Raw genomic sequence first — 72,089 nt, 5'->3', positions numbered from 1 at the left:
CTTTGCTGATTGGATGGATCTGTAGAACTCCTCTTCCTTTCAATAGCTGTGTCTATTACTGTTGTTTAGGACTGTCGTTTTGCGGCACCCCAGAATACAGATGCTTTGAATGCTGCACTAATTAATATGTGAATATAGATGGTGAATAATTAATCCCAGCTGCACCGCTGGTAGTGCAGTAATATAACGTTTGTTTTTGCTCCACCTACTTGCGCTCAGACTCTGCTTGGGACTGATTACAGCTGACATTGTTTCCTATAACCTGCTTTAGGATTCAGTATTCTCTGATGTATTGGTTCTTCCGGTTCCTTAAGGTTGTTATAGCTGGGAATGGTAACGGGGACAAGCTCCCACTACCTATTGAATGCTGCCAATGGCGTGTGCCTCAAGTAGCCTCTTACAACCAAGTCCTGCTCCTGGCCTTCACATGTGGTTTAGTTACTAATCCCGGCGGGATTGTTTCTCCTGACAGGAGAAGCGGCAAAGGCGGGTCGCTGGCGCCGTCAAACCAGTCGCTTCGGTCAGATGGGGCTCGTCAGTCGTGATTGGCAGCTCATCTAGGAGAAGGAAAACTCTGATCTCAAACCTCCGCTGCTTTGCGGCTATACCCACTCATGGGGAATGCTTCGGAAGTAAACCCAGATAAAAAATCCGAAGCTGGAGTCCCAACGATAGTTCAACGCAGACCGGCAACTCCTGCGACGCTGTATCGGTCTCTGCTGTGCCTTTGGGTTCATCAGACCCGTGGTCAGGGAGAGCTTGCTACATGGACAACACCTTGCTCTCCGTATCGCAGTGCCCTGACTTGCCTATCTAGACACCTACGGTGCAACGTCCATGGCCAGCCCTACTGACGGAGGCCTCAATTACTGAAAAATAAATCGGTTGTTCAATTTTGCCTGATCTTACAGACAAAGACTTGGAAGACAAGACGAATTACATCCTACTTATTTCTATTCTCCACTGTCTATGCAATCTCTTCAAATACTTTTGTTTGAAAGTCCACCCAGCATTCATCATAATATTTTCAGAAACTTTCTTCGACTCCCGTTAGGCATGGTTCCAATAGGTACTCAATCCATTAATGTTTGACTGACTATTCTACGTATTATCAGCTTGACTTGTTCCGTTCTACTCTGCCCAGTGACATCACAATCATCATCATCATCATCAGGTGCCGCGCCCAGTTTGAGCATTGACTGCCATGGCCCACACATTCCTGTTTCAGGCCAAGTGGATCAATTCACTGGTATTCATTTCCAGTTATCTGGCTGCTGTCTCCATCATCATTTGTCTTTGTCTTCCTCTTGCTTTCTTCCCTTCAATCTTTCCCATAATTACCGTGCATTCAAATTATCTTTCCTAATCACATGTCCAATGAAGCTACGCTGTTGTTGTGTCATACATTTTGTGAGTTTGACCATGGTTTTCTTAGCAAATAGATTCTATGAAACCTAGTATCTAGCAACGGTGGTTTGCTATTGCCTACAGTTGGGCGAACTAAAGAAGTCGCCATTTCTCTTACCAAATGTTCATCCGCCTGTACTATAGCCGTTGACATTTGAGGTCCGAGCTCATCCGTCTTCTCCGTCATAATTTCAGTTACTGAACCTGCCGGATCTGCCGTTAGCCTTCGCTCGTATCCTGAGCAGGAACCCTTGCAGGTGCTACCGTTCCGGGTCAGAGCGGCCCTCGGAGCAATGAATGACTAAAGGGTAACTCCACTTTCCCCAAATCTCTGAAAGTCCCCAATCAGAGCCTCATCACCGATTGCAGTTTAGAGTCATACCCAGGACATGACGTCACAATACGGCATTATTAACTTCAATCACTCATATTTGCGATAGCTATCCAGGCGAGTGTATGTCTTCGTAATAATTTTTGTGATTATTACGGCAGATGAAAGTTTGACTCCGAGACTGACTAACAGAGGAAGTCGCTGTGAGGAGACAGTGGAGATATGTCACAAACGTAGCTGGGGTAGGGGTAGTCTGCGGGACAGTCTCTGAGACCTTACTGACGGCATCGTGGTCTGTAGAGAGCAGCCCTTCTGCCTTGCCATATTTGCACATACCCCTTCAAAGTACGGAGAGAGTGAAGGTCCCCTGTTGGTGAACCGTTTGGTGTTGATGCCAAAAGTTCCACTTTAGTCTGATCCGATCGCAAGAGCTTCCTTCACATATTTGCAGTATGTGCTACATGACGCTTTGCAAAGTCTTTACGGCCAAGGATATGCTTCTTTTTTAGCTGAGCATGTGATACTGCGCATCAGCCAGGTAACGCCATGTAAAGTATGGTGGAGGATGCTTTTTAGCAGCAGAGACTGGAAATCTGGTCAGGGTTGATGGGAATATGAACGCTGCTAAATACAGAGAAATGCTGGATTTAAAGAAAAACTGATTGCCTCTGCCAGAAAGCTTAAACTGTGGGGGAAGTCCGTCTTTCAGCAGGACAACGATCCAAAGCACACTGCCAGTGCAACCATGGCGTGGCTCCAAATGAAGAAATGTATTGTCCTTGAGTGGCCGAGTCAGAGTCCTGACCTTAACCCAATCGATCATCACTGGCAAGATCTCAAGATTGTTGTCCTCCGCCGCTCCCTAACTAACCTGGCATAGCTTGAGCAGTTTTGCAAGAGGAAATGGGCAAATATTCCTTCAACTCATATGCAAAGCTATTAGAGACTTATCCAAAGAGACTACTGGCTATGATAGCTACGAGAGGTGGTTCAACTAAATATTGAGCAAAGGTGGGAGAATGCTAACATTTCCGTTTTTGAATTATTAGTTTTCATGCTTTACAATTAACCCTGTTTTGGGGGCTCTGCTGTGGGGGCCGGGGGTGGGGAGGAGTATGCGATTCACAAATAGAAATCCTCAGTTAAATTGATCAAAATCCCTAGTTTGGTCATTTATGTGAACAAAAGGTCGGGGCGATACTTTTACAAGGCACTGTATGCTTACAAATGGATTTCCAGTCTCGATAAATCAAGGTGGCAGTGCTTGTCTTAAATTGGGTCTATGACGTTGTTATTGCGGACAGCAGGGAAAGGTAATCTCTGTTGCGTTTGCTGTCTGCATTGGTCTCAGATGCCTTTTTGTCTCCGGCTAGTTCGCTTTGCTGGAGGTGACGTGGAGAATGTCAGCAATAAAGAGTGAAGCTTTATTGATGCAGCTGAATTTCTCAAATGTCGTTCATCATGTCTGAGTTTTTCTCCTCCTTGCTATTTTCGAAAAAGTACCAGAGACGTGTTCGAACGAAAAATAAAACAAAAAGAGTAGTCTTTCAATCTGTTTTACTGAATTTGCCAAAGCTCCAGGAGCTACATACACCGCTTCCAACGATGTCGCCTGGGCAGGTTAGATAATTCAACTAAATTCTCTTCGTCTGAATTCCCCGGCTATTCTTTATAGCTAAACGACAAACTTGCATACATTTCTCTCTCTCTGGAGATCTTTCACGACCGGCTTTCCCCAGGTCTAGTTCACACGGATATTCAAACTCGCACGAACGCACAGGGCAAAATTCAACCACCTGCAGTCGCCCTCTACCTTACACTTGATTTTCACGATCTCTATGAATTCAGGTATTATTCTATCAGGAAGTGATAAATGTGCATCATATAATGGCAGTATAATGACACCGCTCTTTCTCCAACAGACGTCATCACTGACCAGTGGTATTTCCTTACTGGTTTATTCCAAATTGTTCATGAAGAAATTGAGAATATTCCAAAGGGTGACCATTTTGTTCAGACACCCGAGTCAGCCTTGTTTTCCACTTGATGCCGAATTTTAATTGCACGGTAGCTATATCACTTTACGAACTGGGTATGCTGATTGGACAAAAATGATAGTCTGCTTGCTATGTTCAGGAGTCAGACTGGCCTTAAAGTGATAAAATCAGAATGTTGTACTTATCAGAAGCAGAATCGGATATATTATCAAGAACATATGTTGTGAAATCTTGTTTTGCGGGAGTGGTGCAGCGCAAAGACATAAAAATCAATAAATTACAAAATATGTAGTGCAAAATGAATAATGAGGTAGTATTGATGTGTTCACGGATTGTTCCGAAATATGACGAAGGAGGGAAATACTAGTTTCTGAATCGTTCAGTGTGAGCCTCGGGCTCCTATACCTATCCCCTGATTGTAGTAACGAGGGAAGGGCATGTTTTGGATAGTAAGGGGTAATGGATGCAGCCTTCTTCAGGCACCGCCACCTGACGTTGTGCTCACTGGTAATAGTGGGGATGTTGTGACGGTGATAAAAATGGCTAGGCCTATACCTCCCCCTCCCCCCCCCCCGACCCCGGAACCTCTGCCGATCCTGTCATTTGAAGGCTAAATACCAGGCTGTAATGCAATCAGTTAGAATGCTCTCCACCGTACATCTATAGAAATCTGCAAATCTCTGGTGACATACCAAATAGACACAAACTCCGAATGAAGGAGAGCTACTGGCGTGCGTTATGTGTGACTGCATCAATATGTTACTCCTAGGACAGACTATCTGAGATGTCGATATCCAGGAACTTAAATCTGCTTACCTTTTCTACCACTTACGCCTCAATGAAGACTGCTGTGTGTGTGCTTTTTTTCCCCGACATGCGCTTCCTGAAGTCCACAATCATTTCCAGGGTCTTGTTGATGTTGTGCAACACCACTCAACGTACTAGACAATCTTACTCCTGTACATCTTCTCATCACCATCCGATATTCTACCAACAACAGCGGTGTTTTCGGCGAATTTATGGATGGCGTTTGAACTGTGCTTATCCACACAGCCATGAGCGCAGAGAGCGTAGAGCAGAGGACTAAGTTCGCATCCTTGCATTTTGCTTATGTTGATCGTGAATGAGGGACTGTTATTACTGATCCACAGTGATTTTGCGCTTCCAGTAAGGAGGTCGGGACCTTGTTGCAGAGGAAGGTACAGACGCTCGGGTATGTATGTCTAGTTGTTAGTAGTGAGGGAACAAAGGTGGTGAATGCAGAACTGTAATTGACTGCGTAACTCATGATAACACAACTGTATTTCTATGTTATATTTACTATCCTGTTGTACATGCTATTTATTATAAATTACTATAAATCGCACATTGCACATTTAGACGGAGACGTAACGTAAAGATTTTTACTCCTCATATATATGAAGGATGTAAGAAATAAAGTCAATCCAATTCAAGAAACAGAAGGTTAACATGCAGTACGTATGTCTTGCAATTGTCCAAAGCAGAGTGGAGAGCCAATGAAATTACATCCACTGTAAACCTGTTCCAGTCCATAACCAATTTCTCGAAGCATTTCTATATTTTCCTGAATTGACTTTATTTCTTACATCCTTCACATAAATGAGTAAAAATCTTAACGTTACGTCTCCGTCTAAATGTGCAATCATAGTAATTTATAATAATTCATAATAAACAGAACAGTCAATGTAACATAGAAATATACTCAAAGCAGCGTGAGTTAATCAGTCTGATGGCCTGGTGGAAGAAGCTGTCCCGGAGCCTGTTGGTCCTGGCTTTTATGCTGCGGTACCGTTTCTCGGATGGTAGAAGCTGGAATAGATTGTAGATAAGGTGACTCGGGTCCCCAAAGATCCTTTGTGATCAAATGTGAGTATTTTCAGGCGGTAGACATTGAGGCAGTTCACCTGATTCATTTTGGGCACTGGAATCATTGCACCCTTTCGAAGAAGGTGGGAACTTCAGATCACAGCAGACAGTGCTTAAACACACAAAATTCTGCCGATGCTGGACATCGAAAGCAACACACGCAAAGTGCTGGAGGAACTCAGCAGGTCAGGCAGCGTACATGGAAATGAACAAACAGTCGACGATTCGGGCCGAGATTCTCCTTCAAGAATGGAAAGGAAGCGGGAAGACGCCAGAATAAAAGGATGGTGAGGAGAGAGAGGAGGATAGCTAGAAGATGATAGGTGATGCCAGGTGGGTAGGTAAGGTAAAGGGCTGTAGAGGAAGGAACCTAACGGGAGAGGAGAGAACCATAGGAGAAATGGAAGGAGGAGGGACACCAGAGGGAGGTGACAGGCAGGTGAGAGGAGTTAAAAGGAGAGAGTGGGGATTAGAAGAGGGGAGGGGAGGGGAAAACAGGAAGATTTTATAGATGGCGAAGAAGAAATCGATATTGAGGCCACCCTCGAGGAGCAGGAGCAACACCTTATATTCCGTGTGGGTAGCCTCCAACCTGATGGAATGAATATCGATTTCTCCTTCCACTGGAAAAAAAAGCCCTCCCGGCTCTCCGGGTTTTTCTGGGCTCTCAACGATGTGTGGCCCTGTAAGAGTCAGGTTGACTGATATCATCACTCATAGAACCTGCTCGGCTGCGGGTTTTTTTTTTGTTAGTTGCCTTCTTTCATAAAGTCGGTTTATTTTCCCGAGTGCGCCTTCACAACAGTTATAAATTAACACATTTAAAGATTGTGACCGTGAGGAAGAAGGCAAACACGAGAAAATCTGCAGATGCTGGAAATTCAAGCAACACACACAAAATGCTGTTCACCCGAGATGTCGACTGTACTTCTTCCTATAGATGCTGCCTGGCCTGCTGCGTTCCACCAGCATTTTGTGTGTGTGTTTTATGAGGAAGAAGGCTGAGTTTTCTGCGCAGGAATCCAATTTATTGTGTTTGCAACTTTTTGTTAGAATTGTTCCAAGAAAGTCAAAAGCAACGGGGATACTAACGTTACCGCCGGAAAGGGAATGGGCGAGGAAATCTTGTGGCGACCCACTTTCTAGCACACACGAACTGGCTCACAAAACGGTGCGCGCCGGCACAGAGGTCGGCCCCAAAAAGGGCGCCAGGCCATCTTCACCAGCAGGGGGAAAATCCCGCACGCGGAAAGGGTCTGGCATTATGTATTCCCCACAGCAGTCCCGCCCAGGGAGGGCGGGAACGGGAAGGCTTTAAAGGAGGCCGCGAAATTTGAATAAATCTCTTTTATCGCAACTCCAACTCACTGACTACCTGTGGTTATTTTAGCACTGTGAGTAGCACACCGCTACAATTGGTGACCCCAACGGCCCAAACGATATTTGAACCAGAGATTACCGACGCCGCATCTGTTCACGCAGTTTCGTTAAAACTGCCAAGCTTCTGGACGCTGCGACCCCAATTATGGTTCGAACAAGCAGAAGCACAATTCCACATTCGGCAGATAACCTCCGATTCCACTCATTACAACTACGTGCTGAGCTCCCTCGACCAGGAGACAGCTGCACAAGTTGAGGAGTTTACAGAGTCGCCCCCGGAGGACGGCAAATACACAGTATTCAAAGCCCTGCTCATAAGGACCTTCGGACTCTCACGGCACGAGCGAGCTGCCCGCTTACTGCACCTGGTTGGTTTGGGAGACAAGCCGTCGTCGGCATTAATGAACGAAATGCTGGCCCTGGCTGAAGGACACAAACCCTGCCTCATGTTTGAGCAGGCGTTCCCAGAGCAACTGCCCGAGGACATATGCCTGTTGTTGTCCGACGCAGATTTCAGCGACCCCCGGGAGGTGGCGGTCCGGGCAGATGTGCTGTGGAATGCCAAGAGGGAGAGAGGGGCGCCCGTCGCACAGATCACCAAGCCGCGTGCCCAAAGGCAGACCAGACCAGGCCCGGCAGCAGAGCCTACAAAACCCGGCGACGGGAGTGAGGAGCCCAACGAACAATGGTGCTTCTACCACCAGCGGTGGGGCACAGAGGCCCGCCGCTGACGAGCACCCTGCAAATTCCCGGGAAACTCCAAGGCCCAGCCGCCACTGATGGCTACGGCGGCTGGCCATCAGGACAGCCTCCTGTATGTCTGGGGCAAGCAGTCGGGACGCCACTTTTTGGTCGACACCGGAGCGGAGATAAGCGTTTTATCTCCAACGAGTTACGACACCTGCAACAGAGAACCGGGACGCACCCTGAGGGCCGCAAATGGCAGCAAAATACGGACCTACGGCACCCGCACGGTGCGGCTACAGTTCTGCTCCAGCCGGTTCACGTGGGACTTCACACTGGCCGCCGTGGCCCAACCACTCCTGGGAGCGGATTTTCTGCGAGCCCACAGACTGCTGGTCGACCTGCAAGGGAAGCGATTAGTCCACGCCAAGACTTTTCAAACGTTCTTCCCGGGTGAAGCAAAGTTGCCAGCCGCACACCCGGACTCCATCACGCTGTCCGACGACGAATTCACCAGGGTCCTGGCGGATTTCCCATCAGTACTGACACCGCAGTTCACGGCAGCCATGCCCAGACACGGAGTATAGCACCACATCCCGACCCAGGGACCACCCCTCCACGCCCGTGCTCGAAGGCTTCCCCCGGACAAGCTCCGACTGGCGAAGGAGGAGTTCAAGAAGATGGAGGAATTGGGGATCATACGACGGTCCGACAGCCCATGAGTCTCACCCCTGCACATTGTGCCCAAGGCAACGGGGGGCTGGAGACCATGCGCTGACTACCGCAGAGTGAACGAGGCTACATCGCCAGACCGCTACCCTGTGCCCCACATTCAAGACTTCGCACCAAACCTACACTGCGGAAGGATCTTTTCCAAGGTAGACCTCGTCCAGGGATACCATCAAATCCCGGTACATCCGGACGACATCCCCAAAACAGCACTCATCACCCCGTTCGGCCTTTTCGAATTCCTCCGAATGCCGTTCGGCCTAAAGAATGCCGCACAGACGTTCCAGCGGCTAATGGACGCGGTGGAACGCAGCCTGGACTTTGCATTCATCGATTTGGACGACATCCTCATAGCCAGCAGTAGTCGTCAGGAGCATCTGTCCCACCTCCGCCTGCTCTACTCCCGCCTGAGTGAATTCGGCCTTACAATCAACCCGGCCAAATGCCAGTTCGGACTCGACACCATTGACTTCCTGGGCCACAGGATTACTAAAGACGGGACAACCCCGCTGCCCGCCAAGGTAGACGCGGTTCGCCACTTCCCCCGACCCAACACAATCAAAGGCCTGCAGGAATTCGTGGGTATGGTGAATTTCTACCACCGTTTCCTCCCCTCAGCAGCCCGAATCATGCGCCCCCTGTTCACTCTGATGTCGGGTAAGGACAAGGACATTACCTGGGACGAAGAGGCCGCAACCGCTTTCGTTAAAACCAAAGAAGCCTTGGCAAACGCCGCGATGCTAGTGCACCCCGGAACGGACGTTCCTACTGCCCTCACGGTGGACGCATCCACCACAGCAGTCGGTGGAGTGCTGGAACAACTCATCGAGGGTCGCTGGCACCCCTGGCGTTCTTCAGCAAGCACCTATGACCACCTGAACTCAAATACAGTGCTTTCGACCAGGAGTTATTGGCACTATACCTGGCAATCTGGCATTTCAGATACTTCTTAGAAGGTAGGCCCTTCACCGCGTTCACGGACCACAAACCGCTTTCCTTTGCGTTCACTAAGGTGTCCACCCACTGGTCGTCCCGCCAGCAGCGACATCTGTCCTACATCTCCGAGTACACGATGGACATCCGGCATGTCTCTGGAAAGGAAAACGTCGTGCTGGACGCACTCTCCAGACCTACAATACAGGCCCTGTCCCAGGGAGTGGACTATGCAGCGCCGGCGGAGGCACAGCAGGGAGATGATGAGATCCCTAGTTACAGGACTGCGGTCTCCGGTTTGCAGCTCCAAGACCTCTCGGTAGGCCCAGGTGAGAGGACCCTCCTGTGTGACGTGGCTACCGGCCAACCTTGCCCCATCGTCCCAGCAGCCTGGCGGCGGCGAGTTTTCGACTCCATTCACAACTTAGCGCACCACTCCATCAGAACGACCGTCCGGCTGGTTTACAACAGGTTCGTGTGGCATGGACTTCGTAAACAGGTCAGTGAATGGGCCAAAACGTGCATGCAGTGCCAAACGGCCAAGGTGCAGCGGCACACCAAGGCTACGACGCAGCAGTTCGAACCCACCCGCCGGAGGTTTGACCACATTCATGTGGATATCGTGGGGCCCCTGCCAGTGTCACGAGGAACGCGGTACCTCCTAACTATGATAGACCGGTTCACCAGATGGCCAGAGGCAGTCCCGCTCACTGACACCACCTCTGAATCCTGCGCCCGAGCACTGATCGCAACCTGGGTAGCCCGCGTCGGGGTACCGGCCCACATTACCTCCGACAGGGGCGCCCAGTTCACCTCCAGCCTGTGGTCGACTATGGCCAGCCTTTTAGGATCACAGCTACACCACACAACTGCCTACCACCCACAGTCGAACGGACTAATGGAGCCTTTCCACCGTCACCTGAAATCGGCTCTCATGTCCCGCCTGGAAGGGCCTAACTGGGTGGACGAGCTTCCCTGGGTCCTGTTCGGAATCCGCACGGCGCCCAAGGAGGATCTGCACACCTCGTCGGCCGAATTGGTGTACAGCGCACCCCTGGTCGTCCCAGGAGAGTTCATACCAGCCCCAGGGGGGCAAGAGGAAGAACCCGCAGCAGTCCTGGACAAACTACGGGAGAGGCTCGGTATCCTGGCCCCCATACCCACTTCACAGCACGGACAGAGCCCGACCTGCGTACCCAAAGATCTGCAGAACTGTAAGTTTTTTTGTACGACGGGGCAGACACCGGGCACCGCTACAGCGGCCCTACGAGGGGCCGTTTGAGGTGATCAGGAACAACGGGTCCACGTTCGTGCTGGTCATTGGGGGGAGAGAGGAGGTTTTCACGGTGGACCGACTCAAACCGGCCCATGTGGACTTGGCACAACCGGTCCAGACTCAGGCACCGCGGCGCCGGGGCAGACCTCCCAAACAGAGGACCATCCAGACTGTGGACATTGGGGGAGGTATCGCCGGTTCTGGGGGGGGGGGGTTACTTGGCGATCCACTTTCTAGCACCCACAAACCGGCTCAAAAAAACGGCGCGCGCCGGCAGAGAGGCCGACCCCAAAAAGGGCGCCAGGCCATCTTCACCAGCAGGGGGAAAATCCCACGCACGGGAAGGGTCTGGGATTATGCATTCCCCAAAGCAGTCCCGCCCAGGGAGAGCGGGAACAGGAAGGCTTTAAAGCAGGCCGCGAAGTTTGAATAAATCTCTTTCATCGCAACTCCAACTCACTGACGTGTCGTTATTCTAGCGCTGTGTGTAGCACACTGCTACAATCTCTCTTTTTTCTTAATATGGTATTTGTATTTTATTATGCATCTTTTATTGAACGTCACTGTCTGCGATATCAAAAGTAAAAATATCACGTCACCCTCTCAATGGAAGTGGCAACATCCCCCCCAATAAATCCCATAATATTGGTAAGTGGTTTACCGTGAAACCATTTCTCTTTCAGTATAATCACTGAATAAGGTTCCTTATGGTGATATTTAACGCACAACTTGAGGTGAAATTAAAGCGGGAATGAACTAACTCATTGTAGCGTGGCCAGTACAGACATCCCCACCAAAACACGTTTCTACGTGAGAGAGCACATTTCCAATCTGAATACATTTTTTATGAAAATAATTTGCCTTTCCTTCCAAGAATTCCCTCATCTAATTTCTGCCATTGATAAACAAAGCAAACACATGAAATAATATATCTGCATGACGTGTTACATGCGCCAATACCACATCCACACTCATCTTGTTGATAACTTGTTATTAACGTGTCATCTGACTCCCCACAAAGCGCAGCCCCTGAACCCTGAAGAAACAAGTTATTCCTGTCCCGGGCATTCCGCATGACAACGATAATCCTCACTTTGAAATACCCACAGAAATGTACATTCATTCACCGACAGGTGTACAGAGATCAAGTGAGGATGTTACCTCACCTACATCTAGCCCGTAAAACATTTGAATTGATTGCTATTGGCCTGTACAAACCAGTGAGTTCATTTTGATAAAAAAAGGAAACAGTTAACTCCTTGCAATGCTAATGTATGAGCACATAGGCAACACACTTATTATTAATATGCACAATACCCTTAAATATAAAAACATATTGTATGTGACTTAGGTAATGTAACGCATATGATTTGGTTTATCAGATGACCGTCGTTGAAATCAGCAGAATCTGCTAAATCTTGAATAAGATTATTGTCAATGTACTCTCCATCAGCATATTCACACACTCTCTCCCCCCATCCAAAATTGTATCTCGTTGTCTATCTCCTAATTAAGTATATAAGCTACTCCGCTACACTTTTGTTATCGAATTCTCCACATTCAACACATTTTGCTTGAAGAAATAGCCCTTCCTCTTCGTAACCACCCAGTTCCATTGCAACTAGGCGATACAATCTTCTCATAGCTAGGCTGAATAGTCCAACTGAAATTTTACAAGTTTCAAAATGACATCCTCCACGCCCGTTCTTCTAAACGCAGGATCATCCAAACCACACCACCCTGATCTCCACTCACGTGGATCCACCTTCCCATCAATCAGTAATTCCACCCTCTCCATTGCAAGTGCATCACTTCTTAGGTAAGGTAACTGAAAATTAATTTACTATTGAATGCGGGGACTCTTCAGGCTCCCATTCAATTGTACCTGGATATTCTTATCTATCAACTTAAATCCTTTAAATCTGCCCTTTAACATGGAGAGTGGTGGGTGCGTGGAATGCACTGCCGGCGGCGGTAGAGGTAGTGGATACAATAGGGTCTTTTAAGGGCCTCTTAGATAGGTTAATGTAGCTTAGAAATATAGAGGGCTATGCACTAGGGTGATTCTAGGCAGCTTCTAGAGTAGGTTACGTGGTCCGCTTAACATTGTGGGCCGAAGGGCTTGAAATGAGCTGAAGATTTCTATGTTCTAAATGGTTTTTTTGCGATAATACTTCATTCACCAACATTGGATATGCAACATATATCAAGTTTTTATCCTCAGGTCTAATTCACAATCCGATCCCATTTAATTCCATTAATGAACTTTAAAATATTAAATTTTCAGCAAGTCTTTGATATATACTATACTGCTTCATTTTTGTTCTCTTATTTAGTTTACTGGCTATTCTTCGTTTCCAGTCAGTTCTCCTTTTTAAATTCGCCTGGCAATAGACTTACCTGGAAATCTAATTCTAGCCTTAACTTCTGCTCACAATGCATACCTCACATTTCTTTCTGCAGTTTTAGGCCAGGAAATTATATGTAACCATTCTATATCAAACCTTAGGTGAAAGCATTTGCCTTTCCATCTTTCTCCACATCTTCCTCACCCACCCCACCCATCTCTCTCCCCCTCTACCCATCTCCCTCCCCCTCTACCCATCTCCCTCCCCCTCTACCTCTCTCCCACACCGTCTCCTCCCCCTTTATCCTCTCTCCTTCCTTCTCCTACTTCCTCTATTCATCTCACTCCCACTCTCTACCCATCTTCCACCCGTTCTACCTCTCTCTCCCCTACATACACTCTCGCTACCTACCCTTTGTCCCATCTCTAACCGGTTCTCTTCCTTTCACCCACTTTCTCCCTATCCCTGTCTCCCTCGCCCTCTATCCTCTCTCCTTCCCTCTAGCAGTTCTGCTTCCCTGCCTACCCATCTCTGCCCCTCGTCTCCCTCCTGTTCTATCCATCTTCCTCCTCTTCTACCCATCTCTCTCCCCTTCTCCATCCACCTCTACCCATCTCTCTCCCACATGCCCTTCCTCTTCTATTCATCCCTCTACCCCATCTCCCTGCCCTTTTACCCTCTCCTCCATCACCCACCCATTCTATCCATCTTTCCCCACTCACATTTCCTTCCCGTTGTATACTCTTCTCTCCATCTCATTCTTCATGTACCCCTTTCACACCATCTCCCTCCCCATCTACACTGTTCTCCTTTTACCTCCTTGTCCCTCAATCCCCCTCTCCCCTCATCTCCCACCCACCTCTCCCCCTCCCTCCCCTCAATCCATCATTCTTCTCTTTTTCCCTATTACTTTCTCTCTCCCTCTACCAATTTCTCTCCCCATTTCCCTACCCCCAAACCAGCGGTCTGTCCATTGCCCTTTTTCTCTACCCATCTCCCTCCCACTATACACCCATGTCCTGTGTCTTTCCCCTAGACCCCCTTTCCCCCTATATCTTCTCTCTCCACCATCTCCCCTTCTGTCCATCTTGCTCCCTTTCCATAACCCTCCCTAATTCTGTTTCCCTCCCCTCCACCTCCCTTCTCCTATATCCCCTCTCTATCTCCCCACTTACCCCTCTACCTCCACCTGTCTCCCTACCCTATATCCACCTCTCTCCATCTACATTTATCCCCATTAGTCTGTCATTCACCCTGCATCTCTCCTCCTACCAGTCTTTCTCTATATCTCTCCCCATCATTCATTTCCCCTCTCTTACCCTCCCTACCTCGTTCACCTTCTCTCTCCCTCGTTTCTCTGTCCCTCTTCCCCTCTTCTTCTGTCACACACATACACAAAGATCAGGCAGCGGCTTTTCGGCCTGAGGGAGGTAGCGGGTGCGGGCCGCTCTCAACATTGAATAGTATCCGGACTGACACTTGAATGGCCAAGACAGAGATGGGAATGAATACAGGATGGGTTCCACCTAGATAGCGGTGATGGTCGCATGACGCCATTATCAATATGGCGGCGGCACAGTGCACTGCCCTCATCAAGATGGAGAAAAATAGGTACGCCCACCAAGATGGCGAACGTTCGCAACCCTCACGAACATGGCAAAAGTGAAACGCCGGCAGCAAGATGACGATGCGGAATTCCGTCAGTAAGATCGCATCCTGTACGAAGACGGAGAGGAACCGTCACTCCTTTAATCAACAAGATGGCGTCGACGCTGGACCCGCCTCGAACGACCTTCTCCTGATGGCGGAATGATGACGTCAGTCCTATCCTTAATGTAGATTGAGCAAAGCGTCATCCTTGCGTATTATTCTCGTCCAATTTTACACGCTTGCGTCTGACGTCATCGAGCCGTATGGAGGAAGAAGCGGCGGCGGGAGAAATCTAGACAGCGGGCCAGGCTAAATTTCAGGGCTGGGCCAACGGAAGGCTTTTAAACTCCCGGGGAGGGTAAATTCCGGGGCTGGGCCAACGGGAGGCTTTTAAACTCCCGGGGAGGGTAAATTCCGGGGCTGGGCCAACGGGAGGGCTGTTAAACTCCCGGGGAGGGTAAATACCGGGGCTGGGCCAACGGGAGGGCTGTTAAGCTCCCGGGGAGGGTAAATACCGGGGCTGGGCCAACAGGAGGGCTGTTAAACTCCCGGGGAGGGTAAATACCGGGGCTGGGACAACGGGAGGGCTGTTATACTCCCGGGGAGTGTAAATGGGGCTGGGCCAAAGAGGGGAGGAGCTGTTAAACTCCCGGGGAGGGTAAATACCGGGGCTGGGCCAACGGGAGGGCTGTTATACTCCCGGGGAGTGTAAATGGGGCTGGGCCAAAGAGGGGAGGAGCTGTTAAACTCCCGGGGAGGGTAAATACCGGGGCTGGGCCAACGGGAGGGCTGTTATACTCCCGGGGAGTGTAAATGGGGCTGGGCCAAAGAGGGGAAGAGCTGTTAAACTCCCGGGGAGGGTAAATACCGGGGCTGGGCCAACGGGAGGGCTGTTATACTCCCGGGGAGTGTAAATGGGGCTGGGCCAAAGAGGGGAAGAGCTGTTAAACTCCCGGGGAGGGTAAATACCGGGGCTGGGCCAACGGGAGGGCTGTTAAACTCCCGGGGCTGGGACAATGGGAGGGCTGTTATACTCCCGGGGAGTGTAAATACCGGGGCTGGGCCAAAGAGGGGAGGAGCTGTTAAACTTCCGAGTTGGGTAAATACTTGGGGTGGGCCAAGAGTTGGGGGGGAGGGTGTTAAACTCCCGGGGAGGCCAAATACCGGGGCTGGGCCAAAGAAGTGGCGGGGGTGGGTAAACTCCCAGGGAGGGTAAGTACTGGGGCTAGGTCAATGGGAGGTGGAGGTAGCCTCTCTCTCCGGAGAGGTAAATATTGGGGTTGGGCCAATGGGAGTGGGTGATATCCTCTTCTTTTGGCCCCGACCGGGAAGTCAAAGTACCCGGCGCAGGTCAACTGCAGGGAGCACAATCTCTCGGGGAGGGTAAATACTGAACATGGGCCAATTGTAAAGGGCAAACTCCTTGCCGAGTGTAAAAAGTGGGTGTGTGGACCAACTGCAGGGGGCACAAAATGCCAGCAAGGGTAAATATTGGGCATGGGCTAATGGGGGTGCTGATAACTCATGGAGCAATGGATGTGAGAATAGCCTCCAGCAGTGGGTAAATATCAGGCATTAGTGAACAGGAGAGGGATGACGCCCCCCCCCCCCCCCCCGCCTGTGGAGGGCAAATACTGGAGTTAGGCTGGTGGGATGAGAGATAAACCCTTTGGTAGGTAAATACTAGGAGTGGGTCAAAGGTGGGGGTTATAAACCCCCAGTGATGTACCTACTGGGAGTGTTACAACGTAAGGGGGATTAAATCCCCAGTGTGAGCAGATATCGGGATTGTGCCATTGGGAGTGGTGTCCAAGCAATGCGAGAGCTGTGGTTGGTATGTGGATGTCCTACACTCTGGTGATAATACACCAGTTTGAATACCATGACCCTTCTTCCCCACAACAGATCCTAAGATGCCCCGGGGGAGCCATGGTGGGGCACATGGCAGTGGGCAGCAGACTGCACAGGCAAGCTCGTCCCAGGTAAGTGTCCCATGTTTACATGTCACTTCTGCTCATTAAACGCAGCATGGGGTGAAACCTGCCATTTACCTGTTGACCTTATTTGCATTCTTTATTTGGTGACCTGTAGTAATTTTTATATCTTGCATTATACTGTTGCTGCAAAACAACTAATTTCGTAACCTAACTCTGGTAAAACTCAGTAGGTAGAAAGCTGAAAAGCACGACCTCCAGGGTAGCAATCTCTGGATTGCTGCCTGTGCCACATGCCAGTGAGGGTAAGAATGGGATGATTTTCAAATAAATTTATGGCTGAGGAACTGCTTTAGGGAGGCAGGGGTTCAGATTTCTGGAACATTGTGATCACTTCTGGGGAAGGTATGATCTTTATGAAAGGGGAGGGTTACATCTGAACCCGAGAGGGCCCAATATCCTTGTGAGCGGATTTGCTAGAGCTGGTGGGACTGTTCAAACTAAACTGGCAAGGGGATGGGAACAGGAGTGCTAGACTGAGGGTGGGGTCATGGGTTTATGAACAGAGGCAGCATGTGTGAGACTGTCAAGAAGGATAAGGAGATGATAGGGCAACATTACAGTGAGTGGGATAAGTTGAAACCAAAATCAAAAGGGTGACAGGTACAGGACGGATGGTGCTATATTTTAACGCTTCTATATACAGAGTAAAATAGATGATCTTGTAGCCAATTGCAGATTGGCATCAATGAGTTGTGGCAGAAAGAAGATCATAGTTGGGAGCTTTACATCCAATGATACACACTGTTTCGAAAGGACAGACAGGTAGGCCGAGGGAGTGGAGTGAATCTTGGTTAAAAAGAAATCACATACTTAAAAAGAGATGATTTAGGATTGGAAGGTGCAGAATCCTTGTGGATAGATTAAGAAGCTGTAAGGGTAAAAACTCCCTGAAGGGAGTTTCACGCAGGCCTTTGAGTAGTAGCTAGGATATGGGCTACAAATTACTTGTCAAAATGTTACGATTGTCACGGGGGATTTCAATATGCAAGCAAATTGGGAAAATAAGATCGGTGCTGGATCCCAAGAGAAAGAATTTGCAGAATGCCTACGAGATGGCTTTTTAGAGCAGTTTGTGGATGACCCCACTAGGGGATCAGCTATTCTGGATTTAGTGTTGTGTAAGTAACTGGACTTGATAAGGGAGCTCAAGGTAAAGGAACCCTAATTCACTCTGCAATGTGAGAAGGAGAACCTAAGGTCAGTTGTATCAGCAGTACAGTGGAGTAAAGGGAATTACAGAGGCATGAGAGAGGAGCTGGCCAAAGTTGATTGGAAGGGGATATGAGCAGGGATGACTACACAGCAGCAATGCTGGAGTTTCTGGGAGCAATTCAAAAGGCACAGGAAAGATACCATAAGACATAGGAGCAGAATTAGGCCATTTGGCCCATCGAGTCTGCTCCACTGTTCAATCATGACTGATCCTTTTTTACTTTATTGTCACCAAACAATTGATACTGGAGCGTACAATCATCATAGCGATTTTTGATTCTGCGCTTTGTGCTCCCTGGAGTACAAATCGATAGTAAATATTAAAAATTTAAATTATTTATCATAAATAGAAAACAAAAAAGGGAAAGTAAGGTAGTGCAAAAAAAACTCAGAGGTAGGTCCGGATATTTGGAAGGTACGGCCCAGATCCGGGTCAGGATCCGTTCAGTGGTCTTATCACAGTTGGAAAGCAGCTGTTCCGAAATCTGGCCGTACGAGTCTTCAAACTCCTGAGCCTTCTTCCGGAGAGAAGAGGGATGAAAAGTGTGTTGGCTGGGTGGGTCGTGTCTTTGATTATCCTGGCAGCACTGCTCCGACAGCGTGCGGTGTAAAGTGAGTCCAAGGACGGAAGATTGGTTTATGTGATGTGCTTGGCTGTGTTCACGATCTTCTGCAGCTTCTTCCGGTCTTGGACAGGACAACTTCCATACCAGGTTGTGATGCACCCTAGAAGAATGCTTTCTACGGTGCAGCTATAAAAATTAGTGAGGGTTTTAGAGGGACAGGCCAAATTTCTTTAGCTTTCTCAGGAAGTAAAGGCGCTGGTGGGCCTTCTTGGCAGTGGACTCTGCTTGGTTGGACCAAGTCAGGTCATTTGTGATATTGACCCCGAGGAACTTAAAACTTTTGACGTGTTCCATTTGCACACCACCGATGTAAATGGGGTTGTGTGGTCCGCTACTCCTTCTGAAGTCAACAACCAATTCCTTCGTCTTGCTGATGTTGAGGGATAGGTTACTGTCTTCGCACCATGCCACCAGGTTCTTAATTTCCTCTCTGTACTCAAACTCACCATTATCCGAGATACAGCCTACAATTTATTTATTTATTTATTTATTTTTAGATCCTGAGGACACTCAGTCCTCATTTATTGTCATTTAGAAATGCATGCATTAAGAAATGATACAATGTTCCTCCAGTATGATATCACAGAAACACAGGACAGACCAAGACTAAAATGGACAAAGACCACATAATTATAACATATAGTTACAACGGTGCAAAGCAATACCGTAATTTGATAAAGAGCAGACCATGGGCATGGTAAAAAAAAAAAGTCTCGAAGTCCCGGTAGCCCCAACATCTCACGCAGACGGTTGAAGGGAGAAACTCTCCCTGCCATGAGCCTCCAGTGCCGCAAACTTGCTGATGCAGCATCCTAGAAGCACCTGACCACAGCCGACTCTGAGTTCGTCCGAAAACTTCGAGCCTCCGACACCGAGCACCATCTCTGCCAAGCACTTCGACCCCTCCCCGGTCACAGAGCAACAAGTAAAGCCGAGGACTCGGGCCCTTCCCCTCCGGAAATTTTGGATCACAAAGTAGCAGCGGCAGCGAAACAGGCATTTTAGAAGTTTCACCAGATGTTCCTCTGTGCTCTCACGTCTACTTCCTTCAACTCAGAATTGTGCACGGCATCCTACTTGACAGATAACAGATATTCATCACCGGAGTGGCCGCTGCACGCTGCGTTGCACCACCATCTTCTTCTCTCCTCCTTGCAATTGTGTCATCAGCAAGCATATATATTGAGTTTGATGGAAACTTGGCTACACAATCATGGGTGTACAGTGAGTACAGAGGGGGGCTGAGTACACAGCCTTGTGGGGCACCGGTGCTCAGAGTGATTGTAGAGAAGAGCTTGTCCCCTATCTTTACAGCCTGGGTCCTGTCTGTGAGGAAGTTGAAGATCCAGCTGCAGATCTGAGTGCAAAGGCCCGGGTTCTGGACCTTAGGAATCAGTTTATTTGGAAGATGGTATTAAAGGCAGAGCTGTAGTAAATGAAAAGGAGCCTTACGTATGCGTCTTTATTCTCCAGGTGTTCTAAGGAGGAATGTAGGGCCAGAGAGATGGCATCTACCGTTGACCTGTTGCTCCGGTAGGCAAATTGCAAAGCGTCGAGGTTGACCGGTAGGCTGTGGTTGATGTATGCCATAACCAATCGCTCAAAACACTTCATAGCAATTGATGTCAGAGCCACAGGTCGATAGTCATTCAGGCATGCCAGCTTGCTCTTCTTCGGCACCGGGATTATCGTTGCCTTCTTAAAACACGAGGGGATCTTAGACTGAAGCAAGCAGCAGTTGAAGATGTCAGCAAACACTCCAGCTAGCTCGTTTGCACAGGTCCAGAGAACCCGTCCTGGGACGCCATCTGGGCCCGTCACCTTCCTTGGATTTATCTTGAGGAAGGCCCTTCTAACGTACTCCTTGTTGACGATGAATCTCGACGCCACCAGGTCTGGTTCATTCGGAGGGAGTGGGATGCTCCTCTTCTGTTCGAATCTTGCGTAGAATACGTTAAGTTCATCAAGAAGAGAAGTGCCACAGTTATTGATATTCCCAGCCTTTTCTTTGCACCCGGTGATCTCATTTAGACCCTGCTATAGTCTACCAGCACCCATCTGGTTAGCCTGGGGTTCCAACTTGGCTCGATATTGCCTCTTGGCGCCTTTAATGGCTTTCCGGAGTGCACACCTGGATTCCGTGTAGTGACTGGTATCCCCGGACCTAAAAGCCGCAGCTCTAACCTTCAAAAGGGACTTAACCTTATAATTCACCCAAGGTTTCGGGTTAGGGAATACTAGGATTGACTTGCGAGACACACAGTCCTCTGTGCCTTTCCAGATAAAGTCCGTGACAGCTGAGGCATACTCATCGAGGTTAGCTGCCGAGTGCTTGAATACTAACAGTTCACCGATTCAAAGCAGTCACGGAGGACCTCATCCGTTTCCTCTGTCCAACACGACACCAGTTTTGACACCGTGACCTCCCGCTTCAGTTTCTGTTTGTGAGCCAGGAGGAGGAGTACGGCCTGATGTTCCGATTTTCCGAAGTGAGGCAGTGGGATGGAACGGTAGACATCCTCGACTGCTGTGTAGCAGTGGTCAAGTATATTCGGGCCTCTAATGGGGCAGGAGACATGTTGGTATAACTTTGGCAGTGCCTTTCTGAGGTTGGCCTGGTTAAAGTCCCCGGCTGTAATGAGCAAAGCCTCCGGATACCTGGTCTCAAGTTCACTGATGTTGGCATACAGTATGTTCAGAGCACACTCCACGTCCGCCTGGGGGGGCAATGTAGACCGCTGTCAGTGTGACCGAGGTGAATTCCCGTGGCAGATAGTAGGGACGACACTTCACCGACAGGTGTTCCAGGTCCGGGCTGCAGGAGCTTGTCGGTGCCACTGTGTCCGAGCACCACGCAGTGTTGATCAGTAGGCAGACACCACCTCCCCTCGTCTTGCCCGAAGACGCTGTGCGGTCCATCCGATGGATTGAAAATCTCTCTGGTGGGATGGCACATTCGGGGGTGGCAGGGGAGAGCCAGGTCTCGGTGAAACAGAATATACAGCAGTTAGTTCTGCATCTCCCTGCAGTAGGTGAGTTTCCCTTTAACCTTGTTCTCTATGGCTTGCACATTAGCTAGTAGGATGGTGACATTGGGACCCTGAAACCCCTCAGCTTCAATCTGACCAGCAGCCCAGCTCTTTTCCCACGCTTCCTCGGTCAATCGTGCATCTTTCCAGGTTTCCATTGATGCAGTGTGTTGTTGGGAGCTCTTTGAGGTTGGTGGACGCATCCCATGGGGAATGATTGGTGGGTCGCAGCATCGGGCACTCCGGGTCGGGCCGAGTGACGGGAGAGGCTCCGCTGCCACTTCCAGCTGCTGAGAACTTCCCCCTGCCTTAGACCCACTTCCCAATCTTCTGCCCTTAACCTTTGATGCCATGTTCAATCGAGAACCTATCAAGCTCTACATTAAATACAACCAACGACATGGCTTCCACAGATCTTTGGTAATAAATTCCACAAATTCACCACCCTCTGGCTAAAGAAATTTCTCCGCGTCTGTTTTAAATGGATGCCCTTCTACCCTGAGGCTGTGCCCTCTTGTGCTAGACTCCTCCATGATGGGGAACATCCTTTCCATATCCACTCTGTCTAGGCCTTTCAACATTCGAAAGGTTTCAATGAGATCTCCCCTCATCCTTCTAAATTTCAGCGAGTACAGACCCAGAGCCATCAAATCTTCCTCGTATGCTAACCTTTTCATTCCTGGAGTCATCCTTGTGAACCTCCTCTGAACCCTCTTTAATGCTAGCACATCTTAGATGTGGAGCCCAAAACTGTTCACAATGCTCAAAGTGAGGCCTTACCAGTGTCTTATAAAGCCTCAGCATCACATCCCTGCTTTTGTATTCTAGACCTCTTCAAATGAATGCTAACGTTACATTTGCCTTCCTCACCAGCAACTCTACCTGCAAGTTAACCTTTAGGGTGTTCTACATAAGGACTCCCAAGTCCCTTTGCATCTCAGATTTTTGGATTTTCTCCCCATTTAGAAAATAGTCTGCACATTTATTTCTACCACCAAAGTGCATGTCCATGGATTTTCCAACACCATGCCAGAGTCCAGTGATTTTAGAAAGTTCATTACTAATGTCTCCCCAATCTCTGCCGTTATGTCTTTCAGAACCCTAGGGTGCAGTTCATCTGATCCTGGTGCCTTGTGTACCCTTGGGGGTTGTTCAGCTTTTTGAGCACCTTCTCCCTTGTAATAATAATTGCACTTACTTCTCTTCTCTCACACCCTTCAACATCTGGCAGATTGCTAGCATCTTCCACAGTAAAGACTGATGTAAGATGCTCATTTAGTTCATCAGCCATCTCCTTGTCCTCCGTTATTATTTCCCTGGCCTCATTTTCTAGTGGTCCAATATCCATTCTCATCTGTCTAATTTTTTTTTTACATACTTGGAAAAAGCTTTTATTATCCACTCTTCATCTTTTTCCTCCTAATCATTCTTTTAGTTACTCTGTAGGTTTTTAAAGGCTTCTCACTCCTTTGTCTTCCCACTAATTTTTGCTATGTTGTATGCCGTCTCTTTTGCTTTTACATTAGCTTTGACTTCCCTTGTCAGCCATGGTTGTACTATTTTGTCATTTGAGTATTTCTTTTGTTTTCGGAGTACATCTATACTGCACCTTCCTCATTTTGCCAATAACTCACCATTGTTGCTCTGCTGTCATTCCTGGCAGCATTGCCTTGCAACTTACTTTAGCCGACTCCTCTCTCATACCACTATAATTTTCCTTACTCCACTGAAATACAGATACATCAGACTTTACCTTCTTCCTATCAAATTTCAAGTTGCACTCATATCACATTGTGATTACTGACTCCTAAGGGTTCTTTTACCTTAAGCTCCCCAATCACTTCCTGTTCATTACATAAACACCCAATTCAGTATAGCTGATCCCCTTGTAGGCTCAACGACAAACTGCTCTTAAAAACCCATCTCATAGGCATTCAACAAACTAACTCTCTTGAGATTCATTACCAACCTGATTTTCCCAATGAACCTGCATGTTTAAAAACTCCCATGACTATCATAACATTGCTGTTTTGACATGCTTTTTCTATTTCCCGTTTTATTTGTTGTCCACGTCCCAGCTATTGTTGGGAGGCCTGTGTGTAACTGCCATTATGGTCCTTTTACCCTTGCAGTTCCTTAACTTAACCTATGAAGATTTAACATCTTCTGACCCTGTGACACATCTTTCTACTGACTTGATGCCGTTCTTTACCAGCAGATCTCTGCCACCCACTCTGCCTACCTTCCTATCCCTCATGATACATCCCAGAGAAGTATTCTAAAGGCAGGAAGACACAACTGTGGCTGACAAATCAAGGCCAAAATAAAAACAAAAGCGGGGGGCATATAATAGAGCAAAAATTAGTGTGAAGTTAGAGGATTGGGAAACGTTGAATAACCAACAGAGGGCAGCTAAAAAAGCTATGGTGGGGGAAAGATGAAATTTGAAGGGAAGCTAGCCAACAATATCAAAAAGAACACCAATTTTTTTTTTCCGAGAAATAAGGAGTAAAAGAGAGGTGAGGGTAGATATTGGTAAATGATGCAGGAGAGGACGTAATGTGGGACAAGGAAATGGCAGATGAACTGAATAAGTATTTTGCATCAGTCTTCACTGTGAAGATACTAGCAGTATGCTAGAGGTGTGAGAGTGTCAGAGGGCAGAAGTGAGTGTAGTTGCTATTACTAAGAAGTAGGTGCTTGGGAAGCTGAAAGGTCTGAAGGTAGATAAATCACCTGGACCAAATGGAATACATTGTGGAGTTCTGAAAAAGGTAGCTGAGGAGGGTATGGAGGTATTAGTAATGATCTTAAAAGAATCAGTAGATCTGGCATGGTTCTAGAGGGCAGCAAAATTGCAAATGTCACTCCACTCTTCAAGAAGGGAGAGAGGCAGAAGAAAGGACATTGCGTGTCAGTTAGTCGGACTTCAGTAGTTGGGAAAACGTTGCAATGGATTGTTAAAGGTGTGGTTTGGGATACTTGGAGGCACATGATAAGATAGGCCGGAGTCATTAGGGTTTCCTTGAGGGAAAATCTTGATTGGCAAATCTGTTGGAATTCTTTGAAGAAATAACAAGCAGGAAACACAAAGGAGAATCAGATGTGTACTTGGATTTTCAGAAGGCCTTTGACAAGGTGCCACACATGAAACTGCTTAATAAGTTAAGAACCCAAGAACAAGATAAGAATGATTCCAGCATGTCTGGAACATTGGCTGATTGGCTGGAGGCAAAGAGTTGGAATAAAGGGAGCCTTTTCTGGTTAGCTGCTGGTGACTAGTGTTGTTTCCCAGGGGTCAGCATTGGGACTGCTTTATGTCAGTGATTTGGATGACGGAATTGATGGTTTTGTGGCCAAGTTTGCGGACGATATGAAGACAGGTGGAGGGGCAGGTAGTGTTGAAGCACAGAAGCTGCAGGAGGACTTGGACAGATTAGGAGAATGGGCAGAGAAGTGGCTAGTGGAATACAGTGTTAGGAAGTGTGTGGTCATGCACTTTAGTAGAAGGAATAAAAGCATAGACTATTTCTAAATGGGGAGAAAAATTTTAAAAAGTTAGGTGCAAAGGGACTTGGGAGTTGTCATCCAGGATTCCATAAATGGTAATTTGCAGATTGAGTTAGTGGTGAGAAAAAGAAATGCAATGTTGGCATTAATGTCAAGGGGACTAGAATCTAAAAGCAAGGATGTCATACTGAGGCTTTATACGGCACTGTTGAGGCCTCTCTTGATTGTGAGCGGTTTTGAGTCCCTTTTTAAGAAATGATGTGCTGATGTTGGCGAGGATTCAGAGGATGTTCCCGAGAATTATTCCAGGAATTAAAGGCTTATCTACTGAGGAGTGATTGATGGCTCTTGGCTTTTACTCACTGGAACTTGGAAGAATGAGGTGGGAGCTCATTGTAACCTGTTGAATGTTGAAAGACCTTGATGTTGATGCTCCCCATGGTGGGGGAGTCTAGGACCAGAGGGCACAGCCTCAGAATAAAGGGATGTATACTTAGAACGGAGATGAGGAAGGAATTTCTTTAGCCAGAGCGTGGTGAATCTGTGGAATTTGTTGCCACATGTGGCTGTGGAGGCCTAGTCTTTGGTGTATTTAAGGTAGAGGTTGATAGGTTCTTGATTAGCCAAGGTGTGAAAGGTTGTTTGGAGAAGGTCGGAGAATGGCGTTGAGAGGGAAATGGATCAGCCATGATGAAATGGTGGAGCAGACTAGATGGGTTGAATGGCGTAGTACTGCTCTTATGTCTTGTAATAAATCTGATTTTCAAAAACTGTGTCTAATAATTTTACTTTATTCACAGTGATTCAAAGAATTGGTCGAAAGACCAGTTTATTGTCAGGTATAATAAAAAACGCTGCAGCATTGGATGTGTCACATTCAAAATCAAAAAGCATGAATTCCGCACCATTTTTACAAGAATGAATGCAATTAGAACAAAAAGCAACGATGCCCAGTGCAGTGCAAAGGGGTCGCAGTACCGGGGGAGCGATTAGGGTTGTGCTGGTTCGTTCAAAGACTGAATGGTTGAAGGAAAGTATTTGCTTTTTGTACATGGTAATGATAAACAGTAAATACAGCGATGAGCTCAAAACACCAAAATATATTTTGTCCTGAAAGACACTTGCAAATTTCTACAGTGGAGCCTAGTTGTACCACCTGGTATGGACTCCAATGTGCAGGATCGAAAGAGGCTGCAGTGGGTTGAACACTCAGCCAGCTCCATCACAAACACAACCCTCCCACCATCCAGGACAGCTTCGCTGGCAGTGCTTCAAGATGGCAGTTTGAATCAGTAAGGACCTTCACCATGTCTCTTCTCACTACTGCCATCAGGGAGGATGTACGGGAGCCTGAAGAAACAGTCTGACTCAGAAATAATTTCTTCCTGTTTGCCATTAGATTTCTGAAAAGTCCATAAACATATTTTTGAACAATTTGTTTCTTTTGTGATTGGTATGAGTCTACAGAGTACTGCTGCAGCAAAACAACAAATTTCACATCATATAAGACGGTGACAGTAAAATTGAATCCAGTTCTGAGATGACAGTGCAGTCTGAAGGATTGTAAGGAGAAATGTAAAAGATAGAGTTAAGATCTGTGAATGTGCACGGTAGCATGGGGGGAGGGGGAGGCACGGTAGTGTGGGGGGAGGGGGAGGCACGGTAGCATGGGGGGGGGGAGGCACGGTAGCATACTGGTTGGTGTAATACTATCGCTCTGTCTCTCTCATTGCTGTCATTGGCTTGTGTCGTCGGCTAACCTGATTATTGAATCAGCACTGTGTGTGGTCACACAGTCGTGGGGGTACAGGGAGGAGACCAGGATGCTGAGTACACAGCACTGGGGAGTTCCAGTGTTGCAGTTTGTTATTGGTTTACTGTTGTCACATTTACCAAGACATTAACTTTTTCTTGCAACTGTATATAGAGTTGGAGCAATGAGCTCATATATAGTCATAAATCAATACAACAAGGACACAAGCTCTTTGGCCCAAACAGGACATGCTGACCACAGCATCCACCCAGCTAGTGCACATATCCCTCCAGAACCCCTCCCCCCTACCTATCCAAGTGTTCTTAGATGATACCATTGTATCCGCCTCAGCTACTTCCATATATTCACCACCCTCTGCAAAAAAAAGTTGCCCCTCGGTTCCCTTTTAAATCTTTCCCCAATCACCCTCAATCTATACCACATAGGCTTGGACCCCCCTTACCCTGGGGAAAATACCATTACGTTATCTATGCCTGTTGTAGTTTTAAACACTTCTGTAGGAGAAATTCCCCCCCCCAAAAAAAATCCTACATTCCAATGGGTATGGACCTGAGCCTGACCAATCTCCCCCTATAACTCATTGGCAACGTCCTCCTAAATCTTTTCTTCACCCTTTCCAGTTTAACATTTCCTGTAACAGGATGTTGGAAACTACAGTTGCTTTAATAATGTCTTTTATAAGATTTGTACTTTTAACAAACTCATGTATTTTTCAAACTCACTGGCAGAAAGCAGTATAGCAGCTGAACTAACGGTTTATTACCTGTCAGTTTTCATTGGCTAAGTATTAGCACATTACCCACGTGATGTAATTGTTTTAATTATGTGACCTATTAACTAATTCATTCCTATCTAAAGAATTTCCCTTGTCTATAAAGGTGAAGGATTTTTCAGAAGCACCATCTTTATTCCTTTGACTTACACCTCTTAGCATTGTTTCTGCACCCTTTATTTAGTTTGCTTAGTATTTGTATGCTTGTAGTCTGAAATAAACTGAAGTCTTGGAATTAAGACTGCTCGTCATTCCTGATGCCCAGAAAAACCCTAAGGATCAGAAAATAAACGGAGGTCCAACAAGGGTGACCTACACTCTATTCCAAGTATGACCTCACCAACAACTTGTGCAGTGTAACAACCCAACTCCTTTAGTCATTGTCTGGACTGTTAATGGCCAGTGTGTTAAATGGCTTTTTTTTCACTACCCTGCACACCTATTATGCCACTTTCAGGAAACCATGTGCGTGCACTCCTTAATCCCTGTGCTCCATTACACTCTAGTGCTCTACCATTCATAGTACGTCCCACTTTACAAAGTGCGTCACCTTACACTTGCCTGTATTGAAATTCATTTGCCCTCTTCCCTAACTGATCAAGCTTCCCCTGAAATACCTCCTTCACTCTAACAGCACCTGTCATGTCATCCACAAATTCTGTGATGAAGACTTGTGTGTTGATGTCCCATCAGTTTATATAAATAATGATTAACAATAGTCTCAATACCAACCCTTGCAGCACAGCACTAGTCACCAGCCTCCGTTCTGAGAAACAAACTTCAGACGCTACTCTCTGGTAATTTGGTTTATTATTGTCACATGTACTGGGATACAGTGAAAAACTTGTTCCATATTGTTCATACAGATCAAATTACTGAGGCAGTACAAAGTAAAACAATAACAGAGTGCAGAAGGAAGTGTTACAGAGAAAGTACTGTGCAAGTAAATACTGAGGTACAAAATTAGAGTGATGTAGATTGTGAGGTCGAGTCCATTTTATCACACTGGGGACACATTCAGTAGTCTTATAACAGGATAGATGTCCTTGAGCCTGGTGGTACGTGCTTTCAGGCTTTTGTATCTCCTGTCTGATGGGCAGGGGTAGAAGAGAATATCTAGGTGAGTGGCGTCCTTTATAAAACAGGCTGCTCGACTGTTATTTTGCGGCAGCAGTACAGCGGAAGACATTAAAATTGCTATAAGTTACAGAAAGTAAATTGGTAGTGCAAGAGAAAGTAATGAGGTGGCATTCATGGGCTCAGGAAGCTGATGCAACACACACAAAATGCTGGAGGAACTCGGCAGGTCAGGTGGCATCTATTGAAATGAACAGATGTTTTGGGTCAAGACCCTTCAGGACTGGAGAGGAATGCAGATAGCTAGAAGGTGATAGGTGATGTCAGGTGGATAGGAAAGGTAAAGGGTTAGGGAGCAAGGAATCTGAAAGGAGAGCAGAGTGGTTCATGGGAGAAAGAAAAGGAGGAAGGGACCCAGGGGGAGGTGATAGGTGAGAAGAGGAAAAAGGCATAGACAGAATAGAAGAAGGGAGGGAGAAGGGATCAATTTTTTTAGTGGAAGAGGAAGTGATACTTATGCCATTAGGTTGGAGGCTACCCAGATGGAATACAAGTTGTTGCTCCTCCACCCTGAGTGCGGCCTCAAGAGGAGGCCTTGGACCGACATGTCAGAATGCGAATGGAACCTGATAGTGGAGGTGAAGTAGCTCCATGTCACTCCTTGTTTTCCGACTCTGAGCTGCCAGTGGCGGGTGGGGGGTGGTGGAATGGATGTATTGTAAATCTAGGTCAAACACACTGAGGGCCATTGGCACATTCATCCAGGTCTAAGCTTGGGGACAACGTGGTGAGGTACTGTGACACAGAAGGCTGACAGCAAGGAGGTAAATGCCTTTGCATTCCCCCTAACCCCAGGATCCAGACTCTGACTCAGATGACCCCAGCTTCTTGCTGACGCCATCAGGATCACAGAAGCAGCATGCTGCCCATCAGCTGACCCCTGCCGCTGTGGACAGAAAGGTAAGATGTCTTTGTGGGGCTGGCTACATTGCAGCGAACTGCTTGCTTGCCCCTTCCCATCTCACCCATGTTTCACACTCCCAACCCCCTTCACCCCTCCCCCTCACCCTACACCACCCCTCACCTACCTCCCCTCACCCACACCCCTGCCCTTCCCCTCACCCACACCCCTGCCCTTCCCCTCACCACACTCCCTACCCCTACCCTCCCCCTCACCCCACCCCACACCCTTCCCTTCACCCCTCCCCTCCCCCTCGCCCCACTCCCCTCCCCTCGCCCCCACACCCTCCCCCCTCGCCCCCACACCCCTCCCCTTCCCCTCGCCCCTCCCCTCCCCGGTTCAGAGTGGGCACCTTTACTCCGTCGACAACAACCGAAATTTCTCAATTGCCACCAATTTCAATTCATCATCTCATTTCCATGTCGATATGTTAGTCCATGGCATCCTCTGCGACCACAATGAGCCGGATGCTGGTTGGGGGAGCAAAACCTCATATTCCATCCTGGTAGCCTCCACTCAGATAGCATCCAGATCGACTACTCTAACTTCTGGTAATTAGTCCCCTCTTCCCCTTTTCCTTTCTGGATCCTCTCTCACCCATTCTCCTCTTCTCACCCGCTCATCGTATCCCTCCGCTGTCCCTCCTCCCATCTCTTGACAGATTCCTTCTTCAGTCCTGCTGTCCCCCCCACCTCTTATTCTGATTTTTGCCCACTTCCTTTCCAGTCCTGATAAAAGTTCTCAGCCTGAAATACCGACTGTTTATTCCCCTCCATTGATGCTGCCTGACCTGCTAAATTGAACAAGCATGTTGTGTGTGGTGCTCCACATTTCCAGCATCTGTAGAGTCTTTTGTGTTTAGAGTGGGTTGGTTCACCAGCCAGCATTTAGTGGTATTAATTGTTTTTGTTTTGGTGTGTGCAGGTGTGTGAGGTGGTTCAATACATCCTGATCATGGAGCAGAAAAAGGTGCCAGTGAAGCGGAAAGGTGGGTGTGAGCACTGTCCTGTCACACTCCTGGGATCAGACACAGACTGAAGCTCCCTCCAGACTGTCCTGCCACACATTCCTGGGATCAGACACAGACTGAAGCTCCCTCCAGACTGTCCTGCCACACATTCCTGGGATCAGACACAGAGAGAAGCTCCCTCCAGACTGTCCTGCCACACATTCCTGGGATCAGACACAGACTGGAGCTCCCTCCAGACTGTCCTGCCACACATTCCTGGGATCAGACACAGACTGAAGCTCCCTCCAGACTGTCCTGCCACACATTCCTGGGATCAGACACAGACTGAAGCTCCCTCCAGACTGTCCTGTCACATGTTCCCGGGATCAGACACAGACTGAAGCTCCCTACAGACTGTCCTGTCACATATTCCTAGGATCAGACACAGAGAGAAGCTCCCTACAGACTGTCCTGCCACACATTCTTGGGATCAGACACAGACTGAAGCTCTCTCCAAGCTGTCCTGTCACATGTTTCCGGGATCAGACACAAACTGAAGCTCTCTCCAAGCTGTCCTGTCATATATTCCCGGGATCAGACACAGACCGAAGCTCCCTCCGGACTGTCCTGTCACACTCCTGGGATCAGACACAGACCGAAGCTCCCTCCAGACTGTCCTGCCACACATTCCTGGGATCAGACACAGAGAGAAGCTCTCTCCAAGCTGTCCTGTCACATGTTCCCGGGATCAGACACAGACTGAAGCTCCCTACAGACTGTCCTGCCACACATTCCTGGGATCAGACACAGAGAGAAGCTCCTTATAGACTATCGTGCCACACATTCCCGGGATCAGACACAGACTGAAGCTCCCTACAGTCTGTCCTGGTCACACATTCCTGGGATCAGACAGAGTGAAGCTCCTTGTACACCATTCTATCATGTACCACCAGAGTCAAGCACAGAGTGAAGCTCCCTCCACACTGTCCCACAACACTCCTGCAGTCAGACACAGAGTGAAGCTCCCTCCACACTGTCCCACAACACTCCTGGGGTCAGACACAGAAGCTCCCTCCACACCATCCCATCACAAACTCTTGAAGATGGACACAGTGAACCTCCAGCTATACTACCGGTCAGACATTCCTCGGGACATCATCCACATGTACCCTGGGGTCTGATACAGATTGAAGCCCCCTCTACACCAGGGGATCCCAACCCAGAGTCTATGAATCCCTCAGCTAATGGTAAGGGTCTATGGCATCAACAAGACTGGGAACCCCTGCTCTACATTGTCCCAGCACGCTATTTGGGTCAGACACACAGTGAAGCTCCCTGCACACAGTCCCATCCTGTACTCCCGGGGTCAGACACAGATAAGGTCCTTCCATACTGTCCTCTCACACACTGCCGGGGTCAGATACGGAGTGAAACTCCCTCCATGCCGTCTCACCACACTCCTGGGGTCAGATACAGGGTGAGACTCCCTCCATGCTGTCCCAACAATACTCCTGTGGTCAGGCACAGAGTGAGATTCCCTCTACACCAGGGGTCAGACGCAGAGTGAGGTTCACTCCGCACTGTCTCATCAGACACTCCTGGGGTGAGATACAGAGTGAAACTCCCTCCACACTCTCCCATCAGAAATTCCCGTGGTTAGGTACAGAGTGAAACTCCCTCCACACTCTCCCATTACACACTCCCCTGTCACACTCTCCCATCACACACTTCTAGGATCACATGCAGAGTGAACCTCCCCTTCACTGTCCCATAAACATCTTTCCGAAGCAGAGGCACAGTACAGCTCCCTCCACACTTCCCACCACACACTCTCAAGATCAGATATTGAGTGAAGCTCTCTCCACACTTCCTACCGCATGCTCCTGAGGTGAGATAGTGAGTGAAACTCCCTCTGCACTTCCTACCACGCAGTCCAGAGATCAGGCACTGAGTAAAGCTCCCTCCACACCATCCCATCACAAACTCTAAGGATCAGACTCAGATACAAATTAATGCTCCCTCTGCAATGTCCCATAATACATTCTGGGGGTCAGACGTAGAGTGATGCTCCTTCCACACCATCTCAACACACAGTGGGGGTCAGATGCAGAGTGAGGTTCCTTCCACACCATCCCAATGCATTCTCTGGGGGTCAGACACAGAGTGAGGCTCCTTCCACACCATCTCAACGCATTCTCTGGGGGTCAGACGCAGACTGAGGCTCCTTCCACACCATCTCAACACACAGCAGGGGTCAGATGCAGAGTGAGGCTCCTTCCACACCATCCCAGCACATGCTCTGGGGGTGTCAGACACAGAGTGAGGCTTCTTCCACACCATCCCATCATACACACTTGTGCTGTCTCAGTCCTTTGCTGGTGCACAGGGTTGTGAAAAGAACTAATTTATCAAGTGTTTTTGGTCTCCATCTGTTTTCCAGACATCATCAAGAACGTGCTGAAGGACTACAGGTCACGGTACTGCGAGATTATAAAGAGAGCAGGACGTATTTTCAACCAGGTCAGGACCTGCTCTTCCCATGAAGCATCCCATCCACTAAAGTCCTTGTCTGTTGGAAATGAGATCTGGGTGGGGCAGTGAAAGGGGGTGGGATTGGGGCTGCTGAAGGCACAGGGAGGGGTTAGGGAGAGAATGGTGAGATGTGGGAGAGTGGATGCTGTAAGAGTGTGAGCAGCAGTGTGTGAGGGAGGGGGAGGGATAGGGTCTAGGAGGGGGAAGTGTGACGAGGGGTGTCAGAATGTACCTCCAACAATACCAAACTGTCTCATATTCCGGTGGTCAGATGCAGGATGTCCCCTTTCTCTCTATCTCTGTCTCTGTCTCCACCCCTCCTTCTCTGGGCCCATCCTGTGCCCCTCCTCTTTCTCTTTATTCCCCAACTAGCCCTAACCCTCCTCTCTACCACCTCCCCGCATCTGAACGCTCTGTCGCAGGCACTCCTCCACCCCCCCTTCTCTCCTACACTCCCGTTTTGTAATGGTGCTGTTTTGAGTCCCAGCACTGACCCCCGGTGCACCCCTCTGATGTGTGTTTGCCTATCTGACTGAATTTTTGTGATACTGCTGTCCTTGGTCTCCTCACCACTTGCTCTCTGCGTTGTTATTGTGGTTTTTCTTTGCATCGTTGTGATCCTGGGCAGTTTATATTCACCCTCTGAATCTCTCTCCCTCCCATCCCCATCCACTCCCCTCCCACCTCTTCCCCTTTTCGTACTCTTTCCTGCCCCCTCCACATTCTATCTCCTCCTCTCCCTCTCCCCCCTCCGGCAGGTATTTGGGATGGAGTTGGTGGAGATTGACCCCAAGATCCACGCCTACATCCTCATCAACAAGCTGGAGCCTGCACAGGACGACAGCATGAACTGGTGAGTGACTCGCTGTCTCTCCCCAGCTGCCAGTGCTTGAACTCCTGCCTCTATCCCCCACCAGCAGCGCTCCTTCCCACGCCATTTCCTGGCTGCGCCAAGCCCCCACCACGTGCCACTCACTGGGCACTCCACCCTGAGCCGCTTCCTCTCAATGCTGTGGAGAGCTCACCCTGAGGTCCCCCTCCCTCAGTCGGATAGGAGCTTCCATACCCAGCGTCCCATCCTCCCAACCATTCCACTCCATCGCCAGCTCCCTGTAAACCTGAAGAAGTCTGCCTGTTCTCCGGGTAGCTGCTGCCAGCAGCCCACGTGGCTGCCCCAGTGTACTCAGTGACGGCATTGGGTGGTCTTACCCACAGGGTTTCTGACTGAGGGGTTCCCATTTGTTCTTAGAAAGTAGAGCAGGACCCCACAGGAACAGGAGATTCAGCCCACATTTCCTGTGCCAAACACAAAGCCAAACTAATCTAACTCCCTTGTGGCTGCATATGATACATATCCCGTCATTCGGTGCTACTTCTGTGTCTGTCTAACAGACTCTTTCGTACCTCTGTCCTATCTGCCTCCACCACTACCACTGTCAGCGCATTCCAGGCGCCCACCACCCTGTGTGTAAACAAACAAGCCCTGCACATCTCCGTTGAGCTTTCCAATTTAAATGCATGCCCTCTGGTTTCAGACATTTTCACTTGGAAGGAATAAAGATAGCAGCTGTCCACATCTGTGCCTCTCTTCATCTTGTAAACTTTTAGCCTACACTGTTCCAGAGAAAACAACCCAGGTTTGTCTTACCTATCCTTATAGCTCATGCCCTCTAATCCGGGCAGCATCCTGCACCCTCTCCAAAACTAACACCCTTCCTATAATGGGGCCACAAGCACTGACTGAAGGAGGGACGGTTCAGGGGGGTGTGGATTAGGTAAGCGTGAGGTGTTGAACTTTATGCAGGACCCTGAGGGTCTCTGATGTACAGGGAGATCTTGGGGTTCAGGTCTGTTGTTCCCTGAAAGTGACAACACAAGTAGATAAGGTGGTGAAAATGGTGTCTGACATGCTTGCCTTTATCGCTCAGGGCACTTAGTTTGAGTGTTGCAGCTGTATAAACTACGTGATGTGGCCACACTTGGAGTGTCTTGCACATTTCTGGTCGACCTATTACAGGATGGGTGTGGAGGTTTTGGAGAGAGTGCAGAAGAGGTTCACCAGGATGCTGCCTGGGTTAGAGAGTGAGCTACAAGGACAAACTTTGGTTGCTTTTTCTGGAGTGTCAGAGGCTGAGGGAAGAACTGACAGAAACTTATAAAATTATGAGATGCATAGATAGACGAGATAGCCAGTCGACAGCCAGAATCTTTTTTTTTTAAATTCCAGGGTAGAAATGTCTAATACCAGAGGGCATTCATTAAAGGTGCGAGGGGCTAAGTTTAAAGATGTGCAGGGCAAGTTATTTTGTTACACAGAGTGGTGGGTGCCCAGGAATGGTGGAGACAGATACGATAGAGGCATTTAAGAAGCTGTAAGACAGGCATATGAATGTGCAGGGAATGGAGGGATATGGACCATGTGCAGGCAGAAAGGATTTGGTTTACTTTGCCATCATGGCCAGAGCAGAGATTCTGTGCTGAAAAGCCTGTTCCTCTGCTGTACTATGCATCCCAGAGGACCAGTGTAAATGTGCGGCTGATGTTTGGGCCGGGTGGATGGGCTCACCAGATGAAGAAACTACACCCTCTCCCCGAGTATGAGGAACCTGGATCAAATATGTGCTAGCATGAAGCAGGTGGGCCGAAGTGGCCTTTCACTGTGCTGACCAGCTCCTTGACTCCAATCGGGCAGGCCAGCAGGAGCCGGAAGGGCTTGAGCCTACCTCATTTCTGTTCCCTCTTCCTCTTCTCTCCCCCCCCATTTGAGATTGGCTGCCGCAGCCCAGCCAGTGAACCGATGGGAGTGTCTCTCTCTCTTTCAGGGGCGATGCCACGGCCAAGATGGGACTGCTACTGGTCATCCTCTCCATCATCTTCATGAAGGGCAACGCAGTGAAGGACTGTGAGGGAACTCGGCAAGCTGGGATGAGGGGGTGGTCAGTTGGGAGGGTGTTTTTCTGCTGTCTCTGTGGTCAGTTCAGTGGGTGAGCAGAGTAGGGTTTACAACTTCTCCCCAAGTGCTCACAACAGAGTCACCTGAGTTTCAGGGCTGGGGGATCTCCACACTCCAGGAGGGATGGTGAGGGAACTCTGCTCTGTGGGAGTGGTGTTGCGGGATCTCTGCTTTGAGAGTCGGGTGGTGAGGGAGCTCTGCATTGTGGCAGAGGCACTGAGCCAGCTTCAGACTGTGAGAGGGGCATTGAGCGTACATGTGCTGTGTGGGTGGAGGTGAGGGAGGTCCACAGTAGGGGGTGTAGTGAGGGAACTCCATGTCACAGGAGAGGTGGTGAGGAGGGAGTGCCCTGTCACTTTCGCAGAGGCAAGCAGGCACAGGAAGTTAAGTCCGGGCTGAGCTTGTAAATTGCAAGCTGCTCAAACAGTTACAATTTATATGTTAACACAGCGGCATCTTTGTATTACAGAGTTTAATACTTGTCTTGCAATTTCTCTCCCTGTCATTCCCCTCTGCCGTCCTGTTTTCCCTCTGCTTTCTCTCCATTTCACCCTCCCCTCAACCCCCTTTCACCCGCTCTCTCCTCCCTTACCACTCCCAGCTCTCCTGTGGCACACTCTGAAAAAATTACGGATCGATCCCAGGTAACGGGTGACTGATATGTCTTTCCAAATGTTTATTCCACTGGTCCTGGTCTCCAGAGTCAAAGTGGAGTTTATTGTCAGATGCGCAAGTACCTGGAGGCATGGGTGCTCACTTGCAGCAGCATCACAGGCACAGTACATCAAATGCACAACATTCACTAGAAAAACATCAATTCAACACAAATTTGACTCAAGTTTAGAAGAACGCAAATAGAACAGACAGTCCTTTTGTAGTGTGAAGTGGCCATAGTGAGGTAGTGATTAGGGTTGTATCAGCTGGTTCAAGAACCAAATGGGTGAAAGGAAGTAGCTGTCCTGAGCCTGATGGTGTGTGACTTCAGGCTTCTGTACCTCCTGCCCGATGGTAGTTGTGAGAAGATGGCGTGCTCTGGATCTTTGGATGTTGCTTTCTTGAGGCAGTGCCCCTCTTGGGTACCACTGATGGTGGGGAGGGGGATGTACCTGTGATTTGTTGGGCTGGGTCCACTACTCTCTGCAGCTCCCTGCGCTTTCAAATTGCTGCAGCAGACCGCATTGCAACCAGTCCTGTGCTGTACTGTATTGCTGGCACACCCACGTCTCAAAAACTGCAGGGGTTCAAGAGGTGGGCCTTTGGGGGCAACAAGGGAGGGGTGTGTTTGGTATAAGTGCTTGCTAAGCCTGTGAAGCCCACATCTCCTGAATTAGTACAAATGTAAAAAAAATTCAGAAGCAGGTTGTAGTAAATTTGAAGTATAGTATAGATAGAAGAGAGAAGGATCTTTGGGTCCAAGGTTATTGCTCGCAGACAGTGGACAGGGCAGTGAAGATGTACAGTTAGTGTTTGAGTACAAGAGATTTGTATGGCAATAAACTGGACATTTATTCTTTTTCGCTCTCCTGCTCAGCGAGAAACACCAGGACTTTGGTGACGTGAAGAAGCTGATCACGGAGGAGTTTGTGAAACAGAAGTGAGTATTGGTATCTCATCTCTGTGTCTGACCCTGGGAGTGTGTGTTGGGACGGTGCTGGGAGCTTCACCCTGTGTCTGACTCAGCACCATGTGATGGGATGGTTTGAAAGGAGCCTCACCTTGTGTCTAACCCCAGGAGTGTGTGTTGGGGCAGTGCGGAGGGAGTTTCCTGTCAGAGGGACCTGTGGGCTGTTTGTCACGATTTCACCCTACCTGCTCCCTCACCCCTCCCCAGATACCTGGACTACAGCCGCATTCCCCACACAGACCCTGCTGAGTACGAGTTCCGATGGGGGCCCCGTGCTGCCCGGGAAACCTCCAAGATGAAGGTGCTGGAGTTTGTGGCAAAGGTAAGGGTTGCAGTGGTGGTGGGAAGATTGGGGAGTGTGAGAGAAGTGGATGGGGAGGAGGGTGTGAAGCAGAAGTGAGGGAGGGGGAGAAAGCACTGGGGTGATTGAGGGAAGGGGAGAGGAGATGATGAGATGATGGAGGCTGTTGGATGAGGGTAGGTGTGAAGGGGGAGCTGAGGGAAGAGGTGAAGCAGGAATAAGAAGAGGGAGGTAAGGGAATGGAGGGGAAACAAGAAGGGGTGGAGGGGAGACAGAGGGTGAGGAGGGATGGGGGAGTTGGAAGCGATAAGTAGAGATCATCGATGTGGGTGGGGAGATGTGGTGTGATAAGATCAGTGATGGAGGGGATGAGTGGAGGAGTGAGGTGAGGGAGGAGGGAGAGCTGAGAAAGGAAAATAGTGGGATGGGTGAAGTACGAGATGAATATGGGGAGGGGGTAGGATGAGGTAGATAGGTGTGGAGGAACAAGGAAGGAGAGTGGAGGTGAGGGAGGAGTATTTTGAGATGACAAAGGGGAGTTTATTTGGAGGAGTGAGGAGAGGGCGGTTTGGAGAATTGCGAAGGGAAGGGGAGATGTGTGGGACAGAGTGATGATGGGATGAAGGAGATTGAAAATGAGCGGGTTTTGGAAGGGGAACTAATGGGAGGGACCGATGGGCAGGGGTCAATAAGTGGAGGGAGATGGGAGACAGAATGAACAGCAAAGCTCTGAGTGGGTGGGAGGGTCCTGTTTGGACAGCTCTTGCTAAAGGGACTAAGACAGTCCTGGAAGGGTTGAAGGTTGCTCGAGTACTCCTAACTTTTGCCCTGACCCATCTCTTCCTGTTTGTCTACAGATGCACAGTGAGCAGGATCCAAAGACATGGGCCACCCAGTACAAGGAGGCCCAGCTGGAGGCTGCTTCATCCCAGCCAACCTAATGGGCAGGCACAGACAGAAGGATCAACTGTGGCCCACCAGGCAACATTCAAATCCCAACACTACCCCTTGTTCAGACCTGGTTTATTCTTATTCCCTCATTTCCCCGCACCATGAGCGATCAAACTCTGATCGGCCACAAGTCTTCCTGACATCTGTATATTTTGTAAAGAATCTTTGTTCTCTGAGGAAGATGTCATAGTAGATTGCTCACGGCACAGATGCATGACCTTTGTCCAGACAACTTCTTCTAGATCTCCCACGATCATGATAGAATTGACAGTGAGAGATCTTCTCATCTTGTGTGTTCAGACACTGAGCAGTCTTTGTATCCAGGATTAATGGGTCTGATACTGAAAATAAAATTTCTCTTTTTAACTGAGTTTAAATTTGTTGATTTTATATTTTCGAGTGTCTTCTCCCTTGACATAAGAGTCTAATATTGAAAATAAAATGGTACTCTGTCAGCTTACAGTGAGTGGAAGGACCCTGGGGTGTGCTGTAGAACAGAGGGATCTCGAGGTACAGGTACGTGGTTCCCTGAAAGTGGAGTCATGGGCAGACAGAATTTTTAAGGAAGTGATTTGGCATGCTGACCTTTATCAGGGACACCAAGCATAGGAGGTAGGCCGTAATGTCGCAGTCGTACAAGATGTTGGTAAGGCTGCATTTTGAGTATGTTTAGTTTTGTCCAACCTGCTATAGGAAAGCTACCAATAAGTTGGAAAGACTGGAGGAGATTTACTCCAAGGACTTGCTCTAATGGGGAGATGTTGAGCAGGTTGGGACTTCTTTCACTGATGCATAGAAGGCTGAGGGGTGACATGGAGGTGTGTAAAATCGTTCATGGTTAGGGAATCAAAATCTAATGGGCACAAGTTTAAGGTGAAAGTGGAGAGATTCAGTAGGAACCTGAGGAGCAACTTTCACACCCAGAGGGTTGTCCGTACATGGAATGAGCTGCCAGAGGAAATAGTTGAGGCATGTACATTAGGAACATTTCTTGCTGTTAATATACCAGAGGATCTGTTCTGGGACCAGCACGGAAGTGTAATCACAAAGAAGGGATCAAAGTAAATCAACTGTCTTAGAAAGTTGTGTAGATTTGACATGTGTAGCCAAAAACAATCAAATTTGTATATATACACGGTGGAGAGCATCCTAATTGTTGCATCATGACCTGGTATGGAAATACCGATACTCAAGAACAGAAAAGGCTACAGAAAGTGATGGATACAGACCATCAGAGGCAAAACCTTCCCACCATTGGGTGCATTTACAAGAAGTGCTGCCACAAGAAAGCAGCATCCGTCACCAAAGACCCCTGCAACCATTGGGCAGGAGCCTTGGGTCCCACACCACGACTTTCAGGGACAGTTACCCCATAACTAACAGGGTATGTACAGCTGTATTTTTTTTTGCAGATTCTATTGTAAGAAAATGAATACCAAAGTAGTATATGGTAATGGTATATGGATAGGAAAGGTTCCAAGGGCAAAACCACCAAATGGAACTAATTTGGATGGGAACCTTAGTCGCCATGGACTGATTGGGCCAAAAGGCCTCTCTCTCTGCCCTATAACTCACCAAAAGCCAATGTACTGGGGCAGAAAGTGACTCGGATGGAAAATGTTGCACTGAAAGGGTATATAGGTGTTAGGAAATGTCTTTGCCATTCTACAGAGCTCTAGAGAGATGGCACCAGGAATATTGTGGATACCTCTGGTTTCCTTGCGTTTTTTAAAAAAAGATTGGATGGGAGTGCAGGGAAGATGACCCTGGCTGATTCCAGGGACAAAAGCCAAAAAAAGAGCCTCACTGATTCTGGAAATTCAAAATAAAATGGGAAAATCTGGAAGCAGGCAGCATCTGCAGAGGAAGGAACAGTTCACATTTCAGTCTGAGGATAATGTAATCTGATTCGTGAACCTGTTTCTCTCTAGTGATCATGCCAGCACTTTCTGGTTCCACAGACCAGCTTCGGTGTGATGAGGAATCAAATGGGACTGTGTTTACTGGAGTCTAGGAAGCCCAAGAGGAGATCTTGATTTTTAAAGGGTGGAGGGAGGTGGTTCCATTGACCTGAGAGCTTTAGACCTCACAGTCACGCAATAAGGGGTTGGACTTTCCTGGTTGACTGCTGGTGATTAGTGGGTCACGGGTCTGTGTTGGGATCAATTCTTTTTACGTTATATGCCAATGATTGGGATGATAGAATTGCTGCCTTTGTTGCAAAGTTTGCAGATGAGATGAAGATGGGTGGAGGGGCAGGTAGTTTTGAGGAAGTAGGCTACAGAAGAATTTGGACAGATTAGGAGAATGGGCAAGAACTGGCAGATGGAATACAGTGTTTGGAAGGGTATGGTCATGCACTTTGGTAGAAGAAATGAAAAGGGTTGACTATTTTCTAAATGGAGAGAAAATACAAAAAAATGAAGCACAAAATGACTTGGGAGTCCTTGTGCAGTATTCTCTAAAGGTTAATCTGCAGGTTGAGTCTGTGGTGAGGAAGGCAAATGCAATGTTAGCATTCATTTCAAGAGGACTAGAATGTAAAAGCAAGGATGTAACGCTTAAACTTGATAAAGCACTGGCGAAGCATCACGGAATATTGTGAGCAGTTCTGGGTCCCTTAGAAAGGATGTATGGGAACTGGAGAGGGTTCAAAGGAGGTTCACGAAAATTATTCCAGGATTGAATGGCTTGTCGTATGAAGAACGTTTAAGGGCTCTGGGCCTGTTTCGCTGGAATTCAGAAGTATGAGGGGTGACTTCATTAAAACCTATCGAATGCTGAAAGGCCTTTATAGTGTGAGTGTGGAGAGGATGTTTCCTATGATGGGAGAATCTAAGACCAGAGGACGCAGCCTCAGAATATAGGGAGGTCCTTTTAGAATGCAGGTGAGGAATTTATTTAGCCAGAGAGTGGTGAATCTGTGGAATCCTTTCCCACAAGCAGCTTTGGAGGCAAAGTCAGAGGATGATAAATTCTTGGTTGATCAGGGCATGAAGGAATACTGGGAGAAGGCAAGAGATTGGGGCTGAGAGGAAAATTGGATCAGCCATAATGAAATGGCAGAGTAGACTCGATGGCCTAATTCTTCTACATCTTATGGACGTTCAGGACAGAACTGGGGAGAAATTTTCTTCAGCCAGAGGATGGAAAATCTTTGGAAATTGACTGGAGCACTCGGGTGTGCAGAGGCGGCTTGGGTTCTGAGTCCAGAGCTCCCTGAAAGTGGCCATACAAGTTGATAGGGAGGTGAAGAAGGTAGATTGGGTGACAAGGTCCTGCAAAGTAAATTCAGGGAGTTAATTGCTAAGTTAAAGGACAGAACCTCCAGGTTTGTGATCTCAGGACTGATAACCATGCCACATGCTAATGAGGTCAGAAATGGGAAAGTCATACAGTTTACTACATGGCTAAGGAAGGAGGGCTTCATATTTTTTGGATCATTGTACTCTATTCTAGGGAAAGAGGGGGCTGTACAGAAGGGACAGTTTGCACCTGAATTGCTTGAATACCGAGTGTGAAGGTTTGCTGGAGCTGCACAGAGGGAGGTTAAAAGTATGTTGCAGGGAGATGGGAACCAGAGTGCCAGAACTTGTAGTGGAGTGATTGTGGAAAGTGGCCAGTGAGTGAGTGGGCCAGTGAAGGAGTGAAGCTTTGAGGCTTTGACTCGAGAGGCTTCACAAGAAGAGGCAGAGGACAAGCTTGCTCGCAGTTAGTTTTTACAATGTCTCCTGAGATGGTGATATGCCTCTCGTGAGATATGGCAGTCTTGGGCGAACTACCTGCTCCCGCAGAGTCACATCTGCCAGAAGTGCATACGGCTGGGTGATCTGCAAGACCATGTAAGGAATCTGGAGCAGCAGCTGGATGACCTTCGACTCATAAGGGAGAATGCCGCAGTCATAGATGAGAGCTGCAGGGAGGTAGTCACACCTAGGCTGTCGGAAGCAGGTCGTTGGGTGACAGTCAGAGGGGGGAAAGCAAAGGTGAGCAGACAGGTAGTGCAGAGCACCCCTGTAGCCATTCCCCTGAATAGTAAGATCACCGTCCTGGATACTGTTGGCGGGGATGACCGACCAGGTGTGAGCCACGGTGGCAGGGCCTCCGGCACTGAGTCTGACCCTGTGGTGCAGAAGGGTGGGACGGAGAAGAGCAGAGCTGTCGTCATTGGAGACTCTGTAGTCTGGGGATCAGACAGGAGATTTTGTGGACGTGAGAAGGACACCCACATGGTTTGTTGCCTCCCAAGTGCCAGGGTCTGGGATGTCTCTGACCGGGTGCACGACATCCTGGTACGAGGAAAGCAACCAGAAGTCGTGATACATGTTGGTACCAATGACATAGGCAGGAAGAGGGATGAGGTCCTGAAATGTGAGTATTGGGAACTAGGCAGAAGGCTGAAGAACAGGACCTCAAGGGTGACGTTCTCAGGATTGCTGCCAGTGCTACGTGACAGTGATGGTAAGAATTGGAGGAGATGGCAGTTGAAGGCATGACTGAGGAGTTGGTGCAGGGGGCAGGGTTTTAGATTTTTGGATCACTGGGATCTCTTCTGGGGAAGGTGGGACCTGTACAGATTGGATGGGTTCACCTGAACTCGAGGGGGAGCAATATCTTTGCAGGTAGGTTTGCTAGCATGGTCCGGGAGGGTTTAAACTAATTTGCAAGGGGGATGGGACCTGGAGTGATAGAGCAGTGAAAGAAGTGCATGGAGTAAAGCCAGATCTAACATATAGAGAGGCTTTGAGGAAAGAGAAGCAGAATAAACGGTGTAAAGACAGTAAGGTAGAAGGGCTGAAGTGTGTGCACCTCAATGCAAGAAGCATCAGGAACAAAGGTGATGAACTGACAGCTTGGATATATACATGGATTTATGATGTAGTGGCCATTACAGAGACTTGGCTGGCACCAGGGCAGGAATGGATTCTCAATATTCCTGGATTTCAGTGCTTTAAAAGGGATGGAGAGGGGGGAAAGGGGGAGGAGGGGTGGCATTACTGATCAGGGGTACTATTACAGCTACAGAAAGGGTGGGTAATGTAGCAGGATCCTCTTTTGAGTCAGTATGGTGGAAGTCTGAATGACAATAAAAGACTACTGAGTGTTCTCATAATCTAATCTAAGTCAGGAACAGGAAGGGAGCAGTTACCCTATTGGGGGTATTCTATAGGCCCCCTGGTAGCAGCAGAGATACAAAGGAGCAGATTGGGAGGCAGAGTTTGGAAAGGTGCAGAAATAACAGGGTTGTTGTCATGGGTGACTTTAAATTCTCTAATATTGATTGGCACCTGATTAGTTCCAAGGGTTTAGGTGGGGCAGAATTTGTTAAGTGTGTCCAGGATGGATTCCTGTCACAGTATGTGGACAGGCCGACTAGGGGGAATGCCATACTAGATCTAGTACTAGGTAACGAACCGGTTCAGGTCACAGATCTCTCAGTGGGTGAGCATCTGGGGGACAGTGACCACTGCTCCCTGGCCTTTAGCATTGTCATGGAAAAGGATAGAATCAGAGAGGACAGGAAAATTTTTAATTGGGGAAGGGCAAATTATGAGGCTATGAGGCTATAAGGCTAGAACTTGCAGGTGTGAATTGGGATGATGTTTTTGCAGGGAAATGTACTATGGACATGTGGTCGATGTTTACAGCTCTCTTGCAGGATGTTAGGGATAAATTTGTCCCAGTGAGGAAGATAAAGAATGGTAGGGTGAAGGAACCATGGGTGACAAGTGAGGTGGAAAATCTAGTCAGGTGGAAGAAGGCAGCATACATGAGGTTTAGGAAGCAAGGATCAGATGGGTCTATTGAGAAATATAGGGAAGCAAGAAAGGAGCTTAAGAAGGGGCTGAGAAGAGCAAGAAGGGGGCATGAGAAGGCCTTGGCTAGTAGGGTAAAGGAAAACCCCAAGGCATTCTTCAATTATGTGAAGGAAAAAAGGATGACAGGAGTGAAGGTAGGACTGATTAGAGATAAAGGTGGGAAGATGTGCCTGGAGGCTGCGGAAGTGAGCGAGGTCCTCAATGAATACTTCTCTTCGGTATTCACCAATGAGAGGGAACTTGATGATGGTGAGGACAATATGAGTGAGGTTGATGTTCTGGAGCATGTTGATATTAAGGCAGAGGAGGTGTTGGAGTTGTAAAAATATATTAGGACGGATAAGTCCCCGGGGCCTGACGGAATATTCCCCAGGCTGCTCCACGAGGTGAGGGAAGAGGTTGCTGAGCCTCTGGCTAGGATCCTTATGTCCTCGTTGTCCATGGGAATGGTACCGGAGGATTGGAGGGAGGCAAATGTTGTCCCCTTGTTCAAAAAAGGTAGTAAGGATAGTCCAGGTAATTATAGACCAGTGAGCCTTACGTCTGTGGTGGGAAAGCTGTAGGAAAAGATTCTTAAGAGATAGGATCTATGGGCATTTAGAGAATCATGGTCTGATCAGGGACAGTCAGCATAGTTTTGTGAAGGGCAGATGGTGTCCAACAAGCCTGATAGAGTTCTTTGAGGAGGTGACCAGGCATATAGATGAGGGTAGTGCAGTGGATCTGATTTATATGGATTTTAGTAAGGCATTTGACAAGGTTCCACACAGTAGGCTTATTCAGAAAGTCAGAAGGCATGGGATCAGGGAAGTTTGGCCAGGTGGATTCAGAATTGTCTTGCCTGCAGAAGACAGAGGGTCATGGTGGAGGGAGTACATTCAGATTGGAGGAGTGTGACTAGTGGTGTCCCACAAGGATCTGTTCTGGGACCTCTACTTTTCGTGATTTTTATTAACGACCTGGATGTAGGGGTAGAAGGGTGGGTTGGCAAGTTTGCAGACGACACAAAGGTTGGTGATGTTGTGGATAGTGTAGAGGATTGTCGAAGATTGCAGAGAGACATTGATAGGATGCAGAAGTGGGCTGAAAAGTGGCAGATGGATTTCAACCCGGAGAAGTGTGAGGTGGTACACTTTGGAAGGACAAACTCCAAGGCAGAGTACAAAGTAAATGGCAGGATACTTGGTAGTGTGGAGGAGCACAGGGATCTGGGGGTACATGTCCACAGATCCCTGAAAATTGCCTCACAGGTAGATAGGGTAGTTAAGAAAGCTTATGGGGTGTTGGCTTTCATAAGTGGAGGGATACGGTTTAAGAGTCGCGATGTAATGATGCAGCTCTATAAAACTCTGGTTAGGCCAGACTCGGAGTACTGTGTCTAGTTCTGGTCACCTCACTATAGGAAGGATGTGGAAGCATTGGAAAGGATACAGATGAGATTTACCAGGATGCTGCCTGGTTTAGAGTGTACATTATGATCAGAGATTAAGGGAGCTAGGGCTTTACTCTTTGGAGAGAAGGAGGATGAGAGGAGCCATGACAGAGGTGTACAAGATAATAAGAGGAATAGATAGAGTGGATAGCCAGCAGCTCTTCCCCAGGGCACCACTGCTCAATACAAGAGGACATGGCTTTAAAGTAAGGGGTGGGAAGTTCAAGGGGGATATTAGAGGAAGGTTTTTTAGTCAGAGAGTGGTTGGAGCGTGGAATGCACTGCCTGAGTCAGTGGTGGAGGCAGACACACTCGTGAAGTTTAAGAGACTACTAGACAGGTATATGGAGGAATTTAAGGTGGGGGGTTATATGGGGGGCAGTGTTTGAGGGTCGGCACAACATTGTGGGCCGAATGACCTGTACTGTGCTGCACTATTTTATGTTCTATGTTCTATGTAAGCCTACATACAGAGTTAGGAATTCAATAGTAGTAAAGGTGTGGTCTACAAATTACAATGGAAAATAGAACATGCTTGTCAAAGCCATGGGGATTGTAATATGGAGATAGATTGGGAAAATTAGGTTGGTGCTGGATCCTAAGAGGGAAAATTTGTAGAACACCTCCGAGATGGCTTTTTCAAGCAGCTTGTGGTTGAACCCACTAGGGGATCAGTTATTCTGGATTGGTGTTGTGCAATGAGCTGGAACTTGTTAGAGAGCTTAATGTAAGGGAACCCTAAGGGGCTGGTGATCCATAATATGATAGAATTCACCATACAATTTAATAAAGATAAGGTAGAGTCAGAATAATCAGTATTACAGTGGAGTAAAGGAAATTACAGAGGCATGAGAGAGGAGTTAATCAAAATTGATTGGAAGGGAACACTAGCAGAGATGATGGCAGAGCAGCAATGGGTGGAGTTTTGGGAAGCAACTTGGAAGGTGCAGGAGAGATGCATCCCATAGAAGAAATATTTTAAAGGAAGGAATATGCAACTGTGGCTGATAAGAGAAGTCAAAGCCAACGTAAAAGCCAAAGTTTATGCATATAATAGAGCAAAAATTAACGGGAAGTTAGAGGATTGGAAAGTTTTTAAAAACCAACAGAAGGCAACTAAACAAAAATCATAATGAAGGAAAAGGTGGAATACAAAGGTAAGCTAGCCAACACTATTAAAGAGGGTACAAAAAGTTTCTTCAGATATATAAAGCGTAAAAGAAAGGCGCAAATATATATTTGATGGCTGGAAAATTATGCTGAAGAGGTAGTAAATGAGGGCAAGGAAGTGGTGGAAAACTGAATAAGGATTTTGCATCAGTCCTCACTGGAATATACTGACAGTATTCCAGAAGTCAAGAGTGTCACGGGGCAGAAGTGTGTGAAGTTGCCATTACTAGGGAGGAGGTCCTTGGGGAAACTGAAAGACCTGAAGGTAGATAAGTTACCTGTACTAAATGGTCTACACTCCAGGGTTCCAAAAAAGGTTGCTGAAGAGATTGTGGAGGCATTAGTAATGATCCTTCAAAAATCAATGGATTCTGGCATCATTCCAGAGGACTGGAACACTGTAAATATCTCTCCACTCTTCAAGAAGGGAGAGAGGTAGAAGAAAGGAAATTATAGGCTAGTTAGTCTGACCTGAGTGGTTGGGAAGATATTGGAGTCGAGTGTTAAGGATCTGGTTTTGGGGTACTTGAAGGCACATGATAAAATAGGCCCTAGTGAGAATGGTCTCCTTATCTGTTGGAATTTTTTCAAGAAACAAGCAAGATAGACAAAGGCAAATTGGTGGATGTTGTATACTTGGATTTTTGTAAGACCTTTGACAAGGTGCCACACATGAGTTAGTTTAACAAGTTCAGACCTAATGATAATTCTGGAAAGATATTGGTATGGATAGAGCATTGGCTCACTGGCAGGATGCAAAGAGCAGGAATAAATATAGCCTCTTCTAGTTGCCTCTCAATTACATATTGTGTCCACAGGCGTCTGCGTTGGACCACTTCTTTCGGGATTATTATTTCAAAGATTTGGATGACAGAATTTATGGCTTTGTTGCAAGTTTGCAGATGATGTGAAGATGGGTGGAGGGGCAGGTAGTTTTGAGGAAGTAGAGAGGCTACAGATTGGGAGAATGGGCAAAGAAGTGGTAGATGGAATATTATGTCATGAAGTGTACGGTAGGAGAAAAAAATAAGATAGTCTATTTTCTAAATGGAGAGAAAACCCAAAAATCTGAGGTGCAAAGGGAATTGTTAATCATTGTGCACGATTTCCTAAGAGTTAATTTGCAGGTTGACTTGGTGGTGGGGGAGGCAAATGTGATGTTAGCATTCATTTTGAGAGGACTAGATTATAAAAGCAAAGATGTAATGTTGAGGCTTTGGAAAGCACTAGCGAGACCCCACTTAGAGTATTGTGAGCAATTTTTGGCTCCTCATCTAAGAAAGGATGTGCTGACATTGAAGAGGGTTCAGAGGAGTTTCACTAAAATGATTCCGGGATTGAAAGGCTTATCATATACTGTAAGAGCGTTTGATGGCTCTGGACCTGTAGCCGCTGGAATTCAGAAGAATGAGGTGGGACCTCATTAAAACCTATTGAATGTTGAGAGGCCTTGATAGAGTGTATATGGAGCTAATGTTTCCTATGTGGGGGAGTCTAAGACCAGAGGACACAACCTCAGAATAGAGGTCATCCAATTAGATTGATGAGGAATTTCTTTAGCCAGAGAGTGGCAAATTTATGGAATTTGTTGCCATAGGCAGCCGTGGAGGCCATGTCATTGTGTATATTTAAGGCAGAGGTTCATAGATACTTGTTTAATTAGGGCATGAAGGGATATGGGGCAAAGGCAGGAGATTGGGGCTGAGAAGGAAATTGGTCAGTCATGATGAAATGGCAGAGCAGTCTCAATGAGTTAATTGGACTAATTCTGCTCCTATATCTTATGGTCTTATAATTAGGTTAATGGATAGGTCTGATCCTCAAGTTCAGATTATACATCAAAGAAAGGCCAATTTTGATGGTATCAGAAAGCACCTGGCAAGTATGGATGGGACAGGTTGTTTTCTGGCAAAGGTGTACTTGGTAAATGGGAAACCTTCAAACTTGAAATTTTGAGAGTACAGAGTTTATTTCCTGTAAGAATAAAATGCAAGGGTAGCAGGTTTATGGAGCCTTGCTTTTCAAGAGATATTGAGGTCCTGGGTAAGAAAAAGGAGATGCATAGCAGGTATAGGCAAGCAGGAGCAAATAAGGTTCTTGATGAATATAAGAAATGCAAGAGATCATTTAAGAAGGAAATCAGGAGAGCTAAAGGAAGACATGCAGTTGCTCTGGCAGACAATATGAAGAAGAATCCTAAGGGTGTCTACAGATATATTAAGAGCAAGGGACAAAATTCGTTCAATGGAAAATCAGAGTGGTAATCTATGCATAGAGCCAAAAGAGATGGGGGTGATCTTAAATGGAGTTTTTGCATCTGTATTTACTCAGGAGAGAGTCTCTTGATGTGAGGGAATGTAGCAGTGAGATTATGGACCCTATGCAGATTACAGAGGAGGAGGGTGTTTGCTGTATGGTGGCAAATCAGGGTGGATAAATCTCCAGGGCCTGAGAAGGTGTTCCCTCAGACCCAGTGGGAAGCCAGTGCAAAAATTGCAGAGGCCCTAGCACAGATATATAAAAATTCTTAGCCAAGGGTGAGTTGCCAGAGTATTGAAGGATAGCTAATATTGTTCCATTGTTTAAGGAAGGCTCTAAGAGTAAACCAGGAAATTATAGGCCTATGAACCTGACATCAGTAGCGGGAAAGTTATTAGATAGTTTTCTTTGGGACTGGATATATAAGTATTTGGATAGAAAGGGACTGATTAGGGATACTCAACATGGCTTTGTGCATGATACATCATATCTAACAAATCTTATAATTTCTTAAGGAAAGTTTATGAAGGCAAGGCAGTGGATTTGTCTACATGGACTTTAGCAAGCCCTTTGACAAGGTCCTGCATGGGAGCTTGGTCAAGAAGGTTCAGTTGATAGACATTCAAGACAAGGTGGTAATTGGATTAGACACTGGCTTTGCTGAAGAAGCCAGACAGTGATTGTAGATAGTTGCCTTACTGGAGGCCTGTGACTGGTGGTGTGCTGTGGGGATTGGCGCTGGGTCCATTGTTTGTCATCTGTGTCAACAATCTGGATGATAATGTGGTAAAATGGATCAGCAATTTTACAGATGACACCAAGATTATGGGTGCTGTGGATAGTGAGAAAGACTATCAAAACTTGCAGTGGAATCTAAAACATCTGCAAAAATAGCAGATGGAATTTAATGCAGATAAGTGTGATGTGTTGCACTTCGGGAGGGCAAACGAGTGTAGGGTCTTACATGGTGAATGGTAGGGCACTGGGGAATTAGGTAGAATAGAAAGGTTTGGGAATACAGATCCATAATTCCCTAGAAGTACATCATAGGTACATAGGGCCATAAAAAAAGTTTTTAGCACTTTATTGACTACTGGACTTGGGATGTTCTGTTGAAGTTGTATAAGATGTTGGTGAGTCTGTAACTTCTCATGCCTTGGCAATTCAAAAGCTCAACTAGGCACTTTATAAACATGACAGTATTTATCCGTACTACCTACTCGGGCAAAAAGTTCCAAACTGCAACTATTCTCCAGGTGAAAGCCATTTCCCTCAGATTCCCTGCAACTCTTGAAGTATTTGCCCACTGGTTTTAGATCTTCTGCATTATGCAGAAATATATTGCACTACCCACTCCATCTATGCCCTCATAATTTTGTGAAAAGGGTAGACTAGTTAAGTCCCCAGGTGTGAAGTGCTGTAGCCAAAAAATTGCACTTGCACCTCTACTTTCTTCAAAGGCTAAGGAGAGTTGGTGTGCTCCTGATGACTGTGTCTAATTTTCGCAGATGCATCACAGAAAGCATGTTATCTGAATGAGTCATGTCCTGGTAAGTTAATTACTCTGCACCACATCACAACACACTGCAGACTGCTTTGGCCACAGCCTACTCCTTCACACAAACCAACTTTCCTCCACTATCTCTGTGTACACTTTCCATTGTGCCAGGATCTCACCTTGGCATTCTTCCCACTCCTGTCAGTCAGAAAATGATAAAAGCTTAAGAGTCCATATCACCAAATTCAAGGACAGCTTCTATCCCACTGATATCAGACTTTTGAATAGACCTCTCATACACTAAAAAAAATCTTGATTTCTCAATCTACCTCATCATAGCCCTTGCAGTTTATTTGTTGACCTATACTACACTTTCTCTGTAACTATAATTCTCATTTTTTTTCTTTCTTTTTACTCCCTTGATGTACTTATGTATGAATGATCTATCTGGATGGCAAACAAAACTAAAGTTTTTTAGTCTATCTCAGTAAAGAAAGAATACCAAGAAAGCCAGAGGATTTGCTCTGTATGCTGCACCCTCCATCAATTAATGGGAAGTTTAATTACTGATCACAAAGGGTGTTGGGTGGGAAGGAGTTAAGTGAGAACAGTCTCCTACATAAGGTGGCAGGGGTCCTTTGATATTTTTTCTCGCCTAGCATGGAGAAGTGGCAGAAACATCCTCACCCTCTACATCTGAGAGGGACATGATATCTGTGTCAAACCACTGCTCTCACTCTTCAGGAATTGGCTCTCAATTTCCATTAGGGAATGCAGCGGTTACTGGAAATGCCCACATCTTGGTTAACGCTCAGCAGTGGTGATGACAGCATCAGCAAGCTCCTCCCAGATGCTTGTGAAGACATGGGCAACCACACAAAGAGAAAGAACTGGCTCCACCTCACACCTTTGCACTTTTACTGGACAGAGAAGTCCATGGGTCCCATTGGCAGCTTCATCTCCCAGGGGATCAGCCACAGAGCAAAATCCCTCCAGAGTTACCGGCTCTCCTCCAGCAAGCACACAGGCTGCAGCCCACACAGTGAGAGTGGTGCAATCCCTACCAGCATCCACTTTGTTGTCGGGTGCTGCCCCAACCTTTGGGTACCTTTCCTCCCACTGTACTGGGTGTTTGAGGCATCAAAGTTTGGAATCCATCCGGAAGGTGGTTTCTGTGGGAGAAGATGTCACCTACTGGGAGTGTGATAACCCAGTGTTTTGGAGATCACTGCAATCCAACTGGGTGGTGTGGCTAAACAGATAAAGACTCTCTCACAGAGTTCTGCACTCTCTGTTGGACTCACCGTTACTGCATAGGTCCCCTCCTCCAGGTGACAGACGTTTTCTTCCACCTAGTTGTTGGGAAGGTCCATCTTCCCAACTCAAGTGCCACATCCCGTGGATACCAGTGTCTCAACCTCACACTAGTCCTGGCTTTACCATACCTCACCCTCAGGAGATCTGGGCTTTCCAAGATGGTAATCCAACAGTTTAAATGGAATGTAACACATTGGATGAATAAATTTCTCATGCCACGTTAAATATACAATGCACATTGATATTGGTACATTCATCTCTCTACAGCAAATGGCCAAGGGGACAGATTCAGTGCAGATTGAAGGTTAACCAAAATGCTCACAAGTATGTGCTGGCTGGCCTCACAGTAAGACAACAGGGGCCAACAAGAAACAGAATGTGTCAGTAGATTGGGTCACCACGAAGGCAGTATGTACAAAATGGCACCAATCGATACCTTGATGACACCAGGCAATGTCACAATGTCTTCGTACCCAGTGGTGTGACCTCATCAAGACCGAAGGAGGAGGGGGCAGCTTTCCCCAAAACAGAAGCACAAAGTAGTTTTCAAAAACCTCAACGGGTGGGGGGGGGGGTGTGGAGAGAGAAGGGGAGCAAGAGAAGGGGGAGGGGGAAGGAGGGCAGAGATAGGAGGGAGATAGAAGAGGGGGAGAGAGAAGTGGGGGGAGGGAGGCAACTGAGGCATCACTCTCAAACTTTGGTTTGAAAGGATATCCCAAGCAGCTAAACATTTTCTTCAATGGTTACCAATGTAATACAGGAACACAATTGTCAGTTGAAAGAATAAGACAGGAGATCAGACAATCTGATGTCATCATCGTCATAACGTGCAGTGTTGCATGACATAGATAATTATACTCTTTCTATGACCATGATTGTTCTTGGCAAATTTTCTACACTAGTGGTTGCTACTACCTTCCTCTGGGTTGTGTCTTTACAAGACAGGTGATCCCAGCCATTATTAATACTCTTCATAGATTGTCTCCCTGCAGTCAGTGGTCACATAACAAAGACTTGTGCACCAACGGCTCATACCACCATCTACCATCTGCTCCCACGGCTCCACATGACCCTAACTGGGAGCTAAGCAGGTGCTACACGTTGCCCAGGTGTGACATGCAGACTAGCAGAGGGAGAGAGTGCCTTACACCTCCTTTGGTAGAGATGTCTCTACACCCTGCCAGATACTGATCTGATACCAGAGGTTATAAAAATACAGTTTCACCCAGCACCCACTTTTTCTGACAGGGAACCCATATAACCATATAACAATTACAGCACAGAAACAGGCCATTTCGGCCCTTCTATTCCGTGCCGAACTCTTACGCTATCCTATTCTCACCGACCTGCACTCAGCCCATAACCCTCCACTACTTTCCTGTCCATATATCTATCCAATTTAACTTTAAATGACAAAATAGAACCTGCCTCAACCACTTCTGCTGGAAGCTCATACCACACAGCTACCAATCTCTGAGTAAAGAAGTTCCCCCTCATGTTACCCCTAAACTTTTGTCCTCCAATTCTCAACCCATGCTTTATTGTTTGAATCTTCCCCACTCTCAATGGAAAAAGTTTAACCAAATCAACTCTATCAATCCCCCTCATAATTTTAAACACCTCTATCAAGTCTCCCCTCAACCTTCTATGCTCCAAAGAATAAAGACCTAACTTGTTCAACCTTTCTCTTTAACTTAGGAGATGAATCCCAGGCAACATTTTAGTAAACCTCCTCTGTACTCTCTCAGTTTTATTGACATCTTTCCTATAATTTGGTGACCAGAACTGACACAATACTCCAGATTTGGCCTTACCAATGCCTTACAAAAATTCAACATTACATCCCAACTCCTATATTCAATGCTGTGATTAATAAAGGCCAGCAAACCAAAAGCTTTCTTCACCACCTCCACATCTTCAGGGAACTATGCACCAGTATTCCCAGATCCCTCTGTTCTAAAGCATTTTTTAATGCCCTACCATTTACCATGTATGTCCTATTTTGATTAGTTCTACCACAATGTAGCACCTCACATTTTTCAGCATTAAACTCCATTTGCCATCTTTCAGCCCACTCTTCTAACTGTCCTAAATCTATCTGCATGTTTTGAAACCTACCTCATCATCTACAACACCACCTATCTTAGTATCATCTGCATACTTACTCATCCAATTTACCACCCCATCATCCAGATCATTAATGTATATTACAAACAACATTGGACCCAGTACAGATCCCTGAGGCACACTGCTACACACCGTCCTCCAATCTGACACACAGTTATCCACCACTACTCTCTGGCGTCTCCCATCTAGCCACTGCCGAATCTATTTTACTACTTCCATATTAATGCCTAACCATTGAACCGTCCTAACTAACCTTCCGTGCGGAACCTTGTCAAAGGCCTTACTGAAATCCATATAGACAACATCCACCATTTTACCCTCGTCCTCTTTCTTAGTAACCACATCAAAAAATTCAGTAAGATTTGTCAAACATGACCTTCCATGCACAAATCCATGTTGACTGTTCCTAATCAGACCCTGTTTATCCAGAAAATTATATATACCATCTCTAAGAATACTTTCCATCAATTTACCCACTACTGACGTCAAACTCACAGGCCGATAATTGCCAGGTTTACTGTTAGAACCCTTTTAAACAATGGAACCACATGAGCAATATGCCAATTGTGACAAGAGAGGGTTACAAAAAGTACACATAGACTAAGATGTTAACTGTCCTGTGCTGGCACCAGTGGGATCAACAGTTGATCTGCCACCTGTCTTCAGGAGAAAGAGAGATAAGGAAGACAATGGAGCAGCATTTGAAAATGTTAATCAAGAGACGAGAGAGTAACGGAAGGAGACACTGGTCGGAGAACTGTCAGGATCGGCTCCTGTTTGAACCCTGAACTGTTTGAAGTGTGATGGACAGGCGATACCCCAGCAGGGGTATAAAAATGGACAGGTTCGCTAAGGCAGGACACACATGACACCCCGAGGTAACGAGACCCTGGAAGCGGTGCGTCTCCCACAAGTCGGTGGGGGTTTTTGGAGGGCTGTTCGCGGGACCAAGCCGTAGACGCACAGGGTGGAAAGGTACGATCGGTGGGAACCTGGTGTGTGTCCGTCCTTGCCTGGGTGCCAGGTTCACTGCAGAGGAACAATCGTATCTGAAACGGAGGGGTCACAGTCGGTGACCTCAGAAGACATTACAAAGGGCTCATCCGAAAGCTGACTGCGAAGAATATCGAAGGTCTGTGTGGAAGCCGTTTAGAATATTCATTCGCTTTCGCTCTCTCTCTCCTTCCCCCCCCCCCCCCATCCACCGCCTCGGCAATGATTACTGTGAACTGAACTGAACTCAATTGAACTGAACTTTGCGTCACTTTGAAACTGGTCATTTACCCCTAGATGACGATAGAGCTTGATTGATCCTGTTATCCTAGTTCTGTGTACATGTGTGTTTATCATTGCTGAACTGTTGCATTTATTATCCTTTTGATTAGAGTACTGTGTTGTTTATTTCATTAATAAAACTTTCGTAGTTCCAGTAATCCAGACTCCAACTGAGTGATCCATTTCTGCTGGTTTGGCAACCCAGTTACGGGGTACGTAACATAAATGGGGTTCTCGTCCGCGATTTTGAACGCTAAATTTGGGACGGAGTAAATTGATTGGGTTAAAATTCCCAAAAGATAGAAAAGGCAAACAGCAGAAATGGAGATTGAGGAATTTCTAAAGGCGCCGACCTTGGAGGTATTAGAGGATGCCAGGAAAGCGGAATTGGCAGCTGTGGCCAAACGGTTGAATCTTGTTAAGGGGAAGTCGACAATGAGGAGAGAGGAGATGCACAGAGCTATCGTAGAGCACTACGTATCTAAAGATGTGTTTCCCCAAGGGGAGCTGGTGGTGGTGTCTATTGAAAAACCTGATGAAGACACAGTACAGGTGCAGATTGAAAAATTGAGACTCGAGCACGAGTTCTGGGTGCGGCAGCTAGAACATGAAGAGAAACAGTTAGAACGGCAAGAGAGAGAGAGAGGGATAAACAGTTGGAGTGAGAGGAGAAACAGAGGGAAAGGGAATTTGAGCTGGAGAAATTAAAGATGATGGCAGAGCAGGGGCCCGTGCCGAACCAAGGTGGAGGGTTCAGGGCGACCCAGGGGGTTAGGCTGGTTCCCCCATTTGACGATACCGATGTGGATCGGTACTTTCTCCATTTCGAAAAAGTTGCTACAAGTCAGGACTGGCCGAGGGATAAGTGGGCTGTTTTGCTTCAGAGTGTACTTAAAGGAAAAGCCCAACAAGCTTACTCAGCTTTGTCCGTGGAAGATGCCCATAGGTATGAGGTGGTGAAGGAGGCCATCCTCAGGATTTATGATTTGGTCCCGGAGGCATACCGGCAGAGGTTCCGGAATGCGAGGAAGCAGTGGGACCGCATGTATTTAGAGTTTGCCCGTGAGATGCAGACATATTGTGAGCATTGGTGCGCCTTGAAGGGAGTAGATGGGGATTATGACGGACTGCTACAGCTGATCCTGATTGAGCAGTTTAAAGGTTGTGTCCCTGAAGGTATGAGACCCTACCTAGATGAAAAAGATACAGCCACGTTAGCCGCAACTGCTAAGTTAGCGGATGAGTACGCGTTGACGCATAAAAGAAGTTTGCCCCGAGTAAAGGCTACCAGAAGGGTAGTCAGGATGGTGGGGAGAGTCCGCCAGAAAAGTCAGAAAATAAGCCAGGGACTAGTGAGAAGGATAAGGTAGACCGGGAGCAGTCTGGTAGGAAGTCTCCTGGGGTCGTCCGTTATAATTGTGGGAAAGTCGGACACTTTGCGTCCAGGTGCTTTGCCCCAAAGAAGGAGACGGGAAAAGGAAAAACGGCGATTTTGACTGGCTATATCAAGCTGGTAAACGAACCGCTAGGAGAGGAAAGGTCTGCCAAAGTTCAGGAAGGGCGTGAGAGGTTTATCTCAGCCGGATTGGTGTCGGTGAAGGAGGGGTTAAACCCAGTTCCAGTGCGGATCTGGAGAGACACGGGAGTGTGTCAGTCATTGATATTGAAGAGTGTATTAGAGTTTAGCTCAGAGACCCAGACTGGGGAGATGAAGGTCAAAGGTATTGGGGAAGGGACAGAGGCAGTCCCTTTGCACCAGATACACCTACAAAGCAACTTGATCTCTGGACTAGTCACGATCGGGGTGAGGTCCGAATTACCGATGAAAGGCGTGGAAGTCTTACTCGGTAATGACCTCGCGGGGGGAATTGTGTTCCCAGCCGTGAGATTGACAAGTCCGCCTGCCAGCATTGAGGCCCCGCCCATGGACTCACAGGTTCATCACGTTTGCGCAGTAACTCGCTGTATGTCGAGGAGGGCTGCAGAGGTTGATATAAAGTTAGCTGAGACGTTTCTGCCAGCCTTGTACGAGGAGGGGGTAGAAAGTGAAAAGAAGGAATGTAATGAAACAGGAGGAAGTGGGGAAATTAAGGTAGATTTATCATTAGAAAAGAAGGACTTTATACAGGCACAGGAGCGAGACGAGGAAACAGCTCGCTGTGAAACAGAGTTAGGAAGAGAGCCAATAGGCTATGGTGTGAAGGGGGAGGTGCTAAGGAAGGAAGGGAGACCAAGTACCGCAGATGAGGAATGGAGGATGGTGCCAAAAATCTCTGGGGATGAGATTTTTAACCTGGCCCACAAGGTACCCCTCGGTGGACATCTTGAAGTGCTGAAGGAAACAGTCGGAATCATGAAAGAGGTTTACCGGCTGCACAGGAGGAAGGATGTTATTGATTATGGCAGACGCAAACTGAGACGGTCACAGGCTTTTGATATGCTAACAAACCTAGTCGGGGTTAGCACGGAAATCAATGAAGCTAGGGTCCCCCGATAAGAAAAAAAACCATTATGAAAAGATGAGTATGGTATCGACCAGATGGGAGAAGGCTATTGTTTTGGCCAGCTCTGCTGATAAGGTCTCTCCCTTAATCCCCGAACAAAGCGACTCTTTAGGAGAATTAACTAAACGACTCGCACATGTATGTTTGATTGTCCCGAGGCGATGCAAAGAACTGGGATGTTGGGTGGTGTTTGTCACGCTAGGTCAGCCTAGTGACCAACAGCCCTATACAATGAGTAATTCAGTGACGAAAGGGCTAACGAACACAGAAGTGTATATTGGCGATGTAATACGGCTGTCTGAAGCCAGCTTGATAGTGAACCTTGAAAAAAATGAGTTCGGCCACACGAAGGTCACTTATCTGGGAATTGTGGTGACACAGGGGCAGCTGGCAGCGAAGCAAGCTAAGGTGCGGGCTATCTCTGACATCCCAACCCCAACAGACAAGAGGGCCTTCAGAAGGCTCTTGGAGATGGTGGGGTACTGTAGGAAGTTTTGCAATAACTCTGCGGTTACTACCACTCCCCCTCCTACTAAGCCCTTGCAAGAGAAAACTAAGTCGGGATGGGACGACCCTTGTTATCGTGGTCCGGGACGAAACCCAATGAGAGGTTACACTGATTGCAATTCATCAGTGTTTTCGGCCACTATGAAGTTTGCTAAGTTGGAGCCTGGTTTAGGGGATTATTAATAACACATATAACAGGAATGGAAAATGTGATTGCTGACTGTCTGTCAGGTGTTGACAACTTAAAATTCTCTGTATTAGCCAAATAGCTGATGAAGATGTATATTTGTGTGTATCTAATAATGTATTCATGTTTGTAATTTTTACCCCGGTAAAAATTCTTGAAGGTGAGGGGTGTGACGAGAGAGGGTTTGAAAAAGTACACATAGACTAAGATGTTAATTGTCCTGTGCTGGCACCAGTGGGATCAACAGTTGATCTGCCACCTGTCTTCAGGAGAAAGAGAGATAAGGAAGACAATGGAGCAGCATTTGGAAATGTTAATGAAGAGACGAGAGAATAACGGAAGGAGACACCGGTCTGAGAACTGTCAGGATCGGCTCCTGTTTGAACCCTGAACTGTTTGAAGTGTGATGGACAGGCGATACCCCAGCAGGGGGATAAAAAGGGACAGGTTTGCCAAGGCAGGACACACACGACACCCCGAGGTAACGAGACCCTGGAAGCGGTGCATCTCCCACAAGTCGGTGGGAGTTTTGGAGGGCTGTTCGCGGGATCAAGCCGTAGACGCACAGGGTGGAAAGGAACGATCGGTGGGAACCTGGTGTGTGAACCCCTTGCCTGGGTGCCAGGTTCACTGCAGAGGAATGATCGTATCTGAAACGGAGGGGTCACAGTCGGTGACCTCAGAAGACATTACAAAGGGCTCGCCCGAAAGCTGACTGCGAAGAATATCGAAGGTCTGTGTGGAAGCCGTTTAGAATATTCATTCGCTTTCGCTCTCTCTCTCCTTCCCCCTCCCCATCTCATCCACTGCCACGGCAGTGATTACTGTGAACTGAACTGAACTCAATTGAACTGAACTTTGTGTCACTTTGAAACTGGTCATTTACCCCTAGACGACGATAGAGCTTGATTGATCCTGTTATCCTAGTTCTGTGTACATGTGTGTTTATCATTGCTGAACTGTTGCATTTATTATCCTTTTGATTAGAGTACTGTGTTGCTTATTTCTTTAATAAAACTTTCTTAGTTCCAGTAATCCAGACTCCAACTGAGTGATCCATTTCTGCTGGTTTGGCAACCCAGTTACGGGGTACGTAACACAATCCTCTGGCACCATTCCCGTTTCTAATGACATTTGAAATATTTCTGTCAGATCCCCTGTTATTTCTACACTAACTTCTCTCAAAGACCTAGGGAATATCTTGTCTGGACCAGGAGACTTATCCACTTTTATGTTCCTTAAAAGTGTCAGTACTTCCTCTTCTTTAATTGTCATACTTTCCATAACTACCCTACTTGTTTCCTTTACCTTACACAATTCAATATCCTTCTCCTTAGTGAATACTGAAGAAAAGGAATTGTTCAAAATCTCCCCCATCTCTTTTGGCTCCGCACATAGCCGTCCACTCTGATTCTCCAAGGGACCAATTTTATCCCTCACTATCCTTTTGCCACTAACATAACTGTAGAAACCCTTTGGATTTATTTTCACCTTACTTGCCAAAGCATCCTCGTATCTTCTTTTAACTTTTCTAATTTCTTTCTTAAGATTCTTTTTACATTCTTTATATTCCTTGAGTACCTCACCTACTCCAAGCTGCCTATGTTTATTGAAGATCTCTCTCTTCTTCTGAACTAAGTTTCTAATATCTCTTGAAAACCATGGTTCTCTCAAACTTTTAACCTTTTCTTTCAACCTAACAGGAACATAAAGATTCTGAACCCTCAAAATTTCACCTTTAAATGGCCTCCATTTCTCTGTTACATCCTTCCCATAAAACAAATCTTCCCAATCCACTCCTTCTAAATCCTTCCACATCTCCTCAAAGTTAGCCTTTCTCCAATCAAGAATCTCAAGTCCTATCCTTCTCCATAATTACACTGAAACTAATTGTATTGTGATCACTGGACCCGAAGTGCTCCCCAACAAATATCTCCGTACCCTGCCCTGTCTCATTCTCTAACAGAAGATCCAACACTGCCCCTTCTGTAGTTGGTACCTCTATAAATTGCTTCAAAAAACTATCCTGCACACATTTTACAAACTCTGAATCATCCAGCCCTTTTACAGAATGGGCTTCCCAGTCTATGTGTGGAAAATTAAAATCTCCCACAATCACAACCTTGTGCTTACTACAAATAGCTGCTATCTCCTTACAAATTTGCTCCTCCAGTTCTCAGTCCCCATTAGATGGTCTATAATACACCCCTATAAGTGTCACAACACCTTTCCTATTCCTCAATTCCACCCAAAATCTAATATTCTGTTCCCAGCCCAAAGCTCAACTCCTGAATCTGACCTGGTCCCTAACCTTACCGCCTTCAAAGTTCAAAGTAAATTTTATTATCTAAATACATACATGTAATCATATACAACCCTGAAATTCATTTTTTGTGGGCATACTTATATAGAATAATAACTATAACAGAATCAATGAAAGATTGCCGAACTTGGGTGTTCAACCAATGTGCAGAAGACAACAAACTGCAAATACAAAAGAAGAGACAATAATAAATAAATAAATAAGCAATAAATAATGAGAACATGAGTTGAATTGTCCTTGAAAGTGAGTCCATTGATTGTGGGAACATTTCAGTTATAGATCTAACCCAAAGAACAAACCTTAACCCCAAACGAAGAGGAAGGCCAAGCTGCTTCACACAGGAGCTTACTGATACAGTCGTGAGCCCTTTCCTCACCCATGAGGGGGTCCCAGATGAAGTGTTTAACCTACTCTTCTACTCTTTCTACCCTGATGACTGCATGACTAGGCACAGCTTTATAAATTCACTGACACCACCACTATTGTTGGCAAACCTGCTGGCATATAGGACCGAGACAGATCAGTTGTTTGGGTGGTGTCACAACAAATATTGCACTCAATGACAACAAAAGATTAATAAGGGGAAGTCTGGAGAAGCATACACCGACAGTTGGAAATGTGAGCAGCTTCAAGTTCATGGGCATTGGCATCTCAGAGAATCTATACTGAGCCAAACTTACTGATGCAATCATGAAGAAGGCACACTAATGGCTATATTCCTTCATCATTTTGAGAAGACTTAGCATGTCACCAAAGAGCCTAATAGCTTTCTACAGATGAATCTCGGACAACATTCTGGCAGGTTGCATCACCCCCTGGTACGAAGGCTCCAATGCACAGAATCAAAAGAGTATGCAGAGGGTTATAGACTTGAGCAGTTCTATCATGGGCATAAGCCAGTCCTTACTCTTCCTGTGTCTGCCATGGCTTCTCAAGCACCAGGGAGAAACCCACTGATGCTGTCATGAGTCATTCCTTCACTACTGTTGAGGTCCCAGATAAAGTTGAACAGTGCAAGGCCAGAGCCACGATCAGTCCCGTAAACATTTAAAAATATTAAAAAGCAGACATAACAAGAGCTGCAGGAACATTGGCCAAAGATAGAGTGGAGAATAACTTACAACCAGTAGAATTTAGTATATACAATACCATGTAATCAATGGCACATCTTATACATGGGAGAAACTGGTAACAGCCTAAGTGTTAGACTCATGGGCACCTTAGCAATATTGCAGGGTCAAGACCAGAACAAATCTCTATTAAATTCTTCTCAGGCTTCCAGCTGGGTATATCGATTATAATTGACATTTTGATGAGAAACTTTGCTATTTTCATCAGGGATCATGACCGGGCATGTCTCGTCTGATGGTGTTTTTACCCCATAGTCTGTCTCTCCTGATTGGTTAGTCCTCGTCTAATCAGGTTTCCACTCTCCAATCTTGTCTATAATTAAATTCCAGTTCTTACTTAGAGTGAGACCTTCACTTTGTTAAAATTCTTTTCCTCTAGCTTTATTTCAAAGGCTTTCTCTACCAGGTGATCCCAAAACATGTGCCATTGAAGTCAATCCTACAGCCATTGTTCTGCTACAGCCAGTTTCTCCGTGTAACCCAAACGGATACACCACTTGTGTTCCTTGATGCTGGTTTCCAATGTGCATCCTGTCAGGCTGATATGTACTGCTCCACATTCATAGAGAATTCTGTAAACACCAGTTGACTGGAGTCCTAGGTCATCTTTGACCTGCATAAGCTGTGATTTGAGCTTCTTTATGGGTTTGTGGATGGTATTAATCCAGTATTTCTTCAGGATCCTGGCAATCATTCCAGGAACAGTGGAAATATAGGGAAGACAGGTGATAGTGACAGGTTCCACCTCATTGTTTGGTTTTTTGGTTTTCCTGTTGGACCGTTTAGGGGCCTGATTGATTTCTTTCAGCTTGTGGCCATTTTGTAGGAACATCATGAGTAATCATCTTATTTCCTCGGAGAAACTCACTGCATCTGAAATAGTTTGCATGGTTAATCAAAGTAGAAATAACTGTTCTAAGTTGGGAGGCATGATGATAGGTGTTATTGTTGAGGTACAAGACCATGAGTGGGTTTCCGATAAACACTATGCCTGAGGCTACCATCCATTTTCCATCATATTAGAATGTCCAGGAACAGGAGGCAACTATTCTTCTCCATCACCATTGTAAATTGAATGTTTGAGTGTATACTGTTCAGATGGTCGTGGAACTGTTGGAGTGCCTGGAGTCCATGAGGCCACATTATGGCTGTTTCATTGACCTATCTGAAGAAGCATTTGGGGCGTAAGAGCGACGAACTGAGAGTCCTCCTCTCAAAGTCCTCCATGTAGAAATTAGCAATAGCCACTGACAAGGGTGATCCCATGGTCATTCCATCTGTTTGTTCATAGTAGTTCCCATTATAGAGAAAGCATATTGATGTAAGGATATTTTCAAAAAAGCTCGATGGTAGCTTTATCAAACGTTGACCACAGGAGGACCAAGCTGTCCTTAATGGGAGCTCTTGTGAACAGGGACACCACATTGAAACTGACCATTATATCCTCCAGGTTCAGCTGGATGGTGGTTATTGTTTTAATGAAGTCAGCCGAATTTGTGATGTGAAGCTCACAGCCCCCAACAAAGGGAGACAGCTTGGTTGTTAAATGGTTTTTGGGGCCTCCTGGTAAAGGAAGCCTTTGAAGTAAAACTAGAGAAAAAGAACGTTAACAAAGACAAAAGCCTAACTCTATGTAAGAACTGGAATTTGATGTCAAACCAGCTGAGAGAGCGGAAACCTGGTTGAATGAGGACTAATCAATCAGAAGGGGTGGACTACGGAGATATAAATACCATTGGACTAGACATGCCCATGTATCATCGTTGATAAAAGATGGCGGAGTTTGTCTCAAAGCTTCGGTTATAATGGATACCCATACCCAGCTGGAAGCCAGAGAAGAATTTATTCGTCATATACGCTGGGAAAGCACGAGATCCTTTTTCAGAAAAAAATCTGTTAACAGATATTTCCAGCAGTATGGAATGCACTCTTTAGAGATCCTGGATCTGGAAAGTAACATAAACTTGTCATCTTACAGAAGCAGACTGCAGCAAGTAAATGGTGTGAGAAATTACAAACTTATTCACTGAATTATCCAAACCTAGTCTTAAAAAACTGTAATCAAGTCTATATAGAGGTATAGAGTCACACCTTCTCTGCTAATTTAATTCTGGCTGGGGAACCAAACACAAAGCAGGCCCAGTTTTTCCAGTCAAAATCACACACACACATACCAAGTGACATCCAAAAACCTCCCCCGCCCATCCCATAAGCACACCACACCCTGATTTGATCCTAGGTTTTTTTAAATATAAATTTTGTTTTAGATGTTTATTTTTGTCTTCTACATTAGTGTGTCAGTAGAAAAAAGCAAATTTTAAATTTTGAAACATTAATTTTCCTTAGAGTTAAATGTTACAGATAAATTTTGTATTTTACTGAAGAAAGTAACATATTGAGTGACAGCAACACACACAAAATGCTGGAGGAACTTAACAGGCCAGGCAGCATCTATGGGAAAGAGTACCAATGTGATAGGTGATAGACCACTTTTCAATTAAAAACTTGATTACTTTGTAGGTATATAGGCCAGTGCATGAATAAGCAAAGATAACAAACAGGTGAATGATCAATGACATAATGAGTTGAATGAAGTGATTAACAGAAACAGGTATAAAAGGTTTCTGTGGAAGAGCACTACATGGATGAGTGACTGCAGCCAACAGTGATGGCGAAGGTTCCTTGCAAATTTGGGGCTGCATTTCTACAAATGGAGTTGGTGATCTTGTAAGAATTAATGGAATTTTCAATGCTGAGAAGCATAAGCCGTTTCTTGTCCATCATGCAATGCCATCAAGGAGGCATCTGATCTGTCAATGATCAGGACAATGGCCCCCAAAACACAGCAAGGTCATAAATAACTATCTTCAGTAAAAAGAAAAGAGTTCTGCAACAGATGGTATGGCCTCCTCGGAGCCCTGTTCTCAACATCATCAAAGCTGTCTGGGATTACCTGGAGAGAAAGAAGCAAACAAGACAGCCAAAGTCTGCAGTAAGTTCTCCAAGAAGCTTGGAAAAACTTACCAATTAATTTTCTTATAAAACTGCATGACAGTATACCTAAGAGAACTGATGCAGTTTTAAAAGCAAATATTGATCTCAGTTTTTTAAACTGTTAAGCTCTTTATAGTTTTAAAAAATATATTTAGCTTTGCATTTTATTATTTTTTAACATCTTCGTTATGCAGGTTTTTCTTTACATGCACCTAAGGTGTTTGCACAGTATTGTAGCCCAGCTAACACCTACCAACCAGCATGCCACATACTCAGCACCAGTCACAGTGGGGTCCTTTGAAACTCCCTTCCCTAACACACCATCCACACGAACACCCCCTGACCCCACATACACTCTCATATATCCCAACACATACCTACAGCTGGCAGCTCCCCCCCATTGGAAAATTGGAAAATAACTGGAAGATTGGAAAATAAAGTGCAAGTGAATTATGTTGATTGAGCATCCTTGTTCGTTTAAGTAAGTGCTGTAAAGAAGGGAATGGGATGAGTGGGAGTGGACCAAGTTGCCATGAAGTGAATGGTTCTTTAGTCCTTGCAAACCCCTTCATGTTGTTACTCTGGAAAGAGGGCAACACTTTCCGGTGGACTCAAGAGACTTAGTTTTGGTGGGGGGTTGAACAGGTTGGACCTTTCTTGCTTAGGTCGTAGTGAGAAGACCTATACATCATAGAGATGTATAAAATCACTGGTTAGTTGGTCTGTTATTGTCACATGTTCCAAAGCACAATAAAATGCTTATCTTGCATATCCCTCATGCAGATTAGATTGGGTTCGTAGTGGACAGCTTGGAAGGCTATCTAAAAGCTTGCAGCAGGATCTGGACCAGCTGGAAAATGAGCTGAAAAACAACAAATGGGATTTAATGCAGACTGGTGTAAGGAAGGCAAACTAGGTTTAGATTTGCAAAGTGAACGGTAGGTCACTGAAGAGTATGGTAGACCAGAGGGCTGTGTGAATATAGGTCCATAATTCTTTGAAAGTCATCTCACAGGTAGATAAGCTCATAGAGAGAGCGTTTGGCAATTTGACTTTCATAAATGCAAGTATTAAGCACACAGAGTTGGGATGTTATTTTGAATTAGTGATACGATATTGGTGAATTTGGAATATTGGTGAAACTCAGGGCACTTACCTACAGGAACGATTTCAATATGATTAAAAGGTTACAGAGAAAATTTACAAAGATGTTGCCAGGATTTGAGGACCTGAGTTTTAGGGAAAGTTTGAATAGGTTAGAGCTTATTCCCTGGAGCGTAGGAGAATGAGGGTAGATTTAATAGAAGTATACAAAGTTATGAGGGGTATAGATAAGGTAAATACAAGCTGCTTTTCCCACTGAGGTTGGTTGAGACTAGAACTGGAGACCATGGGTTAAGAATGAAAGATTAAATATTTAAAGGGAACATAAGGGGGAAGTTATTCACTCAGAGAGTGGTGAGAACGTGGAACGAGCTGCCAGCAGGAGTGGTGGATGTAGGTTCATTTTCAATATTTAAGAGAAGTTTGGATAAGTACATGGATGGGGGGTTGGGTATGGAGGGCTACAATCCAGGTGCAGTTTGATGATACAAGGCAGAATATTAGTTTAGCACAGACTAGATGTGCCAAAGGGCCTGTTTCTGTTCTGTTGTGCTCTGTGACTCTGATTCTAACAAGTTATTACATGGTACATCAAGGTAGAACAAGGCAAAACAACAAAAAAATTAATAAAGTGGAACAGCTACAGCGAAAGTGCAGGTAGGCAACAAGGTGCAAGATGATATGAGGTAGAAGCTCTCTTTGAGTTTGATAATAGATGGTTTCAGGCATTTCTATCTTCTGCTCAATGGAAGTGGTGGAAGGGAGAATATCCGGGGTGGGTGATTTTTCCGAGAGGCATAGATAAGGTGAAAGCCAAGAGTTTTTTTTCCCCAGGATTGAGGAACCAACAGCTAGTGGACAAAGGTATAGGTCAGAGGGAATAGTTTTTTATGGAATCCAAAGGGTTTGTGGAACCTTACTGTCAGATATAGCCCTTTGGATACTGATGAGAGAGATGTTCTTTCAGCGGCTATCAGCAGGAGTTATGTCTGTTGTACTGTGACTGGTTCTGCAACTCAGAGTGAAAGGCTTCAGTGAGACAGGGAGATTGAGGTAGAAGGCTCGATAGTGCGGGACACAGACAGGAGATTCTGCGGCCTCAGAAGAGAAACTAAGACGGTGTCTTGCTTCCAGGGTGCCAGGGTCAAGGACATTCTCAGTGGCTGCAGAAAGTACCTGTGGGAGAGGTCACTCTACATGTTGGTACAGAATAGGGGATAATGCCCTGCAGAACAAATACGTATAGGGAGTGAGGTAAGGATCCCCAAAGTGTGTCAGTATTTACAGTGGGTTCCCAAGTGTGTGTATTTTCAGTGGGTTCCCGGCTGTGTGTCAGTATTTACAGTGGGTTCCCGGGACCATGTCAGTATTTTTAGTGGGTTCCCGGGTGTGTGTCAGTATGTACAGTGGGTCCCCGGGTGTGTGTCAGTATTTACTGTGGGTTCCCGGGTGTGTGTCAGTATTTACTGTAGGTCCCCAGGTGTATGTCAGTATTTACGGTGGGTTCCTGGGTGTGTGTCAGTATTTACAGTGGGTTCCCGGGTGTGTGCCAGTACTTACGGTGAGTTCTCGGGTGTGTGTCAGTATTTACAGTGTGTTCCCAGGTGTGTGTCAGTATTTACTGTGGGTTCCCGGGTGTGTGTCAGTATTTACTGTGGGTCCCCGGGTGTGTGTCAGTATTTACAGAGGGTTCCTGGGTGTGTGTCAGTATTTACAGTGGGTTCCTGGGTGTGTGTCAGTATTTAAGGTGGGTCCCTGGGTGTGTGCCAGTATTTATGGTGGGTTCTCGGGTGTGTGTCAGTATTTACTGTAGGTCCCCAGGTGTATGTCAGTATTTACGGTGGGTTCCTGGGTTTGTGTCAGTATTTACAGTGGGTCCCTGGGTGTGTGCCAGTATTTACGGTGAGTTCTCGGGTGTGTGTCAGTATTTACAGTGTGTTCCCAGGTGTGTGTCAGTATTTACTGTGGGTTCCCGGGTGTGTGTCAGTATTTACTGTGGGTCCCCGGGTGTGTGTCAGTATTTACAGAGGGTTCCCGGGTGTGTGTCAGTATTTACGGTGGGTTCCTGTGTGTGTGTCAGTATTTACAGTGGGTTCCTGGGTGTGTGTCAGTATTTACAGAGGGTTCCCGGGTGTGTGTCAGTATTTACGGTGGGTTCCTGTGTGTGTGTCAGTATTTACGGTGGGTTCCTGGGTGTGTGTCAGTATTTACAGTGGGTTCCTGGGTGTGTGTCAGTATTTAAGGTGGGACCCTGGGTGTGTGCCAGTATTTACGGTGGGTTCTCGGGTGTGTGTCAGTATTTACTGTAGGTCCCCAGGTGTATGTCAGTATTTACGGTGGGTTCCTGGGTGTGTGTCAGTATTTACAGTGGGTCCCTGGGTGTGTGCCAGTATTTACGGTGAGTTCTCGGGTGTGTGTCAGTATTTACACTGTGTTCCCAGGTGTGTGTCAGTATTTACTGTGGGTTCCCGGGTGTGTGTCAGTATTTACTGTGGGTCCCCAGGTGTGTGTCAGTATTTACAGAGGGTTCCCGGGTGTGTGTCAGTATTTACGGTGGGTTCCTGTGTGTGTGTCAGTATTTACAGTGGGTTCCTGGGTGTGTGTCAGTATTTACAGTGGGTTCCTGGGTGTGTGTCAGTATTTAAGGTGGGTCCCTGGGTGTGTGCCAGTATTTACGGTGGGTTCTCGGGTGTGTGTCAGTATTTACAGTGTGTTCCCGGGTGTGTGTGTCAGTATTTACTGTGGGTCCCCAGGTGTGTGTCAGTATTTACAGAGGGTTCCCGGGTGTGTGTCAGTATTTACGGTGGGTTCCTGTGTGTGTGTCAGTATTTACAGTGGGTTTTTGGGTGTGTGTCAGTATTTACAGTGGGTTCCTGGGTGTGTGTCAGTATTGTCACGTACCCCATGACAAGAATAAAGAACCAGCAGAGATGGAAAACACTTTGGAGTCCAGTATTGTTATTAACTAATATTATTTATTAGTAACTACGCAATACAGTAATATAAATGTAGATAAATCAAACAGGTTAGCAATGAAATATATATATAGGTAAGTAAATCAGTGAGTGTGGAAATATATGTGAAAAACCAAGCTTCAAGTCTATGGGTAAGAAGATACAGTCTGACGATGATGAGTAAAGTTTAGTTCAGTTCAGTTCGTGGTACTAAGTTGAGTAGTGATGAAGAGAGAGGGAGGGGGAGATTTTTGTCTTCACATGCTGACACCATCGATCTTCTCGTTGTCCTCTGAAATCCTTTAAAAGTCACCGACTGTGACCACAACAAAGAGGACCAGTTTTCTGTGGTGGAGCTATCAACCCAGGCAAAGGTTGGACACATAGACATCTCCCCACCGGTCACTGCCTTGTATCTCACTGCAAGAGCTTCTGATCGATCCTCCAAGAACCCACTTTTTCTGTGGGCACAACAAAGCTCATTCAGTGCCAAGAACATGTGCCTGAGGTCTATATCATCTGACCTCCTATTTATCTCACCGTACTGGGTACCAACTATCATTTAAATAACTCCTCTGTCCTTTGTCTGTGTAAGAAATGCACTAGCAGGCAAATGTCCTTGGGAAGTATCAACATGCTGCCGAAAAATCATCACATCAACTGTCCATCAAATAACGCTGCACTCGGTCACCATAGCAACTTACGAGCTGCTCGGTGCCATCTCCAACTCAGCAGAAATCCAAAAGTTAGCCAATTCTTTCTCATGCCTTTAAAGTGACAGTCCAACAGCTAGTCTTTGTCTCTCTCTCTCTCTCTCTTTTCAAAACAAGATGTCAGTGCTAAATAACTCTCACTCTCTCTTTTCAAAAGCACAGTTCATAGGGGTAATCGAACACAGTTCATAGGGGTAATTCAGGACCCCGTTACAGTATTTACAGTGGGTTCCCGGGTGTGTGTCAGTATCTACGGTGGGTTCCTGGGTGTGTTTCAGTATTTACAGTGGGTTCCTGGGTGTGTGTCATTATTTACAGTGGGTTCCCCGTTGTGTGTCAGTATTTAAAGTTCATTCCTTGGGTGTGTGTCAGTATTTATAGTGGGTCCCCAGGTGTGTGTCAGTATTGACTGTTGGATCCCTGGGTGTGTGTCAGTATTTAAAGTTGGGGCCCTGGGTGTGTGTCAGTATTTACAGTTGGGTCCCTGGGTGTGTGTCAGTACTTATAGTGGGTCCCTGGGTGTGTGTTAGTATTTACAGTTGGGTCCCTGGGTGTGTGTCAGTATTTACAGTTGGATCCCTGGGTGTGTGTCAGTATTTACAATAGGTTCCCAGTTGTGTTTGTCAGTATTTACAGTGGGTTCCCGAGTGTGTGTCAGTATTTACAGCAGGTTCACGGGAGTGTGTCAGTATTTACAGTTGGTTCCCTGGGTGTGTGTCAGTATTTATGGTGGGTCCCTGGGTGTGTGTCAGTATTTACAGTTGGGTACCCAGGTGTGTGTCAGTATTTACAGTGGGTTCCTGGGTGTGTGTCAGTATTTACAGTTGGGTACCCAGGTGTGTGTCAGTATTTACAGTGGGTTCCTGGGTGTGTGTCAGTATTTACAGTTGGGTCCCCGGGTGTGTGTCAGTATTTACAGTTGGGTCCCCGGGTGTGCGTCAGTATTTACAATGGGTTCCCGGGTGTGTGTCAGTATTTACAGTAGGTTCCCAGGTGTTTGTGTGTGTGTCAGTATTTACAGTGGGTTCCCGGGTGTGTGTCAGTATTTACTGTGGGTTCCTGGGTGTGTGTCATTATTTACAGTTGGGTCCCTGGGTGTGTGTCAGTATTTATAGTGGATCCCCGGGTTTGTGTCAGTACTTACAGTTGGGTCTCTGGGTGTGTGTCAGTATTTACCATAGGTTCCCAGGTATGTGTGTGTCAGTATTTACAGTGGGTTCCCAGGGGTGTGTCAGTAATTACAATGGGTTCCCGGGGGTGTGTCAGTAATTACAGTGGGTTCCCGGGTGTGTGTTAATATTTACAGTTGGGTCTCTGGGTGTGTGTCAGTATTTACCATAGGTTCCTAGGTGTGTGTGTCAGTATTTACAGTGGGTTCCCGGGTGTGTGTCAGTATTTACAGTTGGGTCCCCGGGTGTGTATCAGTATTTACAGTTCAGTCCCTGGGTGTGTGTCAGTATTTACAGTTCAGTCCCTGGGTGTGTGTCAGTATTTACAGTTCAGTCCCTGGGTGTGTGTCAGTATTTACAGTTGGGTCCCCGGGTGTGTATCAGTATTTACAGTTCAGTCCCTGGGTGTGTGTCAGTATTTACAGTTCAGTCCCTGGGTGTGTGTCAGTATTTACAGTTGGGTCCCCGGGTGTGTATCAGTATTTACAGTTCAGTCCCTGGGTGTGTGTCAGTATTTACAGTTGGGTCCCTGTGTGTGTGTCAGTATTTACAGTAGGTTCCCAGGTGTGTGTGTTGGTATTTACAGTGGGTTCCTGTGTGTGTGTCAGTATTTACAGTGGGTTCCAGGGTGTATGACAGTATTTACAGTGAGTTTCTGGGTGTGTGTCAGTATTTTCAGTGGGTTCCCAGGTGTGTCAGTATTTACAGTGGTTTCCC

General features: G+C 46.6%; 1 protein-coding gene across 3 annotated transcripts; it reads left to right on the top strand.

Annotated features, from left to right (window-relative positions):
• Positions 1–14,859: 14,859 nt before the first annotated feature.
• On the top strand, positions 14,860–39,267 carry ndnl2 (necdin-like 2). 3 transcript variants are annotated; one of them, XM_072270412.1, is made up of 11 exons: positions 14,860–14,980; positions 16,528–16,604; positions 29,475–29,579; positions 30,505–30,568; positions 32,970–33,049; positions 33,820–33,914; positions 35,884–35,963; positions 36,616–36,658; positions 37,546–37,608; positions 37,846–37,960; positions 38,797–39,267. In XM_072270412.1, the coding sequence occupies exons 2-11, from the start codon at positions 16,536–16,538 to the stop codon at positions 38,878–38,880; spliced, it is 798 nt and encodes a 265-aa protein (XP_072126513.1). In that variant the 5' UTR covers positions 14,860–14,980; positions 16,528–16,535; the 3' UTR covers positions 38,881–39,267. The 3 variants fall into 3 exon arrangements, with proteins under 3 accessions (XP_072126513.1, XP_072126514.1, XP_072126515.1); XM_072270413.1 differs by having other exon boundaries at positions 14,860–15,029; XM_072270414.1 differs by lacking the exon at positions 14,860–14,980 and adding an exon at positions 15,572–15,583.
• Positions 39,268–72,089: the final 32,822 nt, after the last annotated feature.

The sequence above is a fragment of the Mobula birostris genome, chromosome 10 (genome assembly GCF_030028105.1).
Source record: "Mobula birostris isolate sMobBir1 chromosome 10, sMobBir1.hap1, whole genome shotgun sequence".
Taxonomy (NCBI): Eukaryota; Metazoa; Chordata; class Chondrichthyes; order Myliobatiformes; family Myliobatidae; genus Mobula; species Mobula birostris.
Note: the sequence above shows the minus strand (reverse complement) of the source record. Positions and strands in the feature narration are given on the sequence as shown.

Excerpts from the sequence above, each read along its gene's own strand:
- ndnl2 (XM_072270412.1), top strand. The coding sequence starts at position 16,536 with ATGCCCCGGGGGAGCCATGGTGGGGCACATGGCAGTGGGCAGCAGACT. Across the intron at positions 16,605-29,474 it reads CACAGGCAAGCTCGTCCCAG|GATCCAGACTCTGACTCAGA; the intron begins GTAAGTGTCCCA and ends CCCTAACCCCAG. Across the intron at positions 30,569-32,969 it reads GGTGCCAGTGAAGCGGAAAG|ACATCATCAAGAACGTGCTG; the intron begins GTGGGTGTGAGC and ends TCTGTTTTCCAG.